Source organism: Triticum dicoccoides, chromosome 6B (assembly GCF_002162155.2).
Source record: "Triticum dicoccoides isolate Atlit2015 ecotype Zavitan chromosome 6B, WEW_v2.0, whole genome shotgun sequence".
Taxonomy (NCBI): domain Eukaryota; kingdom Viridiplantae; phylum Streptophyta; class Magnoliopsida; order Poales; family Poaceae; genus Triticum; species Triticum dicoccoides.
Window position 1 is genome coordinate 476,268,962 of NC_041391.1, and position 72,089 is coordinate 476,341,050.

Genomic DNA, 72,089 nt, shown 5'->3' on the forward strand with positions numbered 1-72,089 from the left:
GCTGATGATGAATAGTACAAGGGAGAACAGCCTCGCGAGGGGCTGTTCTTGGCTGGTGCGATGAACTGCTAGGGGAGTTCTGTCGCCTCTCTCTCTGTATCAAATGCCTCTAGGTCGGGTCCAGATCAGATGCCTCTACCCTGGGGGTGGCTAGTCCTATTTATAGGCGGAGGCCCTGGGCCTCTTCCCAAATATTGAGCGGGAAGGGCACCAACAATTGGCCATTTTGAAGGGGAACATCTAGTACACTTATCCTGACTAAAGTTGGTCCTCGCCTACCAAAGGCCCTGACGATGACGCCGACTTGGGCTCCACGATGACCTCCATCCTGCCGTCCTGCTGGTCTTGGTCTTGTTGCACCGAAATGGTTGCCTTTGGTTGATACTCTCACCTGCACTTGCCCCCTTTGCACCAAAGAGGAAACAAGGACTCTGCGTAGGCCGGCGCCCGCCTGGCCTTGGTCGTCATGGCTTGCGGCATGAGCACCTCGCGAGGTACCCCGCCTTGATCTCTCCGCCTCCTCGCGAGCCGGCCTGACAAGGCCGTGCCCGAGGAAGCCTCCTGTCGTCTGCCCCGTGAGGCTTGGCCCCTCGCGAGGGTCTTGAGCATGTACTGGGCCACTCCTGGAGCCACGCCGCAGGCCGCAGGCAGGCAAGTTTGGGTACCCCCATTCCCAGAACACCGACACAAAGAGCTAACCATCTCACTCCTCATCGCTTGATTAATGCAGGGCCATGCAAACCAACCTTCTCACTTCCGCATGCATGCAGGGGATGTTAATGTCCTTGGTTTCTAGTATGAGGCAAACTCCATCAATTTTGCCTCGATTAGTGTTAGTGCCCTTTTGCAAATTGTAATTTTGATATACTGGCCTTGTGTACAAAAAATTGGAGGTAGTAACTATATTTGACTTCCTTCCCCATTGCAGTGACGTCGACGATATCTCAAACGTTGTGATTTGGCAAAGTGCGTTCAATGGAGAACGCCATTGAGGCCTTGAGGGAGACCACGGTAAGTCATTCACAAGTGCCGCCTGCAAGCCGAGACAACCGCCTTATTTGCATCCAGGAAGTCCGTTGAACCAAAGGGAGCGTAAATGTACTAGTACTACTAGTACACAATAGCGTCGTCCGTCCAGCTTAGTGCACTGGAGATGGTTTCTCGAAGAAGACGATGGAGATGCAGAGTTAGCGAAGAGTGAAATGATGGTTGCTTCGTCCGTGCTTTTGCGATTTGACGCCTCACTGCTTTGTGATTTGTGATAGAAGGGACAGGGGAGTAGACTTTGTGCTCTATACTATACTACATGCGTCCAAGTATGGGAGAAAGAGGAGAGATGTTGCATTTTTCTATTCCTTCAATCAATCAATCAGGGAGCTTCGGTTCCATCTTTTTGGCTTTGGTAACACCGTCCACAATGGTTCCCACGATGCCAACAACTATTTTCACATTTGGCTACACATTATGGATGCCCTTAACCGTACCACTTGCTTTTGCTCCTGTGTGCTATCTATACAAATCTCAATTATATTGATCTTTAAAATTATAGAATCAAGATTAGTAAAAAGGAGGTGATTTTGCCGTGCCGATGGCGGGGGAGGTTTCTTATTTTTAGAGGACGTTGTCCTGGCGGTTTGCTAACATGCGGTCCCACGTGTCAGTGCTTTACCAAGCCGATCCTCGTCCCACATGAGGCAGAACAATGGCAGAAGCAACACGTGGTAAGTTGAAGAAGATGAGGGAGTAGCGGATTCAGCAACGAGTGAAATGATGGTTGCTTCGTGCCTCCAACTTCTTTTTTTAGCATTATTACTTTGTCCCTCCAACTTAACTATGGGAAAGGTGCAGCTTTGTGATTTGATGCCTCATTGCTCATTACTACGCCGGCGCCATGACTGGGGTAGTTCACCTCGGCTGCACTGCACTGTATTCTGATATGGCACATGGACCCGGTAGCTTGATGTCCCACATGTAGGCTAAAGGGACTAGAAGATTTATGAAAGCGAGCGCTCCACTCTTACGAGGGAGGAGTACACGACACGACGGCCCAATGAAGTGTCACTTGTACTGTATAGTACTATATTGTTGCTGTTTCGCACGATCCAACGATACAAACCCGATTAAACAGGAAAGGGAAGGATTTTTCCGCGTGGTAGATGAAACTGGCCATACATTTCAAAGGCAATTTTAATGTATGCAAACTGAATAATTAAGTAACAATATGATATCTAGTAAAACTAAAAACACATATGATTTATTGTGTTAGAGTGTAGTAGTAGTGTTGTATTGCATAGTTGTTAGATGTAACATGCGAAAACGTGTACAGATGTAGTTTTGGAGGGGCTACAGAGAGAAAAGTGTAATATGGTCACCGAACTTCAGAATAAGCTGATTACAGTCACTATATACATTTTGCAGTGATTATACGGTCACTTGCTCACGGTTCAGCATCGGATTGCACTCTGTTGACCGGCCAAATAGTCTGCGTGGCGCCATGTTGACTAGTTAAATTGACCATGTTCCTTGTGGGTCCCACCTATCAGTTCGCATAGGGAAAAGGTTAGATAAACACAAATTTACGCAGGCGCGACAAGACTCCAACCCCGTGCGCGGGAATCACCTGGTTGTGTATGTGTCTGTTAGGGCCTGATGTGTGCGCATGCACGTGTAGGTTGAGCACTTGAGCGTGAGAGTGTGTTTTGGTCGTGTGGTGTATTTGTGTGTGCATGCATGCATGTGTGTGTGCGTGTGAGTGTTGCGTGCGTGCGTGGCTGCGTGTGTATGTGTGAGTGTTGCGTGCGTGCGTGGGTGCATGTGTTTGTGTGAGTGTTACGTGCATGCAGTTCGTGTGCATGCGTGCATGTGTGTATAATCACCACACCAGCTCATGTGTGTTAAAACAGACGACTCAGCATACCAATATAGGGCCACCTTGTCCGCTGTGCCCGCGGTCATGACTTCGAACCACTGTCCAAATATTTTTTGTCGCTTGTTTTCATTCTTACTAGCAAGATGCCCGTGCGTTGCACGTAACATCAAGATGCATTTGTACGACTAGTTTATATTGTGAGAGAAAAGGATGAACGAGGGAAGGCCTTATTTGCAAATGTGGAGAGGTGTGTGGGTACCTTTTTGCAAAATTGCCATAGTTTCTTTCCTATCCGTCAGATATAAATCGGACGGCCTATATTGCGGGATGGCAGGCAGACCATCATCACCAACTCTATTTTTTCTAAGATTGTATTTATTTTATAAGAGTGTAGATGTAGAGTAGGTACAAGCCAACAGGTGGGCACGATGGTAGTGAGATAATGTGATGCCACACTAGAGGTGCCACGTGGAGCGTTTAACTGGTCAACTAGTCATGTCTTGAGCAAATACAAAGTTGTACGGTGAGCCCGTGGCTGTATAATAACCACTAAACGTAAATGGTGATCGTAATGAGTGGATTCTGAAGTCCAATGTACGTATCGTGCTTTCTCTTCAAATACAATGATCGTCATTGTATATATCACGAGAGAAAGATGAAGCATGCGTGAATGTGCCGGGGGCTTACTTTTTGAGGACCTGGTGATAGTTTGTGTCCATACGTGAAAGGGGCGTACATGGGGGGTATGCGATGGAGAGAGAGATGCTCATCGTTTCTCTTTATTATGACTAACTTTGTATATAGTATAAAAATATACAAATTCACAGTGCGGAATAAATATCATTGTGGGCACCATGCAATGCAAATTAGCGTTCGTACTACTCCATATAACTTTGTAATGTTGTATATATGTAGAAATTCTAAAATAATTTTTTGGCCACACTTTATTCGAAAGGAATGTTGTATGCGAAATAAACATGAAGAGAGGGCTTTTTAGATCAATGGGGTACGTGATGTAACATGTGTGAATGTGTAGTTGATGCATTTGGCGGGGCCTAGAGAGGTGTGTGTGTATTACGTATTCGAGAGAGGCATGGATAGAGGGGCCGGCGGGGGGGCGTGGGAGAGATAGCACGAGAAATGAGAGTGGTCTAGAGAGAGAGACGAATATGATGTCATGACGAGAGATTCCCTTCCCTTGAGTGTGTATATGCAAGGGGGGAGGGGATAGAGGCACCAGGAGAAAAAATTGTGTGTGGTGTTTGTGTTGGTATGTGTGGGTGTGAGAAGATAACGAGACATTGGGGCAGAGGGTGTGTCACCGCGTGAGGTCCGGTGGGTCGAGGTGAGGCCCTTCGTTCGGTTCCGTCCTGCACCACATTGGTCGGTCTGTGACGCATTTAGGAAGACTCATGGATGACTAGTCGTACAAGACAAAGGTAGCAGAATTGTGAAGGACTCTGTGTCCGCTGACAAAGCTGGCTAGGATTTGTAACCCTAGGTTCTCGTACTAAGGTAACCCCTTTATCGTTGATATTACTATTCATCCAACCTAACTTTAAGGGGCATCCTACAGAATGCTCTGCTAGAATCATACTCGTCGATTAGGAAGAGAGGTGTGAGACAATGCGTGAGAGACAGGCCTAAAGATAATGTGCGTACATGAGACACGTAGGCAGATCCATGTATATAGAAAGGGTCGATGGGGATTGTGCGTGTGTATGCTTGCGAGAGGAAGAGTGCTTGTGATAAAGGTTAGTGGAAACAGTTGTAAATGGTTACCAGAGGGAGGGGGGTTATATCTAGAGCATGTGTGCGAGAAAGACACCTCGGGAGAGAGTGTGTGAGCATGTGTGAGAGACCACCGATGGAGAGTGAAAATACACATAAAAGACTAATGTACACATTGATTAAAGCTATAAATTGTATCCAAATATTAGGATGGGATCATGATATTCGCAATTCGCGTAAGGAATGGTCATTGATCCATCAAACATCTAGATTCTATCGAATTTGAGCATCTCTATGTTATTATTCGACACAATTGATCCACATAGTTAGTATTTTGAACTCCAGACAATGCATCGCTTTAGCAATCGAATATAAACGTGAGTATAGTTCATGTTGTGTGTGTAAAGCAAATTATACATACGAAAGTTACACAATGAACATTATAAATAGTTACCTATGAACTAGCATACATTTGAATTCAACTTAAGGTGGTTTAAAAAAATCGAATTCAACATGAAGTCCATTCAATTATTTGAATTTGATATCATGGCATTTGTAAATCATACCTAAATTATGGGGGCACCAATCTTTGCTTTGATTTTGTACAAAATAGCATATGTAGTCGTGTACAAAATAGATTCAAATTTAGCTCCTCCATTCCAAAATAATCGCAGTTATAGGATTTTCAAGTGTCAAAAATTCAAAAAGAAGCGGCTAATTTAATTAGGTTTTCAAACAAACAAGGTAAATTATAACGTTGTCTATTTAGGTCAATCCTCATAGTTCAAGAGTACTCTAAATGTGAATACTTGTGTTTCAAAATTTTGAACGAAGCGCCAAAAGAACCTCTACTCGCCCGAAACCGCGTGCGACCAATGTTTGGTAGTACAAGGAAATTACTTTTCTAATAACTCCGACACGTGAAACCTACCGGCCTGACGTCCAAAGGTCTAAACCGGGGTAGGTTTGTAGCTTCATCTGGACGCCACGCAACCGCCTCTGAAAAACATTCATACACAATGGCTGCCTAAGCACACATGCGCGCGGCCGAAATCGCTCCCGCCCACTATTTGGGACACCTAGGATTACCATCCTACCCCTGACCCGCAGTAGGTCTGAAATTTAAGAGGGGGGCAAAGTTTGTACTTTCCCCAAATTTCAAACATGTGCGTCCCATCTTCTATTCAAAAAAGGCAAAAACAAGCGCGTCCCAGACCGAAACATGGTTCCCCCCACCCGTCAGATTCCCCATTCGTACTCCGTGGGCGCCAAAACTACCTCTCCACTAGCCGCAAAACCCGGGCATCCTCCGTCCGCCACCCCATCCCACCCATCAACCGCCGCCCTCCTCCATTACGCTGGAGCCGATACCCCGACGTCGTCGTCCACCGCAACCTCAACCACAAGACCCTCCATGGCTAGTAGTTGAAGCCGAGGCCGAGCCATCCGTACCCGAGCCAGTTCAACCACGCCGTCCTGCGCCTCACCGCTGCCGCTCCAACTTCGCCACCGTCCACCGCACCGGAGCTGTTCCTGCTATGCCGTCCTTCGCCGCCTCGGATCTGCTTCCCCTCCGCCGATATACGGCCACGGCAACACAGTCAGAAATTTGGCCATGGGTTTGTCCAAATATCCACGTCTCTCCAAAACATCGGTTCCCCCGCGAAAAACAAGAAGATCGCCGCGACATATCGACACCACACTGGCAGACGATAAGGTACTCCTCTTCCCTTATTCGTGCAAGTCTTACGTGTCTGCTTGCACGGTATTCATCCCACAGAAGACAATAGTTGACTGCTTCTTCTTCATACTAGATGTTCCTAGTAACTCGCGATGCACAAGGTTTCTCCTCATATACTATTTCACCTTATCTAGAGGTCCGTCGCCCCCCTGAATTTCAATTTTTGTTCAGTTGATTCCCAATTAATGGAAGCATTCCCCGGCATAACATGCGCTAGTATGCCTATTACATCGGGGAAGCAGCGCCTTGGTGTTTATCTTAGGGGCGTGTGGGGCCTAGAGCTACTGGCGCCCGATATGGAGGTCGGTCGGGATTAAAGGGATGGCCTGGGGGCGCTGCCAAGCACGGCGGTGGTGTGAGGTCGAGGGGAGGGCAGGGCGGCGGAGGAAGGGGTCTGGGCCGGTGGTCGCTGGCGGTTCGAGAAAGATCGTCAACAGTGACTGGCGGGAGGTAGACGAAGGCCATCTGCCCATTCCTTATAGATCGGACGGTTCATTAAAAAATCGACTGGCCTATTTATTTTCAGTCGACTGTTATCTTAGATATGACCACATGTGGTGGTGTGCTGGAGGAGTACCTGCATTTCCTGCTCTCATATATTACAAAATCATACGGAGTAGAATCTAATTTTGTTTGACATGCAATGTTGTAGATCTATCATATGTCTCCTGTCATTTATTTTTCAGCCACGTGATATCTGCTACTTTTACAGTGCACTAGTTCTGCACACACTTCACCCATACTCTCACTATTGTGCTTTTATGCATGGGTATTTCAGAGTCTGCCTCGAGAGAAGCAAAAAAGAAAAGAGGCAAGTCGTGGCAGCTTTCTACGCGGCTAGGCATGGCATGTTACAACACTATAAAGGGTGCAGTGTCAGCATATGGAGACGGTAAACGTAGCTTTGGAGTTGATGACCTCCTCGCAATGAACCACCACCCCAGGTGCTTGCTTTAACTTCGCGGTGTCATATGTGGTTGCATGTTCCATATGGTGTCTAGCTTGTATTTGAAAGGCCGAACTCAGTCTTTATTAAGATAAGGAAAAATAGTTTTTACATGTGAGCACCAGAAGACAAATAGCTAGTCTGGGCACTGGCTGAGCCAGTGACAAGCCCAACAAAGACAGGCATCACCTGGAAGCCAACTAAAAAGCCACGATGGTGGCGAAGCAGCCCGCTTCCCACCAGGCTCTTAGGTCCTAGATGATCATGCTCACCACTCCAGCGGGATGTCTAGCTTGTATTGCTTCCAATTTGGTTAAATTGCACCTGCTTAGCTTACACATTATACCTTTTGAATATGACATGCCTTTCAGTTTTTCGTACATACTAGTACATCTGTGTATTAACCATGTTCTTACATCAAACTAATGTTCTTGTGTAACTCTCATCAATCACTTATGATGAGGCAGGCAGGCAAGTGGACTACTCCTCATTTAAAGAATGCAGCGTCAGCCTCCCGACATGATTCTCAAGAAATAGCAAGGCTAGATGAAGATAGTGAATGCAGCTCTATAGTTGATTACATCATTTCCCCTACACTAGCATCGCAGGTGCTTGCTCTAACTTGGCAGCGTGATATGTGGTTGCATGTTGCATATGGTGTCTAGATTGTAATTCTTCCATCTGGTTAAACTGCATGTGCTAGTCTGCTTACCTTATACATTATACCTGTTAATGTGACATGCCTTCCTGTGTTTAGTACATAGTACATCTGTCTATTAAGCATGTCCTTGCATAAAACTATTGTTTTTTTTATCCCGCATCAATAAATATGACGAGACACCTTTAGTATATGCAATGCGATATTAGTTGCATCTTTCATATGATTTATAGCATGCGCTGCTTCTAATTTGTTGAAATTACATTTATGATTGGACGCTTTTAACTTGGCAGAATCATATTGATTGCATCTTTCATGTGGTGTCTACCTTGCATTTCTTCTTATTTGTTGGAATGGTTTCTGCTTAGTTTACACAAACAGTTGTGAACATGCCATGCCGTCCTATTTTTCGTACATAATCCATCCCGGTATCATGTGTTTGCCTTACATGAAAGTAGTGATTTTCAGTATCATGCATGAATGAGTTCTGAAGAGAGAATTTTATTGCTTTTTCTTGTCGGTTTTACTTGACAATTCAAAACCAATAAAGCGGAAGGAAGTTAACAAGGCAGCGGATAAAGGTGCTCCTTCTGAACGGACAGCCTCTACAGTTTCTACTGCTCCACACCCCCAAGATGATTTCCAAGACAACACATGCATAGACACTCAACAAAGTTGTGTTTACGATGAGCACGTCTCCCCTAGTGCACCATCACCGGTGCTCCCTCTAACTTGGCACTGTTATATGTGGTTGCATGTTATGTGTGATGTCTAGCTTGTATTGCTTCTAATTTTTTTGAATTCCATCTGCTTACTTTACACATTATACTTGAATAAGATACGTGTTCCTGTTTCTAGAACATACAATATCTGTCTATTACACCATGTTCTTACATCAAATTACTACTATTGTGTAACCTGCAAAAATCACTTATCATAAGACACGTTTGACTTTGGAGTGTGATATAGGTTACATCTCGCATTCTTTTCTAGCTTGTACTACTAATTTGTTGAAATGGCACTTATGACGAGACAATTTTAACTTGGTAGAGTGATATTCGTTGCATCTTTCATATGGTGTCTAGCTTTCATTGCTTCTAATTTGTTGAAATGCCTTCTCCTTAGTTTACACATCATAAGCTGTGAATATGCATGGCACTAATGACGAGAGACCTCTAACATGGTAGTGTGATGTTGTTTGCATCTTGCATATGATTTGTTTCTTGTACTGCTTCACATTTGTTTAAACGCCATTTATGATAAGACACTGTTAACTTGGCAGAGCGATATTTGTAGCATCTTTCATATGGTGTCTACCTTCCATTGCATTGCTTCTAATTTGGTGAAATGTCTTCTACTTAGTTTACACATCATAGTTCTGGTTATCTCTTCCGTCCTGTTTTTCGTACATATTACATCCTCCTATCATGTGGTTGTCTAACATCAAAGTTTAGTTCGTCTACATCACGCATCCATTTGTTCTGAAGAACTAAATTGTTATTCATTTTTCTTGTCGGCTTGACTTAACATGGCACAGAGAAAGAAGAAGAAACACATAATGGCAGGGAATGAGAAGCGGATGAATCATGAAGATTCTCTTGGTACTGATGGTGCACTAGAAGGTCAAAGTCTAGCGGAAAATTCTACAAACACAGCATCCCATGCTACACGAGCTGCAAAAAAAGCCAAACAGAAAGAAATAGGTGCCACCAAACAAGCAGAGACAGCCCTAGTTCTTGCAACACCTACCATAGTACTACCAGCTGCACGAGTTACTCGTGCGTCAACTAAGCTAGCAGCACGTTCCCAAGCTCCCTTGCCGCCTGACACTACTTACCAAGCACTCTTGACACAAGACGAGTTGCCAATATCAGATGAACCTTGTGAGCTTCAACAGCAAGAAGGTAGTTGCTGGAGTCAAGTTACAGTTGCATGCTTCTTTATATGTAGTCTCACAGTTTGATGTACACTAACACTTCCTATGTTTGTTGTTGGACTAGCACCTAGGCGCAAGAGGAAACAAACATCAGGGATAATGCTCGATAGGTTAACTAAATCTAGAGGAGGAAGAATGGAGATCCGTTTTGAGGCAGGTTTAAAAATGCCACGTGATGCTACAGAGTCAGCCAAGTTAGTATCACAGGCAGCGGTTGCCGTTTGGTGTCATGCATGTATCCTCCCAACATGGATTCAGTACAGGAATGACAAAGACAAAACCCAATTCAACACCTTCCTCAACCATTTATCTGTAAGTATGGTTATGTATGGAAACTAGTAATATCGTCATGCTCTGTCCCATACTTTCTAGGTTGCTGATAATGAGACTCCCATAATTTTCAACAGATGAGGTTCAAGTTGGATAGCCAAGATGATGCAACCAGACAAGCTTGCACCCATGTTTTCAAGTCTGCTCTGCGACAGTATCGGTATAACTTGAGGAAAACTCACTTTGAAGGCAAGGCTAACAGTGAACTTTCCCAAACATCTCCAGTGGAAAATATATCAGATGAAGACTGGAGGGGCCTCGTTAAACACTGGTCTGATCTGAAGTATCAGGTACATTATATATATGTGATCAGATCACATGTTGAAGTCCTATTTACACATGTGCCACACAAATCTATCTTCTTGTAGGTGAACTGTTCAAAGAAGAAGGCCAACCGTACGAAAGTGAAATTCCAACAGACGACACGATCTCGTAACAATATTGCACACTGCGAGGCTCTTGTAATTAGCTGTTGTTTCACTCTTTTCGTTGTACCATATTATCAGATCTATATTGACTTGTTCCAAATGCAGAGGAAAGCCCGCAAGGACGAAAAAGCACCTGAACCAAATGTTGTGGAAATTTTCAAGGACTGTCACACCAGCAAGAAGAAGGGCATGACTACACTAGTCAAAGCCGTTGTTGTAAGTCCTTAATCCTCATGCATTTTAACTACTACTTACTCTGGCTTGTGCCTTGAACTACATGGTTTGCAGCCAATGTCTATTACTCTTTTCAATTTTATACACAATTGTCTTAGCGTATCATTGCACCTTACAAGGTTTAAAAGAGAGGAGTGATGTTCCTTTGATCTTGACCCGTAATCTAGTTCTGTGCTGGACTTGCCCACACAACGTTACAATTGCCTGTTTGTCCATTCTCGGTTATTTCGTGATATGAATGATGTCATACTATGCTTATCGTATTATAAACTTCGCCTCTTTATCCTTAGCCCTCAATACAATGTGAAGAAATAAACAATACATTAGCGATGGTACATGGTCATATGTTTGGAACCTGGTTTTATTATGTACTTTGCAATAAAATACAACTAATATTTTACATGGGTTCGCCGGAATAAGTTCTGTATATAGACCAAAGCTATTTTGTGTGGTCTTGCTGCCTCCTTAATATCTTCTGTTCTGGTACTACTAATGTAAAAACTCAATTTTCAGCGAGCTATGGAAAAAATGGTGGAACCGCCACCTTATGAAGGTGGCGAGGCAACTATAACCGCAATGTCAGCTCTTGATGCAGTGGGTTAGTACCTGTCCACTAACAATGCCAAAAGCATGTTCCTGCGTAATACTGGTTTGGTTGTTAACGCAATCTTGTCCAAACTGCCTCATGATCAAGATATGCAAGCTCAAAGCAATGTTGTATCTGTGCTCCAGACACAAGTCCATTCCCTAACAGAGACCCTTTGTGAAACAAGGAGAGACATTGTTCGATGCCGTCAAGATATGCATGGTTTTGAAACCAAACTATCAGACATTTGCTATGTTGTTCAGGAGCCTAGGAGAAATGAAGGCGAGGGTTATGGTGCTCCATCGGACAATACAACATGAAAACATAACAGGTAGGTCAAATGAACTGAGCTTCTGAACTTCTGGTGGTGCATTTATCTGCTAGATTGTTAAGTTTTATGCCAACCTTACTTTTGTTATATAGTTGTAATTTGTTTTGGTGCGATACAAAATTTATTCTTAACGTCCAGCCACCGGCTGAAGAAAACAGCAAGCCATTTTTGTATAGTGTAGGGTGTTCCCTATATTTGCACTTGTGGCAATCTTTGATGCCGAGTGGATGTAATCTGTGCAATCGCCTTAATAGCCTAGCATTAGTTTCGGCCTTATTTATTTCCTAGTCTTCTTTTCCCCTAGTTTCCTAGTGGCCGCAACAACCATGGGCCATATACGGACCATAGGATCCATGGGTCTCCTATGTGCCGTCGCTAAATGGGCCTCCAACAGGGCCGTAGAATCGGTGGGCCTCGGGCCGTCGGATAAATGGGTCTAGATGGGCCGTGAACGGGTGTAATTGGTATCGGCCCAGCACGGTAACGGGCCGCTAACATGCCGGAGGACGGCAAAGGCTTAATTAAGTCACATGCATAACGGGTCGATAATGGTTCAGAATATAAGATGGGCTGGAAACGGCGCAACAGGTTAACAGGCCAGAAACGGGCCGACTCTTGCCATGGGCCGAATTTGTCCCATTAGGGGAACAAGCCAGTAACGGGCCAGAAGTAATCGAGGGCTGGAAAGGAGCCCAAGAACGTATGAGCCGTCGATAGGCCGAAAGCTAACACGGACTGGAAACGGCCCATGTGAATCATGGGCCGTTAACGGGTACAAAGAAAATTACTGTTCATTATGGGCTAGAGTCACCGTGGTCCTCTAAAGGGCCTAAAGATACGAAGGCCTCATATGGGCTGAAAGACGTTGTTGACCATACATGGGCCGAAAGTGAAATGGGCTGGTGTTATATTCGACGGCCCACATGACGTTGTTGGGCCGATTTCCTTTAGGGCCTAACGGGTCGTGAGTTACCAGGCCATAAAATGGGCTATTTGAAAAGAGACCGTTAACAGGCTTTTCATGGGCCAGCCTGTTAACTTTTGATCAAGTCAAACGGGCCGGCTTTGTAAGCAAAATGGGCCAGTGGTGGGCCGTGGCACGTGTCTACATATCATAGGCGCCTATCTGACCCACTGACAAGCTGACACGTGTTTCGTCCAGCCAATAAGCATTTTACACATGGAAATTTCCCATTGGTCGGGGCTGTTAACGGGTTATCGGATCCAAAACCCGACCCGATAGCTTAACATCGTTCCGTTATGGTGGATGCCACATGTCGGTCACCCTTGACGAAAGCACTTCTGTGACGCGCGATTTATCGTCATGGAAGTGGACACTTCCGTGATGATAATTTTGGTAATGTCATGGAACACTTCTACGACAGCACATGTATGACTAACTTGATTCGGTCATAAAATTTTCATGGATGTAGATGCATGACAAAAAAACGCGACCTACTATGACAAACACATATCATCACGGAAGTGTATTTTTTGTAGTGACAGGCTGAATAAGTTCTCCTAAATCAAACTTCATATCAATTCCCTGTGCAATTCCCATTCTATCCCAGTAAGAGGCCCACAGTAATCCAGCCATTTCACCGTGTGTTGACACAGTCAGACCATCCTTAGTTATTAAACTAGAAATAGAATTTCTTCGAAATCTTTTAGTTGCCATAGCCTGAAAAAAATTGGAATTTTCCTCTCCCACTTTAATCCACCTGATTGTGCATCTCTGCTTCCAATAAACATACTGCAAATGAAGCAGATCCTCAAGATGGAGCTTAACTAATTTTCTGAAGTTAAACTCAGGCCTGGTCAGGGGTCTCTGATCTTCCAAATTGTTAAAGGCCAGAATAACAGCATTGCAAGCTTGCATTAACAATTTTAACCTGGAGAGTCCAGTGTGCCATCGATTAAGATCATATCTCAAACGTTTAAATTTCTCTGTTAAAACCGCAGCAGCATTCATATTGTTGGTAGGAGCAGACCAAGACTGTTGTACACAATCAAAAAAAACCTGGCATATCAACCCAATAGTTTTCAAAACGAAATACTTTAGCTTTGGGGATGGATGTTGAAATAGACACAACACAGGGTACATGATCCGAGCTAGTCTTTGCCAAGGGATAAACCATAGTGTTAGGGAACTCCATGGTCCAATTAACTATGGTAAAAAAACCAATCAAGTTGTTCAAGCAGCGGCTTCTCTTGCATGTTTGACCAACTATATTGTCGCCCTATCAGGGGTAGTTCAATCAAGCCCAAGTGACCAATAATCTCATTGAATATGAACATGTCATTAACATCTCCTATGGGTTGGTTTATGTTTTCAATAGATCGTATGAAATTGAAATCACCAAGTAATAACCATAGTTCATCCTGGGGTATGTTTACGTGATATAACCAGTGGACAAAATCATCTCTTGGTTGTCCTTGGCAAGGTCCGTAGACATTAACCAAAGTCCATTTTAATTGTTATGAACGGATGAAAAATTAACTATGTTACCATAGCTCTGAACCTCAACCAGCGTACCCATAAGAGCAGATGAGCACCACAAAACCAAAATCTCTCCAGAAGCTCCAACAGAAGGTGAGTAAGCAAAGTTATCAAATCGCTTAGGGCGCAATTTTCTAATGGGGTGCTGATCAAAATAATCGCATTTCGTTTCTTGCAAATAGATAACAGAGCACTGACTCTCTTCAATTTTGGCTCTAACAGCCCTTTGACGAATGTCTGAATTTAATCCTCTAACATTCCAGCACAGAACCTTCCAATCCTTATTATGAGGTGTACTCATTTGTAAAGCTGAAAATCATTAAGGCACACACACTCAACACTACATAATAGCGTTGCAAGAGGTAATAACCAGCAGACATAGAATATAGCATCAGACCAAAAGTAACATCTAGTGCCAGGAAAGAAGTCTGAAGAAGAACATGCAAAAGCATAGTCTTGGCAATACAAGGGACCTACCTCCCTATAATTGAGTGAAAATTATCACTCAACATCAGGAACTTGTGGCGTTGAAGAGGATTTGGGAGAAGCCATAAGCCGTTCCACCGATAGCTTCTCCTTTCAAATGCCAAGCAAAGCGCCCAGTGATTGCATGACAGATATTGGGGTAGGTGGTGGAGCTCCAGATGCTGCATCTTGGGGCGCTTCAATGGTAGGGCCGACTCTGGGCTTCTTAGCTCTCAGCTGACGCAAAGACTTAGGCTTCATGGGGATGGCCGAAGATGGTTTGAAACCCTGGAGCTTGGCAGCACTCCTGGTCATCCTGCGATCTGAGAAGTCTGGCCTTGGAGATGCAATTTTCCTCTTCTTCTTCTTGCGTTGTGCAGGAGCAGAAAAAGTCATGCTGGCAGGAATTGAAGGTTGGAGAGGTGCACATATATCAGAAACCACTTCCTCAAAATATAACTGTCGAGCAACAGGTTCAGGAGGAGGTGGTAAGGCCAAATGAGGTTCTGTGCGCTGCATCATAGGCCACTAAAAAAGTCCTAAACTCTCAAAAGCCTGAGCCCAAGATCGCTTGAGAGGGGATTGAATGTCCTCAAAACCAAAGTGCAATTGCCGTGGTATGGCTGTTGTTAGAAAGGTAGACATAAGAGATACAAATGATCTCTGCCAGATCATATCCGGCGGCAAAACAGGTCCAAACACTACTCTGGCAGCTCCAACAAAGAGTGGAGGCTAGAGAGGAGGCTAATATGGAATAATTGCTAACTGATTTTCCTCCTGAGGTTCCACTACACGTTGATCATCCACAAGCTGATATGGCAATTCCTGTGGCTCGAGAAAGTAATAAAGCGGTGGATGTCCTTGATCGCATTGGTGCTAAGCGCGACCCCGTCCCACCTAACATATTTGTGGAATGGCTCTTCAAGCCATCCGTGGTGTGGCAGGGGGAGAGCGGCAATACCAATCCAGATCCGAAGACAACCCCAGATTCCGAACACACCGACATAATTGGGGGCTCAACCACCGAAATTACACCATTGTCCCATCTCATCATGGCGGTCGTCGCCCCATGGACCGAACCCTTCTTGGCCTACCTAAATAGGCGAGAACTTACCGAGGATCAGAATGAGGCATGCTGCATTGTGCGGCGATCTAAAGCCTACAAGGTTCACGAGGGAGAACTCTATAAGAAAAGCGCTACCGGAGTACTTCAAAGGTGTATCTCTGAGGACGAAGGGCGGCAACTCTTGGCTGAAATTCATGCCGGTCTTGGTGGTCACCATGCCGCAGCTCGGGCCCTTGTAAGTAAGGCCTTCCGTACAGGTTTCTATTAGCCGATGACCCGAGCAGAAGCACAGGACCTTGTCCAACATTGCGTCGGATGGCAGCTTTTCGCCAACCAAAGCCGTATGCCACCGACTGCTTTACAAACAATCCCCATCACCTGGCCTTTTGCGGTCTTGGGGCTTGATATGGTCGGACCTTTCAAAGGGGGAAGCCATAAGAAAAAACTATATGTTGGTCATGGTGGATAAATTCACTAAGTGGATAGAGGCCAAACCAGTTAAAACGACAGAAGCCGGGCCAGTGATAGACTTTATATCCGGTGTGGTGCTCCGTTATGGTGTTCCGCATAGCATCATCACCGAAAACGTCTCCAATTTCACACCCGATGAGGTGAAAACCTGGTGTGCTAATCTGGGCATGAAGCTCGACTACACCTCCTTCTATCACCCACAAACCAACGACCAAGTCGAATGAGCCAATGGTCTTATTATGAGCGGCATTAAACCCAGACTAGTGCGGTCTTTGAAAGAATCAGACAAGCACTGGGTGGAGGAGCCCGACTCCGTACTCTGGGGGCTGTGGACCAGACCCAATTGTTCTACCGGATATACACCCTTCTTCATGGTGTGCGGCGTAGAGGCTGTGTTACCCTGCGACATTATTCATGACTCACCTCGAGTGCGCATGTATGAAGAGAGAGAAGCCGAGTTGGATCGGCAGGACAACTTAGATGCCTTGGAGGAGGAGCGCGATGTTGCAAAAGCCCGTTCCGCATTCTACCAACAACATGCCCGCAGATAGCAAAGCAGAGAAGTACGGGCCAAGACTTATAATGTCGGCGAACTCATTCTACGCTTGCCGGAGAAGAAAAAGGACAAACTCAAGCCCAAGTGGGAGGGTCCCTTCATCATTGACGAAGTTCTCACTGGAGAAGCGTACCGCCAGCGTGATGCATCGGACAACCGCGAACCCATGGAACGCGGCCAGACTCTGAAGATTCTATGCCTAGCGCCAGACTCTTTGTTCGTCCCCTTTCTCCCCTTTTTCCATTTCTTATTTTTCTCTCTTTTCATCTTTCTTTCTTTTTGGTTTTAGAGTTGTAAAGATTTTGTACGGCTAAATCATACACCTAAGATGCATAAAACTCTTAATACGTATGTCAGTTATACCTGGGGGCTTCTCGTACAGAAGCCTATTATTATTTTCCGAGCATCAAGCTCACCATATATGTGTTTTTTCCACGTATGTACCTTTTCTTCGCCACTATATGCATCGATATGACTTAAGTTTTGGCCAAGTTGGGTTGCCTGGCTCCTGTGCTTATGCCCTACATTCCCGTTAGTTCGGCTAGGGAATAAAGGGAGCACCTCTGCAATTGTTACTGCCGGGTTATCCGGATGTGTACCTCAGACTGGGTGAAGCCGAAAGCTAGCGTTCTTAAGGGAATATTTGGTCAGCGGACTAAAGATGTTTTTACTTGTCACTTTATGAACCCCCAGATGTTATGTATGTTGTGGTTTTTTCAAACATAGTTCGGACATGCACATTAATGCATGCTTACCCAGGGAAAGGAACCCTTAACGGAACTATTCTCTCTGGAAGATGTTTCTTATGATCAAAATGTAATATAACATAACTAGTTGGATACTTGTTGTTCAAGAAACCATGACCCCTACGCCTGGCTTCCACGCGTACCCGGTTTACATTACCGAGCGGGTATTCTGAAGCACTCCGCACCTTCGGGTCCAGAGGTTGAAGCAAAAAGGTCCGCCATGACAAGCATTTTACAATTCAGCTAGAGACATTAATTTGTCAAATGAAGTACATAGTCACTTAGACTTAAACATTTCTTCTTCTATGCCATCTAACAAGCTATCTAGCCTACAATCCTACTTGGAATACTTGGCGGCTACTTGAACCTGGTCATATACCAAACTAACGGGAATTTCTTCCCCATTTGACCCTACAGGTCCGACCCGGGCCATGTGGTTCGGGTCGAGCTTGGTATACCGAGTTTTCACCATTGCCCAGGCCTCTCGCGCACCTTCCCGGTAGGCCGATGTCTTCCATAATCGGAAGCGCCACCGCACTCCCTAGAGTAGCTGTACAAGCCCCTCCATACTTCCCGGAGGGGAGTCAGATGGCCATAAAGCCTTAGCAATACTTTGCATCGCCTGCCGAGCTCGCTCGTGCATTTGCGACAGCTCTTGTAGCAGATCGCTCGATGATCCGGACACCTCCTCTTCGGGACGGCCCGTCAATATACCTATAGACATAATTCTTGTCAGTTTCTTTCTTTGACGAACTATGTAAAGGTAAGTACAAACACATACTAAATATGCCGCCTCACAGCTTCTTGTTCTCCTTCACGGAGTTAGCTAGCTGGGCCCGCGCATCTTTTAGCTCTTCACCAAGCTTGGTGTTGGCATCTTGGAGTTTGTTCTTCTCCGCCCTGACCTGTGTCAGGATACGTTCGCCTGCGGCCAGTTGCCTTTGAGCTCCTGGAACTCCCGCTTGTGTGACCTTCGGTGCCTCTATCATAAGATTTGCACCTGTATTAATAATCCTGGTATATGATTATGTTTTCTAATGGAGGGGAACATTACCAAATGTTGCCTTCTTGGATTTCTCTAGTTCAGCGGTAGCAGTAGTCAACTGGTTCTGACACTTTTTTAGCTCTTGATGCAATAGATTGTTCTTCTTTGTGAGCACCTGGTCATATAACAATCCTTAAATCAGTTGTACCAACTATTTCAAGTCTTAGGGACTACTGGTATATGATTATTAGTTTTGTACAAATCTGTACTTACCCGCATATCTTTCAAATACTGGTCTGTGGCTCTGGTAAGCCCATCTCGAGCAGCTCAGATGTAAGCATCACCCAAGTTGAAGGCGTTGAAGGCCTCTTCTGAAAAACCAGGGTCGCAAAGAATGGCCCGCTGGCACCGATGATTCATGGCGCTTTCCACTTTGGAGTTTGTGACGGATACTTTATCCGGCTCCTCCGCAGAGGGACAATCCGGTGTCACTTCCGTGTTAGCCCCAGTCCTTGCGACAGGGTACGGAATCCGGCTCGTAAAGGCACGACCGGCAGGATCCCTGGACATAGTCCGGTTAATGTTTTTCCTGATAAGACAATGGATATTGTCACACTTTAAATGTGACTGCCATAGAGCATACTTAGAATAACCATACCTCTTTCCTAAAGGCTCGGTCGCGCTTCTATTGGCTTTCCTCTTCGAAGGCCTGCCCATCGTAGGCGCCGCCTTCTTGCGCGTTGCCTCAGGTGCCGCGTGGCGTGCCGATCGCCACCCCTTTAGTGCATAATATAGTGCGGTGGGTAAGGTAGAAGAGGGAAATTCTCCCAAGGGACAAGTCTCCTAATTACTTACATGCGATGCACGGAGGAGACCGGGATAGTCAGCGAGGATGGCCACTTCGGTACCATCACAGCTCGCCTGGTAAAACACCCCTTCCCCAAGCTCCACCAATATATCTGGATCCTCTTCGAATCCGGGATCAAGGGCCTGATTGTGGTCCTCTGGTTGTGGTGCGGGGATGTGTATCTCCCTGGTGACTTTCCGCCATTCCTGTTATAAATGACAGATTGATATTTATGAAAAAGGATTCAGGGAGTTGATGGAGTAGAGTGGTAAGACGGAAACTCGCCCAGTTGGGAGAGTTGTACATCGAAAATCCATCCCTAGGCTTAATGTGGATGAACTCCTCCTCCTCCCCTTTGTATAATCCGGATAGTATTTTCGCCAAAGCAACGTAGGTTTCCGGACCCTTCCGACCATAGCGGGTGGCATCGTCTTTTCCATTGAAGTGCCACATGGGGCGCCCTCTGTATTGGAGTGGTTGAACCCCTCGCATTATGCATATCGACATAACCTCGAATATTGACAATCCGGATTGAGAAAGTGTCTTTATCTTACTCATTAGTTGGTGGACTTCCATGCTATCTTCCTCCTTAGGGCTCCGAGGATGCCAGTTGAGGCGCTTCTTCAATGGAGTATTTGAATATTCGGGAAGACCCCTCCGGATTGGGTCAGGAAGGGAGACGTATTCAATATAGAACCATTCGGAAGGCCATTCATCGGATGCCTTCTTCGGTGTGCCGGACAAGTATCTGGTCCCGGCGATGCGCCATATATCGGATCCGCCCACTTGGAATATGGATCCCTCTTGATTACGAGGGACGAGGCAAAACAACTTCTTCCATAACTCAAAATGAGCCTTGCAACCCAGAAATAGCTCACAAAGGCAACATAACTCGCAATATGCAGGATGGAGGTAGGTGTGAAGTTATGCAGTTGGAGGCCATAGTACTCCAGAAGCCCTCGGAGGAACGGATGGACTGGAAATCCGATGCCTCTCGATAAATAGGGAACAAAGCATACTCGTTCCCCCCTAGATGGGTTGGGGAACTTCTCCGCCTGTTCCCCACCGTCGAAACAAGCCAGTCCGGCTCTAACGGGGACCAGATCTGTGTGGGGAAGAAATCCCTGGGTCTGCAGCTTCACCAGTTGGCTATGGGATATGAAACACTTTTCCCAATCACCCAGCTTGGGGCCGTGACGGCGCGAGGAAGAGCTGGGAGCGCTAGCCATGTTGGGGTGGTTTCGACGAGCAAGATCTGCGGATACCTCGCTTGGGGGAGACAGTGTGTATTGGATCTGAAGATCCCCGTCTCTCTAATAGACAATTTTCTCATACGGTCAGGGTGGTAAATGCAAAAATGCCCCGACCTCTCGTATTGGCTCAACATGTGGATGCTGAAATCATGAAGGTGCAGAAGCCGATGAGCGCATCATGAAATGAAAGGATGGACACTGCTATTTAAGTCAGGTACTCTCAAATATTCGGAGAGGGAACCCGCCTTGCAATGCCGAAGACAATCTACGCGCCGGACTCATCATCATTGAAGCCTGGTTCAGGGGCTACTGAGGGAGTCCTGGATTAGGGGGTCCTCGGACAGCCGGACCATGTACTGTGGCCGGACTGTTGGACTATGAAGACACAAGATAGAAGACTTTGTCCCGTGTCCGGATGGGACTCTCCTTGGCGTGGAAGGCAAGCCTGGCAATTCGGATATGTAGATTCCTTTCTCTGTAACCAACTTTGTGTAACACTAGCCCCCTCCGGTGTCTATATAAACCGGAGGATTTAGTCCGTAGGACAACAATCACAACCTCATAGGCTAGACTTCTAGGGTTTAGCCATTACGATCTCGTGGTAGATCAACTCTTGTAATACTCATATTCATCAAGATCAATCAAGCAGGAAGTAGGGTATTACCTCCATAGAGAGGGCCCGAACCTGGGTAAAACATTGTGTCCCCGCCTCCTGTGACCATTAGCCTTAGATGCACAGACCCCCTACCAGAGATCCGCCAGTTTTGACACCGACTCTCTCTCTCTCTCTCTCTCTCTCTCTCTCTCTCTCTCTCTTTCTCTCTCTCTCTCTTTCTTAAACACGATGTTCTCATCTGAGATCAATCTAATGTAATCTTTTGAAGTGTGTTTGTCGGGATTCGTTGAATTGTAGGTTTATGGTCAGATTATACATTGAAAGTAATTAAGTCTTTTATGAACTTTATTATGTGTGATTTTTGTAGCCTTGTATTTCTCTCCGGTCTATCTATCTATTCTGGCCACTTAGATCGATTTACTTTCGATGCGAGAGGTGCTTGGTAGTAGGTTCAATCTTGTGGTGTCCTCACTCTATGACATGAGGAGTAGCAGGACACGTATTTGTATTGTTGCTACTAAGGGTAAAACAATGGGGCTCGAACATATTATTTGTTCTTGCTTTCTCTACATCATGTCATCATGCTTCAAGTATTACTCTGTTTATTATGAACTTAATACCTCAAGATGCATGTTGGATAGCAGTCGAGGGGTGTTCTACTTGTAAGCTGTGGTGGGATTTCCTTGAAGAGGATAGGATGATGCAGTATAGTAGAGATAAGTATTTACCTCAGTTAAGAACCAAGGTTACCAATCCAGTAGGAGAACCACGCAACACCACGTCGGTAGTACCTACACACAATATAACAAATCCTTGCACCCAATGTGAACAAGGGGTTGTCAATCCCTTGGAGGTTACTTGCGGGATTAAATTGTTTGTTGATAGATAGATAGATCGCACAAAAATACAAAATAAATTAAATAACGAAAAAGTGCAACAAGGTATTTTTTGGTTTTAATATGATAGAAAATAGACCAGAGGGCCATAGTTTTCACTAGAGGCTTCTCTCTTGAAAGTAGCATACGATGGGTAAACAAATTAATGTTTAGCAATTGATAGAAAAGCAAATAACCATGACGATATTCAAGGCAATGATCATATATATAGGCATCACATCCAATACAAGTAGACTGAAACGATTCTGCATCTACTACTATTAATCCACACATCGACGGCCGCTACTTTTGATCCGCGTCAGTAAATTCCCCGAAGAGGAGGGGATGATGCAGCACAGCGGCAGTAAGTATTTCCCCTCAGTTATGAAACCAAGGTTATCAATCCAATAGGAGAACCAAGCAAAACTATGTAGACAACACCTGCACACAAACAACAAATCCTCGCAACCCAACGCGTATAGGGGTTGTCAATCCCTCCAAGGTATTGAAATATGATAAATAGGTAGATTGATAGATACAAAGAAAATAAAAGCAAATAAAACTCAGCGAGATATTTTCGCGGTTTTGATAATATAGATCTGGAACAAAAGAGGTAAAGATATTGGAAACGCAAATATCAATATAGATCTGAAAATATATGATGAGATATAGACCCTGGGGCCGTAGATTTCACTAATGGCTTCTCTCGAGAAAATAGGATACGATGGGTAAACAAATTACTGTTGGGCAATTGATAGAAAAGCAAATAATTATGACGATATCCAAGACGATGATCATGTATATAGGCATCACATCCAAGATTAGTAGACCGACTCATGCCTGCATCTACTACTATTACTCCACACATCGACTACTATCCAGCATGCATCTAGTGTATTAAGTTCATGGAGAAATGGAGTAATGCAAAAAGAACGATGACATGATGTAGAAAAGATCTATTCATGTAGGAATAGACCCCATCTTTTTATCCTTAATAGAAATGGTACATGCGTGTCATGTCTCTTTCTGTCACTGAGATTGAGCACCGCAAGATCAAACCCATTACAAAGCAACTCTTCCCATTGCAAGATAAATCAATCAAGTTGGCCAAACAAAACCAAATTATCAAAGAAGAAATATGAGGTTATAATAAGCATGTATGGATAGATCTGATCATAAACTCACAATTCATCGAATCGCAGCAAACACACCGCAAAGAGAATTACATGGAATAGATCTCCGAAGATAACATTGTATTGAAGAACAAAAAGAGAGAAGAAGCCATCTAACTACTAACTACGGACCCGTAGGTCTCAGGAAAATTACTCACACATCATCGGAGGAGAACCAATGAGGATGATGAACCCCTCCGTGATCGTGTTCCTCTCGGTTGAGTGCCGGAAAGGAGTTCTAGATTGGATCTTGTGGCTCTAGAACTTGTCGTGGCTGAAACAATTTTTTCATCGACGCCCCTAGGGTTTCTGGAATACTTGGGTATTTATTGAGCTATGAGGCAGTGGAAAGGACTCCTTATGTCTACTACGCAACCTTCTTCTTGTAGACTCGTATTGGGCTTCCAAGCACTGAGTTTTGTAGGACAGTAGCAAATTACCCTCGACTGGATGACCTAAGGTTTATCAATCGGTGGGAGGCGTAGGATGAAGATGGCCTCTCTCGGACAACCTTGCAACCAAATAACAAAGAGTCTCTTGTGTCCCCAACACACCCAATACAATGGTAAATTGTATAGGTGCACTAGTTCGGCGAAGAGATGGTGATACGAGTGTAATATGGATGGTAGAAATATATTTTTATAATCTGAATAAATAAAAACAACAAGGTAACTAGTAACAAAAGTGAGCAAAAACGATATTGCAATGCATTAAAACAAGGCCTAGGGTTCATACTTACACTAGTGCAAATTCTCTCAACAATGATAACATATTTGGATCACATAACAATCCCTCCACATGCAGCAAAGAGTCACTCCAAAGTTCCTATCACAGAGAACATAAGATGAAATTTCTTGTAGGGTACGAAACCACCTCAAAGTTATTCTTTCCGATCAATCCATTTAGCTATTCCTATAAGTATCACAAACAGCCCTAGAGTTCGTAGTAAAATAACACCATATGATACACATCAATCAACCTTAATGTCACCTAGATACTCCAATGTCACCACAAGTATCCGTGTGTAAATCATACAATATGCATCAAACAACTTCAGATTCATAATATTCAATCCAACACAAAGAACTTAGAAGAGTTCCCCAAGAATTCTACCGAAAACAAGGACAAAAACGTGCATCAACCCCGATGCATAGATTACCCCAATGTCACCTTAGGAATCCACGAGTTTAGTGCCAACACATACATAAAGTGAATCAATAGAACACCCCATTATCACCACGGGTATCCCACACATGACATACATCAAGTGTTCTCAAATCCATAAAAGTATTCAATCTGATAATAGTGAAACCTCAAAGGTAAAACTCAATTCATCACAATGAGATAGAGAGGGGAAAATATCATATGATCCAACTATAGTAACAAAGCTCGCGATACATCAAGATCGTGCCAAATCAAGAACACCAGGAGAGAGGGATCAAACACATAGCTACTCGTACATACCCTTAGCCTTGAGGGTGAACTACTCCCTCCTCGTCATGGAGACTGCCGGGATGATGAAGTTGACCTCTAGTGATGATTCCCCCCTCCGGCAGGGTGCCGGAACAGGGTCTTGATAGTTTTTTCATGGCTATAGAGGCTTGCGGTGGCGAAACTTCCGATCTATGGTTCTTTCTAGTGGTTTTAGTATTTATAAGAATTTTTGGCATCGGTCTCACATGAAGGGGGTGCTCAAGGGGCCCACAAGCCGTTGGGTCGCACCCTAGGGGTAGGGTGCACCCCCTGGCTTGTGGCCACCTTGTCCACTTCCTGGCCTAGCTCTGGTGCTTCGGGGGTCTCTTTTGGTCATAAAAAATCACCATAAATTTTTAGCCCATTTCGAGAACTTTTATTTCTGCACAAAAAATGACACCACGGTAGTTCTGCTGAAACAAGCGTTAATCCAGGTTAGTTATAATAAAATCATACCAAAACCATATAAATTGTTGGAAACATGGCATGAATACTTCATAAATTATAGATAGGAGACGTATCAGCATCCCCAAGCATAATTCTTGCTCACCCCCGAGTAGGTAAATGATAAAAGAAATAATTTATGAAGTGTGAATGCTAGCATAGTGCATAAGTTTGATCAATGATAATTCCAAACACTTTTTCTAGCTTCATTATATATCATAAACAGTAGGACATCTCATAAAACTTCTCATGATCAAGTAATATTTCTTATTATGGCATGAATATTGAGATCCATAAGATTGAAAACAAAAGTTTAATATTGACATAAAAACAATAATACTTCAAGCATACTAAAAAGAAATCATGTCTTCTCAAAATAACATGGCCAAAGAAAGTTATCCATACAAAATCATATAGTCTGGCTATGCTCTAGCTTCATCACACGAAATATCTCATCATGCACAATCCCAGTTTTAGTCAAGCAATTGTTTCATACTTTTAGTGTTCTCAGACTTTTTCAACTTTCACACAATACATGAGCGTGAGCCATGGATATAGCACTATAGGTGGAATATAATATGGTGGAGGTTGTGAGGAGAAGACTAAAAGGAAGAAAGTCTCACATCAACTAGGCAAATTAATGGCCTATGGAGATGCCCATCAATTGATATTGATGCAAGTGAGTAGGGATTGCCATGCAACGGATGCACTAGAGCTATGAAAGCTCAAAAAGAAACTAAGTGGGTGTGCATCCAACTTTCTTTCTCACGAAGACCTAGGGCAATTTGAGAAAGCCCATCACTGGAATATACAAGCCAAGTTCTATAATGGAAAATTCCCAGTAGAATATGGAAGTGTCAAAAAAGGAGACTCTCTATCATGAAGAACATGGTGCTACTTTGAATCACAAGTGTGGAAAAAGGATAGTAACATTGTCTCTTCTCTCTTTTTCTCTCATTTAATTTTTTTATTTTCCCTTTTTTGTTGGGATATTTGGCCTTTTTTGTTGTTGGGCTCTTTGGCCTCTTTTTATTTATTTAAGTCCAGAATCTCATCCCAACTTGTGAGGGAATCATAGCTTCCATCATCCTTTCCTCACACGGGACAATGCTCTAATAATGATCATCATAGTTTTATTTACTTACAACTCAAGAATTACAACTCGATACTAGAACAAAGTATGACTCTATATGAATGCCTTCGGTGGTGTACCGGGATTTGCAATGATCAAGAGTGACATGTATAAAAATATGAACAGTTGTCGGATGTTGGGTTCCGGCAGACCCTTAAAGTTCGAACTCTAGGGTGCGCGCGAATATCTTCCCCCTACCAATCCACGTCCGAACGCTTCACGAGAATCTAAGCTAGGCGATGAACAACACGAGAGACATGGGATTTATACCGGTTTGGGCCACCACTGTGGTGTAATACCCTACTCCAGTGTGTGGTGTGGTGGATTGCCTCAGGGGCTGATGATGAACAGTACAAGGGAAGAACAGCCTCGCGAGAGGTGTTCTTGGGCTGGTGCAATGAACTGCTTGGGAGAGTTCGATCGCCTTTCGATCTGATGGGGACTCTATGAGATGCCCTCTACTGTGGTGGCTAGCTCTATATATAGAGGCCTTGGTCCTCTTCCCAAATATTGAGCAGGAAGGGCGCCAACGATGGCCATTTTGAAGGGGAACATCTAGTACAAGTTATCCTGACTAAAGTTGGTCTTCGGCTGCCAAAGGCACTAGTGATGACGCTGCCTTGGGCTCCACGGTGACCTCCATCCTGCCGCTCTGCTGGTCTTGGTCTCGTTGCACCGAAATGGTAACCTTTGTCTGATGCCTCGGTACTCCACGCCTGTGCTTGCCCCCTTTGCACCAAAGAGGAAACAAGGACACTGCACGGGCCGGTGCCAGCCTGGCGCCCGCCTGGTCTTGATCGTCACGGCTTGCGTCATGAGCACCTCGCGAGGTACCCTTGCCTTGATCTCTCCGCCTCCTCGCGAGCCTGCCTGGCGAGGCCGCTCCTAAGGAAGCCTTGCGTCGTCCGCCCCGCGAGGCTTGGCCCCTCGCGAGGGTCTTGAGTTTGTGTTGATGAAGATGGGCCGCACTGGGCCACCACTTGAGCCACGCCGCAGGCCGCAGGCAGGCAAGTCTGGGGACCCCCATTCCCAGAACGCCGACAGTAGCCCCCGGGCCCAAGGCACGCTCGGACTTGGCTTAGCAGAGAAGTGAAGGGGCAAGTGCGGAGCGCCGCAGGCCCCAACAGCCTACGGCCTTGGGCGCCGCGTGGTGGTTGATTGGACGCGGGTGTCTCCGCTTCCCCATGCTCCCTCATTATGCGCCTAGCTAGGCGGCCACGAGACTTGTACACAATTATTCTCCCCTTGCTGCCTGCGCGCTTCTTGTTCCCCTTTCCTCCTTGAGCCTCTGCTTCCGCCTCCAATCCATCTTGAGTTCTTCCCCCTTTCCATTGCCATGGCGCCAACGAAAAAGGAGAAGGGGAAGAAACTTACGCCTTCATCCAGTTCACCTCCGGCAACTGCTCCCGTTGTCGACAAGTCGCTCATACTCAATCTGGAAGCCTTGGAGAAGGTTCGCTCTGCGCTTGCCTCCATCTTCAACGAGTGCGGGAGGACGAGGGTCTGGCCCGTGTCCCATGCCTCCTTCGACATGATCGTCATGGAGATCTGGTTCTTTGTCGACGCCCTGTGGGCGGGCCTGGTTCCCCCCTTCTCCGCTTTCTTCAATGCGGTGCTTTCCCATTACCAGATCCATATGATGCATCTTGGTCCACAATCTATTACTCTGCTTGCTGTCTTCGCCTTTGTCTGCGAGGCCATGGTGGGGATCCCTCCTTCCGTTGCCCTTCTGTGCCACTTCTTCTCTCTGCGCCTGACTGACCCTTCCCAATGTTCGGGATGCGTGAGATTCCTGGCCGTGGCGGAGACGGCCGCCTTGGGGATCGATTTTGGCCTCCCATCTTCTGCGAGCGGGTTCCGAGGGCGATGGCTGTATGTGGACGTTGGGGTGCCAAGCCCCCTGCTCGCGCACCCGACATTGCCTACTATTCCCAATCCCGACTGGGGTCACGAGGAGCTCACGAGCCCCCAACTTGCTTTCGCCTGGCATCGCTTCGAGAGGCTGAGGACGCTTGGCGTGACGGCGCCTCAGGTGGTGAAGGAGTTCCTCCAGCACCGCATCGCTCCTCTCCAGCACCATTCCCGTCCGATGTGGGCCTTTTCTGGGCGTCAGGACCGCATGAGGCTCCAGGAAGGGGATCTTGCGCTTTAAATGCTGAAGAAGGTGCTGAAAGTCCTGACTCCTGACCCCTCTCTAGGCAGCGCCCGTTATGGAGGCGCCCTCTTGTATCTCTCCTCAAACAGGGTCGAGTTCATGAGGAAGATGCCCCGCTTCAATGAATGGGGGCTGCGCCCAGCTGGCCTTGTGGGGCCCCGTGAGAATCCAGTTGTTGTGGCTCTTCCCCCAGTCGCCCGCGCCGGTCTTTCCTCAGGAGTCGTTGCAGGGAGGCAATCATCGCCAGGAGCTGGGGGGCCTGCGTTGAGGTGCTGATGTCGCGTGGGGCTCCCAAGGCATCATCCTCCGGAGCTTACGAAGCCCCTCTCAAGGTGGTGGCTGATGAGGGGGCGCGACCTGTGGCTCCCCAGGACGAAGCCCCCGAGGCCTCGACAGGCCACCAAGAGGTGGCACCTTATCGCTCCTCTCAGACTGGCGCCCTTGATGTAGGTTGCCCTGATGCTTCGGCTCATATGCCGCGCGCCGGCCCTCACGTCGAGAGCTTGGGCCGGTTCCGCATAGAGTTCTAGGCCCTTCGCAAGAGGAAGGAGGCTTCGGGTGGTGATGATCGCCCGTGCCGCCCATTCAAGCACAGGAAGTACTTCGCCATGGACGAGTAAGTCCGTCCTTCTTATAGTTCCTTGTTTGTCGTTCCCTTTGCTGACCATGGCCTTTCAGGATCCCCCCTGCCGAGCCCGCGGAGCCAGCCAAGGAGCCGCTTCCTCAGGCTTCACCTGCACCGCCGACCTTGATCGCCCCGAGCCTGCGCGCCACCCTCGGCGCGAGTTCGGCTAGAGAGGTAGGACGGCCTGCGGCGTGCATTGAGCCTGCGGGTACGCCGCTCTTCCTTCGCGAGCTCTTCCTGGGCAGAACTAGCTTGCCTCGGGCTCCTCTGATGATCATAGGCGGCGAGTGGTTGAAGTCGATCTTCGGTTCTCATCGAGGGGTGGATCGGTGCTGGGCTGGGTCCCTTGCGGGGCCAGTCCGGTGATCGTGGGGGCACCAGCCCCCAGCCCCCTGTGAAGAGGGGGCGAGCCACTCCAGGGTCCTCCACCGACGCCAATGGCGGAGGATAACATTGATGATGTGCTCAGGCGTGCGCGGGAGCGCAGCGCTGTCCGCCGAGAGTTCCTCCGGAGGGCGACAAATGCAGTGAGCTAGCTTGGTGCAGAGCTTGCGGGCGAGGACGCGCGTCTTGAAGCTGAAGGCCTACGGCTGGTCAAGGAGCGGCGCAAGCTGAAGGCGGCTGTTGGTCTTGCACGCCACCAGCGTGATCTCGAAAATGCCAAGGCCGAGGCATCTCTGGTGGCCTCTCGGGAGGCCTGCTCCCGAGCCATTGAGGAGGCTCAGGAGGCGGATCGGCGACGCGAAGCTGCAGAGGAGCGCGTGTGGGAGCTCCAAGACTAGTGCAATTCTCTGGAGCAGCAAGTGGAGTTGCGCCGAGCTGCCCTTGCGTCGCTGAAAGGGGGGCCCGCCGAAGAGAAGGACCTCCGGAGGCATGAGGAAACACTGACATTGGAGGCTGCCGAGTGCAACCTCGATCTTGAGCGGTTGGAGACGAGGGAGCGCCAGGTCACCCCGCGGAGGATGACGCTGGTGCGCGAGAGGCCCGGATCCAAGAAGAAATCGACCGTCGCGTAGCGGAAGCTCGTGCGGGTCTTGAGTGCGAGTATGTAGAGAGGCTGGAGCTGATCAAGGCCGAAGCCGCGGGTAGAACTGCTGCTCTCAGAACCAGGCTGACCGAGGCCACGCAGCGAGCTGAGGCCACTGCAGCCGCCCTGGGCACGGCACAGGCTGAGCTGGCCTCCTCCCGCACCGAGTTGCTTCTTCTTCGATGATGGGTCGACGATGCTGAGGCCGTTGCGCGGCGAAACGAGGATGAGATTCGCCAGCGGCAGACGCTGGAGCACATGCATGGCCCCATGCTCCGAACACTCAGGGAAAGGGCCAATGCGGACTTGGGCAACATCTGCGAGGCAGCCGCTGATGAGCCGCGTGTGACCAACTATGCCGGCAATCTCTGGTTCTTCACGGACGTGGTGACGCATTTGGAGAGCCGCTCCGAGAGGTCCCGCCAGCTGGTAGAGGAACGGAGCCGCGGATTGCTCGCACGGGCATTCTCCCGCGTCTTCAGCCATCTCCAGAACAACGACCCCCTCTTAGACTTTGACACCGCCATCGCCCCGGTGCCCGAGGCTGTCCGAGGCGACCTAGCACGATGGGTGGAGGACAATGTAGATGCACTCGTCCGGGCCTTCACTTCTGATGCTGAAGGGGTGATTGTTGCTGCTCACGAAGGCGACGTGGTGAACGGTGGTGAAGATGGTTCCAACAACGGCGATGGGGAGGCCAGTGACAGCGACAGTGGTGCCAGCGACGCCTCTGGGGATGCCCAGGAGGCTGCGGTGAGCGACATGTCCGATTGATCCCACGCTCCCCCTGCTGTTTATCCTGCACATGAAGAGACTCGGGCGTGGCCCTGAAGGTTGTAAGAGCATTTTGGGAGGGGAAGCCCCTCATGTAAAAAAATATCATTGCCTATGTGTTGTCGAGGTCAGCGCCAGATGGGCGCCCGTATGATGTCATGATTTCCGCGATGAGTTGGTTGTCGTGGTTTTACCTTTGTCTTGGCGAGCTTTGAGTAGGCTCGCAGCGTCAATCCGAGGGTCTCATGAAGGTCCCGTTTGACCACGTGGCGAGAGCCTGGCGACAGCGAACGCCGGCCGCGGGACGGTGGGCGCACATGCTGGGCCCTGCCCTACTCGCGAGGGGCTCGCAAGAGGGAGGCAGCAGGTGTGAATCCCAACTTGAACAGAAATCGGAACACGAGAAAGCACACGAATAAGACAAGACACCCCTCTTAGCATACGCAAACACAAATTCGACTTCAACTTAGATCTGAAACGAGAAAGCTTGTTCGCACAAAAGGAAGCAAAAGCAAAAGGCCGCGTCCGGCACCTAGTCTAGTCTTCGACGTCTTCTCACCAGCGCGGAGCTAAGTGCTGCCACTGGGCGTGGGAGGGAGCCCCCGAGGCCCGAGGGCGGCTCTCCGGAGACTCAGGGGCGTGTACAGCCCCAACTCATTATTACGTGAGAGTGTCACGGGCGGCGAGCTTCACAGGCACTGGGCCTTCTTCACAGGTACCGGCCTTGCTTCATATCGCCTGATGAGGGCCCCAGCTTGTGCCACCCTTGACCACCATTGACGGCGACCGGAAACCAGGACGACGCCAATGGGGAAAAGGGGATGCCAGCGGTTCCCCCAACGACCACGGGTCCTCTGCCGGGGGCAGGCCTTGGGGCACCTCCTCGGCAGAGGGTCTACCCCCGAAGAACGCCTTTCTCTGCGTGCCGTGGGGAGGAGCCTGGCTCCCGACCCCTCTCCTGCTGCCCCCAGCGCCCTCCTCCTGAGGGGAGGGAGGCTGCTGCATTGGGGCAGCCATCCGCTGCAGCGACCTGAACCTCCTACGACCCATGGTTAGCATAAGCTTGCTCCTAAGGAATTAGCGGTACCCGATAGTTGCTACTGCCGGCACGGCTGTCAAGGCTCTCGTGAGGCTCCTGAAAGAGCTCGGCTTCTGGTGCCTCTTCCTTCCAGCCTGGCCTGTGGAACGAGTCGTGGTCTTCTTCCAGTGCGTACCCTCGATGCACCATGTGGGGCACATAGGCCTCCGGGGTCACCGCCCCAAAGGCCTCGCCATAGTGCCCCGCACGCCATGCAGTTCGACTTGAAGCTCCATCTTGGGGGCGGTAGGGCGGCAGCCCGCCCGGGCCATAGGCAGTGATGCGCATGCCCTCGCTTGCCAGGGGCAGTGCTGGTGCAGCCTGTCACCCGGCGCTGACGGCCAGGCTGGTGTTGATGAAGCCTTGAGGTGCGCCCGGGGGCGCGTGGGCATGGATAGGCCCACAGTGGGATACGCCTGAGGCCTGGGGTGGAAGCTGGATGCAGAACGAGGGTGCCCCTGAAGCAGCGGCATCCAGGAGCTCGGCAACGCGCTCCAGCAGCACGTCGTGGCCGCTTTCTTGCAGTATGCACTGCAACAGTTCTCGCGCCACTGTGACCGCGGCCTTCATGTTCGCCTGCTCCCATCGGGTGTGCGGTGTTGTGGCCGCAGCATGGCTTGCGGCCCTCGCTGCCAATCACACCTGCCGCGGAGTGAGGGTAGGCGACGCTTGACCGCGTCGCCCACGCCCCACAGCACTCTGCGGGGCGCGGGCTGACTGAGGTGCGGGTTGAGGTCACCTTGGGCAGGCAGTACGGCATGGGCAGGCCATGCCGCCCAGCTGTCGGAGTTGGTCGTCGGGTCGCCGGACATGGAGGCGGTGAAGCGGCGGAACGCAGGATGGAAGAAGGAAGATTTTGGTGCACCCCTACCTGGCGCGCCAAATGTCGGATGTTGGGTTCCTGCAGACCCTTAAGGTTCGAACTTTGGGGTGCACGCGAAGATCTTCCCCCTACCAATCCACGTCTGAACGCTTTGCGAGAATCTAAGCTCGGCGATGAACAACACGAGAGACACAAGATTTATACTGCTTCGGGCCACCGTTGTGATGTAATACCCTACTCCAGTGTGTGGTGTCGTGGATTGCCTCAGGGGCTGATGATGAACAATACAAGGGGAAGAACAGCCTCGCGAGAGGTGTTCTTGGGCTGGTGCGATGAACTGCTTGGGAGAGTTCGATCGCCTTTCAATCAGATGGGGACTCTATGAGATGCCCTCTACTGTGGTGGCTAGCTCTATATATAGAGGCCCTGGTCCTCTTCCCAAATATTGAGCAGGAAGGGTGCCAACAATGGCCATTTTGAAGGGGAACATCTAGTACAAGTTATCCTGACTAAAGTTGGTCTTCGGCTGCCAAAGGCACTGGTGATGACGCTGCCTTGGGCTCCACGGTGACCTCCATCCTGCCGCTCTGCTGGTCTTGGTCTTGTTGCACCGAAATGGTAACCTTTTTTTGATGCCTTGGTACTCCACGCCTGTGCTTGCCCCCTTTGCACCAAAGAGGAAACAAGGACACTGCACGGGCCGGCGCCTGCCTGGCGGCCGCCTGGTCTTGATCGTCATGGCTTGCATCACGAGCACCTCGCGAGGTACCCTTGCCTTGATCTCTCCGCCTCCTCGCAAGCCTGCCTGGCGAGGCCGCTCCTGAGGAAGCCTTGCGTTGTCCACCCCGCGAGGCTTGGCCCCTCGCGAGGGTCTCGCACTGGGCCACCACTTGAGCCACGCTGCAGGCCGCAGGCAGGCAAGTCTGGGTTCTCCCATTCCTAGTACGCCAACAACAATGGCCAAGCCACAAGTACTATGCCAACTACATGATCATGCAAAGCAATATGACAATGATGGTGCGTGTCGTAATAAAATGGAATGGTGGAAGTTGCATGGCAATATATCTTGGAATGGCTATGGAAATGCCATAATAGGTAGGTATGGTGGCTGTTTTGAGGAAAGGTATATGGTGGGTTTAATGCACTGGCAAAAGTTGTGCGGTACTAGAGAGGCTAGCAATGGTGGAAGGGTGAGAGTGCATATAATCCATGGACTCAACATTAGTCATAAAGAACTCACATACTTATTGCAAAAATGTATTAGCCATTGAAGCAAAGTACTAATTGGCATGCTCCTAAGGAGAGGTTGGTAGGAGTTAACCATCGCGCGCTCCCGACCTCCACACAAAGGAAGACAATCAGGAAATAAATCATGCTCCGACTTCATCACATAATGGTTCACCATACGTGCATGCTTCGGGAATCACAAACTTTAACACAAGTATTTCTATCAATCCAAAATTACTCACTAGCATGACCCTAATATCACCATATTTATATCTCAAAACAAATGTGAGGAATCAAAATTCTCATATATTCAATGATCTTCATGAAAGTTTTTATTATCTCCCTCTTGAATTACTATACAAGTTATAAGACTCTCAAAATGATATAAGTGAAGCATGAGAGTAATGACAAACTACTCCAAAAATATAATAGTGAAGATCAATGAGTAGTTGATTAATTATGTAGCTATGTGAAGACTCTCCCTCATTTAAAAATTTCAGATCTTTGGATATTATTAAAATAGCAAGCAAAACAAAATAAAATGACATTGCAAGGATACGATGTGAAGAAGCAAAAACTTAGGCTCAACCAAAACTGGTCGATCATTGTTGAAGAAGAAAGGTGGGATGCCACCCGGGGCATCCCCAAGCTTAGGTGCTTGAGACTTATTGGAATATTAACTAGGGATGCCTTGGGAATCCCCAAGCTTGAGCTCTTTTGTCTCCTTAATTCCTCTCGTATCACGGTTTCCCTAAATTTCAAAAACTTCATCCACACAAAACTCAACAAGAATTCATGAGATAAGTTAGTATAAATCCATGCAAAACCTTATAATTCTCTACTGTAGAAAATCACTAAAATTATAATTTGACATTGCATACTAAATGCCTCTTCATATTTAATACTCCCATCCTCAAATAGAATCATTAAACAAGCAAACATATGCAAACAATGCAATCATAACAGCAATATGTCTAAACAGAACAACCTGTAAAGGATTAAGGAACATCCATACTTATTTAACTCAAAAAATTCTGAAAATTTACCACACTGTAGAGAATTTATCATTGCATATCGTGTCAAAATTTTAAGCATTTATCACATTCTGAACAACTACCATACTTCTGCAGCTTTAACAATTCTAAAAAATTAGGACAACGTAGGGAATTCGTATATCAATCATGTTTCAGAATTTTAGATCAAAATCACGTTCCAGCGAGAGAAAAAGTGTCTATTTTTGCACAGAATCAAATCAACTATCATCCACACTATCCCAAAGGCTTTACTTGGCAATTTATTGAAACAAAAGCTGTAAAACATGATTACTACAGTATATTAATCATGTGAACACACTAAAACAGTAAGTATAAGTGTTGGGTTGTCTCCCAACAAGCGTTTCTCTTTAATGCCTTTGTAGCTAGGCATGATGATTTCAATTATGCTCACATAGAAGTAAAGAAGTGGAACACAAAGAGAGCATCTTGAATCACATGGCAAAAACATTTAAGCGTAAAATACTTCGTATGCATAGGGATTTTGTGAGCAAACAAATTATGGGAGCAAGAATCAACTAGCATAGGAAGGTAGAACAAGCAATACTTCAAAACTTTCAACACAAAGAGAGGAAACTTGATATTATTGAGATATGTAAAAGCATATATCCCCCTCTCATAATAATTTTCAGTAGCATCATGAATGAATTCAACAATGTAACTATCACATAAAGCATTCTATTCATGATCCACAAGCACAGAAAAGTTATTATTCTCCTCATAAGCAATTTTATTCTCATTCATAATAGTGGGAGAAAATTCAACAAAATAACTATCATGTGATACTTGATTGACATAATCCAATTGAAAAGTAAAATCAGGATGAAAAGTTTCATGGTTATCATTATTCTTTATAGCATACATGTCATCACAATAATCATCATATATAGCAACTTTGTTCTCATAACCAATTGGAACCTCTTCCGAAATAGTGGATTCATCACTAAATAAAGTCATGACCTCTCCAAATCCACTTTCATCATTATCACAATAAGATTTAACACCCTCCAAAATAGTGGGACCAATACTACCTAAAGTTGTCACTCTTCCAAATCCACTTTCAACAATATAATCATCATAAATAGGAGGCATGCTATCATCATAATAAATTTTCTCATCAAAACTTGGGGGACTAAAAATATCATCTTCATCAAACATAGCATCCCCAAGCTTGTAAATCTGCATATCATTAGCATCATGGATATTCAAGAATTCATACCAACAACATTGCAATCATGCACATCATTCAAAGAATTTATGCCAAACATTTATTAAATTCTTCTTCTATCAATGGAGCACAGTTTTCCTTTCCATCATTTTCATGAAAGACATTATAGAGATGAATAATATGAGCCAACCTTAATTCCATTTTTTGTAGTTTTATTTTGTAAACCAAACTAGTGAAAAAAACAAGAAGCTAAAAGACTCAATTGCAATATCTAAAGATATACCTCCAAGCACTCACCATCCCAGCAACAGCGCCAGAAAGGAGCTTGATGTCTACTACGCAACCTTCTTCTTGTAGACTCGTGTTGGGCCTCCAAGGGCAGTGTTTTGTAGGATAGTAGAAAATTACCCTCAAGTGGATGACCTAAGGTTTATCAATCCGTGGGAGGCATATGATGAAGATGGCCTCTCTCAAACAACCCTGCAAACAAATAACAAAGAGTCTCTTGTGACCCCAACACACCCAATACAATGGTAAATTGTATAGGTGCACTAGTTCGGCGAAGAGATGGTGATACGAGTGTAATATGGATGGTAGAAATATATTTTTGTAATTTTAATAAATAAAAACAGCAAGGTAACTTGTAACAAAAGTGAGCATGAAAGGTATTGCAATGCTTTAAAACAAGGCCTAGGGTTCATACTTTCACTAGTGCAAATTCTCTCAATAATGATAACATATTTGGATCACATAATAATCCCTCAACGTGCAACAAAGAGTCACTCCAAAGCTCCTATCGTGGAGATCATACGATGAAATTGCTTGTAGGGTATGAAACCACCTCAAAGTTATTCTTTCCGATCAATCCATTGAGCTATTCATATAAGTGTCACAAACATCGCTAGAGTTCGTAGTAAAATAACACCATATGACACACATCAATCAACCCTAATGTCACCTATACACTCCAATGTCACCGCAAGTATCCATGGGTCAATTATACGATATGCAACAAACAACTTCAAATTCATATTATTCAATCCAACACAAATAACTTCAAAGAGTACCCCAACATTTCTACCATAGAAACAATGACGAAAACATGCATCAACCCCTATGCATAGATTACACCAATGTCACCTCGGGAATCTGTGAGTTGAGTGCCAAAACATACATCAAGTGAATCAACAGAATACCCCATTGTTACCACGTGGTATCCCACACAATACATACATCAAGTGTTCTCAAATCCATATAATTATTCAATTCGATAATAGTGAAACCTCAAAGGTAAAACTCAATTCATCACAATGAGATAGAGAAGGGGGAAAACACCATATGATCCAACTATAGTAACAAAGCTCGCGGTACATAAAGATCGTGCCAAATCAAGAACATGAGAGAGAGGGATCAAACACATAGCTACTGGTACATACCCTCAGGCCCGAGGGTAAAGTACTCCCTCATCATCATGGAGACCACTGGGATGATGAAGATGGACTCCGTTGATGATTCCCCCCTCCGGCAGGGTGCCAAAACAAGGTCCTAATACTTTCGTGGCTATAGAGGCTTGTAGTGGCGGAACTTCTGATCTAGTGTTCTTTCTGGTGATTTTAGTATTTATAGGAATTTTTGGCATCGGTCTCATGTCAATGGGGTGCTTGAGGGGCCCACGAGCCGTAGGGGCGCGCCCTGGGGGTAGGGCACGCCCCCTGGCTTGTGGATACCTCGTCCACTTGTTGGCCCAGCTCCAGTGCTACGGGGGTCTCTTTTGGTCCAGAAAAAATCACCGTAAATTTTCAGCCCATTCTGAGAACTTTTATTTCTGCACAAAAAAGATACCACGGAAAACAGTATTAGTCTGGGTTAGTTCTAATAAAATCATTCAAAAACCATATAAAATTGTTGTAAACATGGCATGAATATTTCATAAGTTATAGATACGTCGGAGACATATCAACTCCCATGGGCCCCACTACCCACAAGGGTGCGCCAGGGGCCTCATGCGCGCCTTGGTGCCTAGTGGGCTCCACGGGCCTCCCCTCTTGTGGTTCCTTTATTCTATGGATGTTTTCTGGGCAGAGAAAATCTCCAAAAAGTATCGTGGCATTTGGACTCCGTTTGGTATTGATTTTCTGCGAAGTAAAAAACAAGCAAAAGCCATCAACTGGCACTGGGCACTATGTCAATAGGTTAGTGCTGAAAAATGATGTAAAGTTGCTAGAAAATGATTATAAAACATCCAAGAATGATAATATAACAACATGGGATAATAAAAAACTATATATACGTTGGAGACGTATCCGCATCCCCAAGCTTAATTCTTGCTCGTCCTCGAGTAGGTAAATGATAGAAATAGAATTTTTGATGTGGAATGCTGCCTAACATGTTCATCTCATATTCTTTTCTTTGGTAGCATGGACATTTGGACTTTTATATGATTGAAAGCAATAGTTTATATTTGACATGAGGACATCAATACTCAAGCATATCAACAAGCAACCATGTCTTTCAAAATATCAACACTAAAGAAAGCTATCCCTAGCCCATTATGCCCAATCATTGATCCATTCATGAAACACACTCAAATATTAACTATGCCCTATGCAGAAGTATGATAATAGTGTTCCCTAGTTGGTGCTTTATAAGAGAAGATTGATATTCAACAAAATAAAAATTGCATAGAGTAAATAGATAGCACCTTCATAGAGGGAAGCATTGATTTGTAGAGGTGCGAGAGCTCAAAGCTTAAATTGAGAAATAAAATTATTTTGGCATGCTTTTCCTGTCAATGAAAATGACTAAGAGTTACCAATATATTTCATGCTAGATAAATCATAGATGGTTCCCAAACATAAAATAAAGTTTATTTTCCTTTTCCACCATTCTTTCACAATCCATGGCTAGTCGTATCCACGGGTGCCTTCCATACCAACACATACCAAATGAATTTATTATAATATCTTTTTGCATTTCGGGACTGGCCATCCCTATTACCACCACACTCTCATGTAATGACAAGTGAATAAACACTCATCTTGAGAATAACATACCTAGCATGGAAAATTGGGCACCCCATGCCACTTCATGAGTGGTATGGGCACACAGTAGAGAAGTTTATTCTGAAAATTGCAGTTGGCACATACAAATTTACATGGAACGACATGGAAATACCACATATAGGTAGGTATAGTGGACTCATTTGGCACAACTTGGGTTTAAGGAATTTGGATGCACAAGTAGTATTCCCACTTAGTAAAAATGGAGGCTAGCAAATAGATTGAGAAGCGCCAACCAAGAAATGAAAACCATCATAAACGAACATTAAGCATAACTAACACCGAATAAAGCAACAAAAGTAGGATGTAACTTCATTGCATAACTATTGACGTAATGTGCATGCATAGGGAATCACAAACCTTAACACCAATATTCTTACTAAAGCATAATTACTCACCAACATGACTCACATACTCACCAACATGACTCACAAATCATGATCTCCATATCACAAAACTATTGTAGGGAATCAAGTTTTTATGTCCAATGATCTTCATGAAAGTTTTTATTATATCCCTCCCGAATATCTATCACTTTGGGACCAAATTCTTTTAAAGCAAATTACCATTGCTAGTAACAAGCTCTCAAACAAATGTAAGTGAAGTGCGAGAGCACATATTTCTTCAAAATTTCACTCTCAAAATAATATAAGTGAAGCATGAGATAATTTCTTCAAAAATTCTACCAACTCTCAAAATAATCTAAGTGAAGCATGAGAGCATATTTCTTCAAAATAACAGCGCCACCATGCTCAAAAATATATAAGTGAAATACTAGAGCAATTCCATGGCTCAAAAAATTTAAGTGAAGCATAGAGTGCGATTATAATAAATCATAGCATAATTATCGCTCTCTCAAATAGGTGAGTCCAGCAAGGATGGTTGTGACAAACTAAAAATCAAAAGAAGCAAAGACTCATATAATACAAGACGCTCCAAGCAAAATTCATGATATGTGATGAATAAAAATATAGCTCCAAGTAAAATTACCGATTGTCGTTAGAAGAAAGAGGGGATGCCTTCCGGGGCATCCCCAAGCTTAGTTGCTTCGTACTCCTTGTATATTACCTTGGGGTGCCATGGGCATCCCTAAGCTTAGGCTCTTTTCACTCCTTATTCCTTCATCCATCTTGATCTCACCCAAAACTTGAAAACTTCAATCACACAAAACTTAACAAAACTTTTGTGAGATCCGTTAGTATAATAGAGCAAATCACCACTTTAAGAATTGTTGCAAACCCATTCATATTTTATTATTGCATTATACCTACTGCATTCTAACTTTACACTGGTACACGTCGGTGTTATACAAACGGTTTAAAACCCCTTTCCGCAACGGCATTTGGAACCGTCGCCTAGTGAGTGTGGGCGATTAGGGGGTCCTTCCCACACGACCCAGAAACCGTCGGGGATATGCCCTCTTGGCACACACACTCGGCAAAATGAGGTCGTGTGCGACCGGCGAGCGACCAAATACGGTTATATGTATAGTAGTGCTAAAAATACAATTATACAGGCAAAATCATTTTCGGTCGTAAGTACATCCCACACAGTCAGTCCCTGCGACATGTTTCCGTTCGTATATACATCCCACACAGTTGCTACAAGGAAAACATTTCCGTTCGTAGGTACATCATGCACAATTTTCCCTGTTAAATCGTTTGTGATGGCATTCCCATCGCACACAATATTAAAACATTTATCATTTGCGTTATTGAATGCATCACACACGATGCGTAGAAGAAACTGTGTGGCAAAGGCTATCCATCACACACAGGTTTTATGCGATAAATGTTTGCGCAAGGTGGCCTAACGCAAACAGTTTTGAAGAGAATGTCGTGTGTGATTGTTCATCGATCCAACATGGTTTATTCCTAGAAACTGTGTGTGTTACCTTAGGTCATCGCCCACGGTATTTTCTCAATAACCGTTTACAATAGCAAAAACCAATTAGCACGCTAATTTGCCATTAGCAGGCTAATTGCCCTATTATTAATAATCCATTTATTAATCTAATTGATATTCATATTAAAAACATAATATATTTCATTCCCATATTAAGGAAGCAGGATTTCATAATTGAAATACATCAGAGTACAACATGATATAGATTCAGCACTCAGCTACCCCATTACACAACTGCACCAGCACCAAGTTTCACATGCAACATCTAGAACCTTTCGAAATTAGCATCATAGATGGTTTATACACAGATGCACCTCATCGGGAAAACTGCTGAAGCGGAAGGCGAATATTGATCATTCATTTATGTTGAAGGTCTTTGCAACTTTAGGCCAGTGTCTATGGATGATTGACCGTCCATCATTCATCCTCTTCAGGAACACTTTAATATTGAACCGTGGGTGTTGTATGAATACCTTCCTCGTCTCCTGTCCATACAGGTGGTTTGAGAGGTAATCATCAGTGAACTGTTTTGGAAAGGCCCGAAAACAAGGATGTGCATAAATATCTTCTCTATATTGGAAATGGGGCAAAGGAATAAAAAAGACAAGGTATGATAGTTAGTACCATCCTGTAGTGAACTGATGTCTTCTTCATTGTGCATACAAAGATCTTATTGTTTTTTGTCGCCAATTTCTTTATCCTAGCAATCTTTCTGAGTTTCTTGACTTGGTTTATATTCATGGAAAACTCTGTTATGATGAAGCTAAAACTTTACTCTACTTGAAGCTAAAACTACCATTATCAAAAGAAACTACCATTATCTATCAATTCATTATCATGAAGCTAAAACTTTACTCTACTTGATTACGCTACTCCATGCAATTAACCAGTAACTAAAACGCGCATAACAAGCATGGCAAACTAACTAAGCATCAAAACAGAATTATTTAACTATTTTAAATGCATAAAAATTAGCTCATATTCAAGTAGAAAATCATAGATATTGAGATGACACCATCCAAATGTTATTGTGGCTTGCCTTAGAGTAGAGGAGGTTCACACTCCACCTGGACAGCTTCAAGACAAGTCTCTCCCTTTGAAAATATTTAAAAAGCACAAAATAAAATATCAAGAACCACTTTGAAAATCACCAGAAATTCTAGGCAGCAAGGAAAAATCCACACTTTGGTGTGTTGCTGGAGTTTTCTGTAACAAACCAAATGCAAAAATAATCAACTCATTTGGACTTATAGGCTAGGAGATATTCAATGTCAAAGTTCTGGTCAAAATATTTGAATTAAATGAATAAACAGAAAATCCAGGGGGGGTGACGTCGATGGCATAAAGCAAAAAGATGCCTCCACTCGTACTGCTTCGAGAGCGAGCAGAGAGGCTGACAGCAGGCCCCACCGGTCAGGAGAGAGGGGAGGGGGAGAGAAACAGAACGCGGTGGCGATTCGCCGGAGCTCACGCTGGCGAGGAGGGCTCCTTGGGCCATATTGGAAGGATAGAAATGGATAGGGGGCTACGACGCACCTGCTTGTACCCATGGCATGGCGAGAGATGGCCAGAGCTGCTCGCAATCAAGCTCGTAAGCGGCAACGGCGGTCGGATCTTGCCAGAGAGGAAGAAGGCAACGGCGAGGGGCTGTTCTAGGGGCTCTGTGGCTTCAGGACGACACTAGAGGGGCTCCAGGGACGTGCCTAAGTGGTTGGTTGGGCTCCAGGAGGTCGGGGACGGGGTGGTTGAGCTACGGGCATCGCCGACGAGCTCTAGTCAAGCACGGCGGCCAGAGGCCTGCCCGGCTGGGCTGCGGCTGGGCTGTGTGTGTGTGTGTGAAGGTTGGATGGGGTTGTGGGTGGCACTAGAACGGAGGGGAGGGGTGCAATTTATAGTCGGAGGGGAAGGGGGAACGTGTCGCCACCGGAGCTCTCTAGAAGGCGGCGAGAGGCGACGAGGGGAATTAGCGAGGGCGTGAGGAGCTCAGCGATCACACGGAGGTTGTCCATGCTCGCGAACGAGCACGGGGAGGAGGGGAGAAGAAGACAGGGGCACGGGTGCACTATGGCTTTTGGCCGTGACGCGCCCGTGCTCGCTGCAGTGTCTCTGGCATCGGCGAGCGCCAGGGAGAGGTCAAGGGTGATGAGACGAGGGTGGTGGCACGGTGCAGTAGTCGTCGGCGAGCTCTGGCTCGAGCACGCGCTGAACAGAGACGCTGGCGCGACACAGAGCGCGTCGAACGCATGCCAGGCCCCGTGTCCACATGTGGTCACCTCCCTGGCATTGCCAAAATGACGCCCAAACGCTGCCAAATCATGTCTGGGCTAGAGTGCATGCAGTGTTTGGTCTAAGAAAGGTGAAAACTCGAACCTAGGCCGACCAGAAGTGACTCAAGCTTGCTGGCAAGTTTCTGGACAGAAACTTGCTTGCCAAGTTTGGCTAGGTTCTAGAAGGCCATTAGTGTTGATCTCCTGGGTTAAGGGTTTCTTAAGAGGGTGTTTAAGCTCAAGAAAGATCAGCTCCAAAAGATTTAGGAAAAATGCACTTGCTGTACAAAGTGCATTTTTGGGCCAGAATGGAAAAGATTTTCTGTAGCAAAAATATTACAAAAAGTCATGCAATACTTTTACTCAGGGAAGTGGGCCAAGGTCCAAAGAAAATTCATGAATTATCTCAGGATTTTTGGAGCTATAAAAATTGGGGTTGCTTTGGAGCTCTAATTTCTGAAATGAGCTTCAGAAAGAAAATGAATAATTTCACTTATGAAAAATATTCAATGGGCCATTCTAGGGTTTTTGAAAGAAGTGGAGTTGGATGAGAGGCAAATGGTTCACTTGGGTGAAAGTCAAGGGCATGTGAGGGAGTCCTGGATTAAGGGGTCCTCGGACAACCGGACTATATACTTTGGCCGGACTGATGGACTATGAAGATACAAGATTGAAGACTTCGTCCCGTGTCCGGATGGGACTCTCTTTTGCGTGGAAGGCAAGCTTGGATATTCGGATATGTAGATTTCCTTCTCTGTAACCGACTCTGTGTAACCCTAGCCCCCTCTGATGTCTATATAAACTGGAGGGTTTAGTCCGTAGGACAACAACAATCATAATCATAGGCTAGCTTCTAGGGTTTAGCCTCTACGATATCGTGGTAGATCAAATATTGTAATACTCATATCAACAAGATCAATCAAGCAGGAAGTAGGGTATTACCTCCATCGAGAGGGCCCGAACCTGGGTAAAACATCATGTCCCTGTCTCCTGTTACCATTAGCCTTAGACGCACAGTTTGGGACCCCCTACCCGAGATCCGCCGGTTTTCACACTGACATTGGTGCTTTGATTGAGAGTTCCACTGTGCCATACCGATAAGGCTTGATGGCTCGCCACATTGTCAAGGACAATATCACCTCCGGAGGATCCCTGGCTGTAGGCCAAACTCTACGGCTGGACGGTTTTGTCATGGCCGCCCGTTCGGCCGTCGCGCCGACGATGACATCTTAGGTCATCAAAAACAACCTCCGTGTCAGCCCGGAATTCACCGAGCAGATGGATCCAATGGAGCTCTCCTCCTTGAATGAGCTCTTGGATCGCGTCGCCGCCCTGGGAGTCGTTATGGATTATGGTCGGATCAGGCTTAAACCCAACCTAAGGGAGATTAACTCTCCGCCGGTCACCCATCAGATAGCGGTGGTGGAGGAACAAAAGGGCAATTCTTCCTCTATTTTGAGGATGAACTATGTCCGGATTCCCGAGCTCTCTGAGCCGGATACCCGTCTACGGGAAGACGTGGCTCAGGCTCCGAACTTAGAATCGAGCAGCGGGCCACAAATATTGGGCAATATCCTGGAGCCCGAGCTGCCAAGCTCAGAAGCTCCTTCACCCTTGGGTTCCAGATTGGGTCAGGACGTGGACTTAATTTCACCCACCCACCCAAACGCAAGCGATCTTTCCCACATGAGACAAGAGCCCCAAGAGACAGTACACCACTTCTAGGCCAGATTCCTCCTTGTAATGAGCAAGGTTAAGGACTGTCACGACGAAGATGCAATCTCATTCTTTTGCAAAAATTGCATGAACAAGGGAATTTTCAATGCCATAAGTTGCCGTGACATAGCACACTTTGCCAACTTGGCGGCCATACTACAGAAGTACTGCGTGATGGAAAGCGCCTGGAAGACCCAAACAAAATTTTGGGATCCTCCGGCCCTAACAAAACCCCTCGTCCGAACTAAAAGGGTGCGCTCCCACAAGTCGCCCAACCCAATTACAAAGAAGCCAAATCCCTCTACAGGGCGTGGAACCGTCTGGAGGGATGGCTCAATAGGCTATGCAAAATTCACAGCACACCGGACACCATACCAACACACAGCCTTAGAGCATGTTGGATACTCCGGCAGGTGGCCAAGAGCGGCAAGGACCTTCTCATCGACAATACTGCAAAGCACAATCCCGCAAAAAATAACAACACAGTACTGACCGTCTTCGAGACTTTCGCCTCAAACAATAGGCGCAAGCGAGCGCTCCACAACCTCGCCGAAGTCTGCCATGTTGCAGCAATAAACCCGTGGAACGATACGGCCATAACCTTCAACGCCAGCGACAAACCTCAATTCTGAATAGTCCGAGCACCAGCCGCTTTGGTCCTTAGTCCAATAGTGGACGGATTCCGACTTACTAAAGTGTTGATGGACGGCGGCGGCGGATTAAACCTCATCTATGAGGAAACTCTTAACAAAATGGAAATAGATAAGAGCGGCATTGAGCAAAGCAGCACGACCTTTAGGGGAATCATCCCTAGTCGGGAGGCATGATGCGCAGGGAAAATCACATTGGATGTGGTATTCGGCACACCGAAGAATTATAGGTCCGAAGAAATCACATTCCAAGTGGCCCCGTTTAGCAATGGATATCACGCCCTCTTGGGGCGAGAAGCATTCACAAGCTTCCAAGCTATACCCCATTACGGGTACATGAAGCTCAAGATGCCGGGGCCCAATGGAATCATCACTCTAGCTAGTGGTCCGAACATAGCACTCCGGGCCGAAAATACAACTGCCGCACTAGCCCTTGAGCGCTCCACGGTAGACAAGTACGACGTGATACTCGACAAATGACCCAAGTCTACCTCTTTTAAACCAGCAAACGAAATAGTCAAATTTCAGGTCCACCCAACGGACCCCACAAAAACAGCATCAATTGGGGCACAGCTGAGCCCTACAATAGACGCCGCACTACGAGAGTTCTTGCGTGAGAATCGGGACATTTTCTCCTGGCATCCTTCAGACATGCTAGGTATCCCACGCAGGCTGGCTGAACATAGCCTAAACATACTAAAGGGATACAAGCCGGTCAAGCAGACTCTTCGGTGCTTTTTAGAACCCAAGCGACAAGCCATCTGAGAGGAGCTAGCCAAGCTAATTGAGGTCGGTTTCATCAGAGAAGTAAAACATCCGGACTGGCTAGCAAACCTGGTAATGGTACCAAAGAAGGACAAATCCTGGTGCCTATGCGTCGATTTCAAAGACCTTAATAAGGCTTGCCCTAAGGATCCCTTCCCCCTCCCCCGCAGCAATCAAATTATCAACGCTACCGCAGGACATGATTCATTGTGTTTCCTCGACGCATACACCAGATACCATCAAATCAAGATGGCGGAGTCCGATCAAGCCGCAACGGCATTTATCCCTCCATACGGTCCCTTCTGTTTTAACACCATGCCTTTCGGACTCAAAAATGCCGGTGCAACCTATCAACGCATGATTCAGACATGCCTGGAAATACAAATAGGCAAAACCCATGTTCAAGAATTCATCCAATTAACCAATTAACTTGCCGATTAATCCCTACTCATAGGGTCACCGAGTAGCCGATAAACTGATTAACCGTCCGATTAATTGATTAAATGGCCGATTAACTTGCCGATTAGCCGATTAATCCCCTACTCGCCAGCCAACCGAGCAGGTGCCAGTTAACGATTTCCTCAACAATGGGCAAAACAATGGAGGCTTACGTAGATGATGTGGTCATTAAAACCAGACACGTTGAATCATTCATAGACGACTTGAGGCTTACATTCGACAATCTCCGAGCTTATGACATCAAGCTCAATCCGGAAAAATGCTTTTTCGGCGTACCAGCCGGAAAACTCTTGGGCTTTATTGTCTCCAATAGAGGAATCGAAGCAAATCCGGCTAAATTCCAAGCTCTGTCACAGTTGGCTACCCCAACAGACCTCAAGCAAATCCAGAAATAGACTGGATTCGTGGCCGCCCTAAGCCGCTTTATCTCCTGATTAGGAGAAAAAGCGCTACCTCTTTATCGCCTTCTTCGACGCACCAAACATTTTGAGTGGACAGATGCGGCTACGGCTGGGCTGGAGGAAATAATAGCCCTTTTGGCCACCAATCCAATTCTGGTAGCACCAAATGACGGTGAACCCATGTTGTTGTACATAGCTGCAACACACCAGGTTGTAAGCGCAGTGATCGTCGTCGAACGAGAGACAGATGGACATAAATTCCCAATACAAAAGCTGGTATACTACGTATCCACTGTCCTCACTCCATGCAAGTCACGGTACACACATTATCAAAAGATAGCATACGCGGTCTTCATGGCATCCCAAAATTATGTCACTACTTTCAAGAGTGTTCGATCACGGTGGCCACTGAAGTACCACTCAATGACATAATAAATAACCGCGATGCCATGGGCCGGATTGCAAAATGGGCTATCGAGCTCCTCCCGTTCAACATAACATACAAATCACGGCGAGCCATTAAGTCGCAAGTACTGGCTGACTTTGTCGCCGAATGGACAGAAGCCGAACTCCCTAAAGAGTACGGCGCATACTCCAATTGGATCATGCAATTTGACGGCTCTAAGATGTTATCTGGTCTAGGGGCTGGCGTCATCCTGACGTCCCCCACCGGAGATACTGTCCAATACATACTCCAAATACTTTACACAGATTCCAACAAAGCAGCAGAGTATGAGGCTCTGTTGCACGGTCTTCAGATGGCAGTCTCCATGGGCATTCAACGTCTCGAAGTACGCGGGGATTCAAATCTCGCAATATCTCAAATAAATGGAGACTTTGATGCCAAGGACCTGAAAATGGCGGCTTACGGTAATGCCGTTCTCAAAATGTCAGCTCGATTCGAGGGGCTAAAATACCACCAAGTGGTTCGAGAAACCAATCAAGCAGCAGATATGCCTGCCCGCGTCGGCGCTAAACGAGACCCCGTCCCACCAAATATTTTTTTGGAAAGGCTGTTCAAGCCATTCGTGGTATGGGAAGGGGAGTCCGACAATACTAGTTCGGATCCGCATACAACCCCAGATCCTGAACAATCTGACGTAATCGGAGGCTCCGCCACCGAAATCACACCTTCGGCCCACGTGATCATGGCTGTCATTGCCCCGTGGATGGAACCCTTCCTAGCTTACTTAAATAGGCAGGAACTCTCGGAGGAACAAAAAGAGGCACACTGCATTGTGCGGCGCTCTAAAGCCTACAAAGCCCACGAGGGAGAACTTTATAAGAAAAGCGCAACAGGAGTGCTCCAAAGGTGCATCTCCGAAGAGGAAGGGCGGCAGCTCTTGGCTGAAATTCATGCCGGACTCGGCGGCCACCATGCCACAGCTCGGGCTATCGTAAGCAAGGCCTTCCGTACAGGTTTCTGCTGGTGGACAGCCCGGGCAGACGCACAAGACCTTGTCCAACACTGCATCGGTTGCCAACTTTTTGCACATCAAAGCCATATGCCACCCACGGCCCTCCAAACAATCCCCATAACTTGGCCCTTTGCGGTCTGGGGGCTCGATATGGTTGGACCCCTTAAAGGAGGAAGCCATAAGAAGAAATACTTGTTGGTCATGGTCAATAAATTCACCAAATGGATAGAAGCCAAACCAGTTAAAATGGCCGAATCCGGACCAGTGATAGACTTTATATCTGGGGTCGTACACTGCTAGGGTGTCCCCCACAGCATCATCATCGATAATGGCTCAAACTTTACAACCGATGAGGTGAAAACCTAGTGCAGCAAAATGAGCATAAAACTTGATTACGCCTCCGTCTATCACCCCCAAACAAACGGTCAAGTCAAATGAGCGAACGGTCTTATTATGAGCAGCATTAAACCCAGACTAGTACGATCCTTAAAGGAATCAGATACGCACTGGGTTGAGGAGCTTGACTCCATATTGTGGGGGTTGCGGACCACGCCAAATCGCACAACCGTATACACACCATTTTTATGGTGTACGGCGCAGACGCAGTGCTACCCTGCGATATCATCCATGATTCACCTAGAGTGCGCATGTACGAAGAGAGAGAAGCCGAGATGGATCGGCAGGACAACTTAGATGCCCTGGAGGAGGAGCGTGACGTCACGAGGGCCCATTCCGTATTCTATCAACAACAGGCTCAAAGGTATCAAAGCAGAGAGGCCAAAACTTATAACATTGGCGAACTCATTCTATGCCTACTAGAGAAGAAAAAGGACAAGCTCAAGCCCAAGTGGGAGGGCCCCTTCATCATTGACAAAGTTCTCATTAGAGGTTTCTACCGTCTGCATAATGCATCAGACAATCGACTCGAGCCGAACCCATGGAACGCGGCCAGACTCTGAAGATTCTACGCCAAGTGCCAAACTCCGTGTTTGTCGCCTTACCTCCATCTCCATTTTTAAATTATATCCTCTCTCTCTCTACTTTTTACATTTATAGCCTTAAAATCTTCAAGTATGCTTTGACCGCACACTCTGGCCACGCTATGCACTCTCAATATACCTGGGGCTTCTCACATAGAAGCTTAATTGTCTTCTGGGCTTTATACCCACCACATACGCGTCACTTCTCCATATGTGCCTTTTTTCACCACTATATGCATCGATATGACTTAAGTTTTTGCCAAGCTGGGTTGCCTGGCTCTTGTGTTTGTGCCCTACGTTCCTGTTAGTTCGGCTAGGGCATAAGGGGAGCACCTCTGTGATTGTTACTGCCGGGTCAGCCGGATGTGTAGCTCAGACTGGGTGAAGCCGAAAGCTAGCATTCTTAAGGGAATATTCGGTCGGTGAACAAAAGATGTATTTTACCTATTACAAAACATGCCCCCATATGCTTATATCCTGCATAAATTTTCGCAGTTCAGACATGCACATCAATGCATGCACACCCAGGGAAAGGAACCCTTAATGAAACTATTCTCCCTGGCAGATGTTTCTTACTGCCCATGTAATATAACATAACTAGTTGGGTACTTGTCTGTTCAAGCGCTTATGATCCCTACGCCTGGTTTCCACGTGTGCCCCGGTTTTCACGTAACCGAGCGGGTATTTGGATACACTCTGGACTGTCGGGTCCAGAGGTTGAAGCGAAAAGGTCGGCCAAGACAAATGATTTACAATCCGGCTAGGGACAAAATATGTCCTTCGAAGTACAATGTCACTTAGACTGACTAAATTCTTATTCTATACCATCCAATAGGTTGTCTAGCCTACAGTCTTGTTGGGAATACTTAGCGGCTAATACTACTTGGTCATACACCAGATGTACAGGGATCTCCTTCCCATCTGAACCTACAGGTCCGACCTCGGCCATATGGTTCGGGTCAGCCTTTGTGTACCGCGTCTTCACCATGGCCAGGCTTCTCTTGCGCCTTGTCGGCAGGCCAATATCTTCCATAATCGGAAGCGCTACCGCACTCCCTTGAGCATCTCCACAAGCTCCCCCATGCCTCCGCATCACCTGCCGAACTTGTTCATGCAGTTGTGAGAGCTCCGGCAGAAGATCTCCTGCTGATCCGGGCATCTCCTCCTCAGGACGGCATGTTAGCATGCCTACAGACATAATTCTGTTAGCACGCTTCTTTGCCAAACTTTATAGTGGTTTGTAAAGGCACTTATTGAATATGCCGTGCCGTAGCATCTTATTCTCCTTTACGGAGTCAACAAGCTGGGCCCGTACATCCTTTAATTCGACGTCCAGTCGGACGTTCGCGTCCTGGAGAGTATTTTTCTCCTTTATAACCTTTGTAAGCACACGCTCGCCAGCCTTCAGCTGTCGCCGAACATGTTGCTCGTACTCTGGTACGATCTCCGGATTGCATCCGGGATTGTCTGCAGATTATATTGTTAGAATCGCATTCATGCCGAATACTTAACTGGTACATGCCATGACATTATTTTAGTTTAAAGCAAATATTACCAAATGGGGCCTTCGTAGAGTCCTCCATCACGGCAATTGTGGCCCGCAGTTGAGCCTTGCACTCTCCAGCTCTTTGGATAGCTGGGTATTCTTCTCTGTCAGAATGTATGCACACAAGGATTCTTAAATCAGTTGTGCCAACTGTTTCAAGTCTTAGGGGCTACTGATATACATACTTATCAAATTTTCTTACCCGTATATCCTTTACGTACTAGTCTGTGGCCCTGGCGAGGCCATCTTGAGCAGCCCGGATGTACGCGTCCCCTGAGTTGAAGGCATCGAACGCCTCTTCAGAGAAATTAGGGGCACGTAGTGCGGCCCGTTGGCGCCTATGATTTATGGCGCTCTCCACTTTGGAGTTTGTAGCGGAAAATCTATCCGCATCCTCTGTAGGAGGATCGTCCGCGTTGACCTCCGCCCTCGAGTCCGGCCTCGAAGTCCGGCTGGTGGGAGTGTGGCCGGCAGGCACTCCGGATACAGTCCGACAAGTGCTCTTTCTGTCAGAAGGCAGTGGACATCGTTATATTTTAACAATGATAAATTCGTGGAAGGTTTTTAAACATAAGTTTGCAACGGCATCTCGGTCCTGACCGCCTTCCTTTTAAGCCTACCCGACTTCGGTGCCCCTTGTTGGCGAGTCACCGCGGGTTCAGCTTGGCGCCCCGATGGCCTTCCCTGTAAGACGCAATACATGTGCGGTGGGTGAAGTGTAAAGAGGGAATCCTTTTTGGAAGTTGGGACTGTGGCTTTACTTACCTGTGATACAGGGAGTAGGCCAGGATAATCGGCTATGATGACCACCATCACACCATCGCAGCTCAGCTGGTAAAATGTCTTGTCAACAAGCTCCACAAACGTGTCCAGATCTTCTTCGAGTCCGGGGTCGAGAGCCCGGTTAGGGTCCTCTGGCTGTGGAGATGGGCTGTGAACATCCTTCATAGTCCTTCGCAGTTCCTGCTATGAATTGACGAACTAAACATCTATGCTAAAAATGTGGGAAAGATTGGAAAAAAAAAGATAGCGACTCACCCAGCTTGGGGGGGTGTACGGAGAATCCATCCCCTGGCTTGATATGGATGAACTCCTCCTCTTATCCTTTGTACAAATCGGACAGTATCTTCGTCAGAGCGGTGGGAGAATCCGGACCTTTACGGCCGCAGCGGGTGGCATCCTCTTCTCCATTGAAGTGCCACATGGGTTTTCCCTGATATTGAAGTGGTTGCACTCCCCACATTATGCATATGGACATAACTTCAATTATTGTCAGTCCTGATTTGGCCAGTGTATTTATCCTGTCCATCAGGAAAAGGATCTCTTTGTTATCTTCCTCCTGGAGGCTCCTGGGGCGCCAGCTGTGGCGTTTCTTTAATGGGGCATTTACAAACTCGGGAAGGCCCTTCCGAACAGGGTCTGGAAGAGGGACATCCTCCACGTAGAACCATTCCGAGGGCCAGTCTTCGGATGTCTTCTTCAGGGTGCCGGATAGATATCCGGTCCCGGCGATGCACCATATTTAGGCTCCGCCCACTTGATATACCGACTCCTTCTGAGTACGGGGTACGAGGCAGAATAGCCTCTTCCACAGCTCGAAATGGGCCTCGCAACCCAGGAAAAGCTCGCAGAAGGCAACGTAACCTGTGATATGTAGTATGGGGGCTGGGGTAAAGTTATGCAGCTCGAGGCCGTAGAACTCCAGGAGCCCGCGGAGGAAACGATGGATTGGAAATCTGAGCCCCCTCAGCAAGTAGGGGACAAAGCATACCCACTCTCCCTTGGATGTGTTTGGAAAGCTCTTCGCTTGCTCCCTGCCATTATAAGTGGCTAGTCCAGCTCGGACGGGGACCATGTATGCAGGTGGGAGAAACCCCTTGGTCTGCAACTCTACTAGTCGGCTGTGGGGAACAGAACATCTCTCCCAGTCACCTGGCCTAGTGCTACGGGAGCGAGAGGAGGAACCGCGATGGCCGGCCATGGTGGTGTGGATTTTTTCGGGCGCGCTCTGATGTATACTCGCTGGGAGGAGATGGTGTGATATGGATTTGAGAATCCTCGTCTCTTTTATAGATGATTTACTCGCATGGTTGGGGTGGAAAATGTAAAAATGCCTCGACTTCTCGCATTTGCTCGACACATGGAAACAGTCGTTATTAAAGCACAGAAGCCGAGGAGCGCGACATTGATGAGGAGCCAGACACTGCTCGTTACAACAATGCTCTAGAGGATTTGGAGAAGAACTCGCCTTGCAATGCCGAAGACAATCTATGCACCGGACTCATCATCATTGAAGCCTGGTTTGGGGGCTACTGAGGGAGTCCTGGATTAAGGGGTCCTCGGACAGCCGGACTATATACTTTGGACGGACTGATGGACTATGAAGATACAAGATTGAAGACTTCTTCCCGTGTCCGGATGGGACTCTCCTTTGCATGGAAGGCAAGCTTGGATATTCGGATATGTAGATTTCCTTCTCTGTAACCGACTCTGTGTAACCCTAGCCCCCTCCGGTGTCTATATAAACCAGAGGGTTTAGTCCGTAGGATAACAACAATCATAGTCATAGGCTAGCGTCTAGGGTTTAGCCTCAACGATCTCGTGGTAGATCAACTCTTGTAATACTCATATCATCAAGATCAATCAAGCAGGAAGTAGGGTATTACCTCCATCAAGAGGGCCCGAACCTGGGTAAAACATTGTGTCCCTTGCCTCCTGTTACCATTAGCCTTAGATGCACAGTTCGGGACCCCCTACCTGAGATCCACCGATTTTGACACCGACAGCATGCCCAAGTGACAAGTCCATTTGAATTGATTCTTCAAACTCAAAACCAAGGCAAATGAAGGCAAATGCAAATCAAGTCCGAAAAAAGAGAGAAGGCAAAAACCAGGCTGTCACATGCAAAAAGGGTCGAACATTGAGTCAAAACCTCTGATAGCAGGACCTACATGTGCAAGACCAAATTGTTAAAAACCTAAATATTAGAATGGTTCCTGCAATTGCACAATAATGTGCTATTAGACAACAGCCATGCACGTGCTAACCTCGATTGTAAACCTTAGTGCTTCCCACTATATTGTTTCCCTGTAACACATATAAGGTAGTTAGTCATCAAGTTAAGTAAGGGTTCGCATGCTATGAGTAAAATATGTTGATGAAAAATAAGCACACTGCAGATTCATTAGATTAATTCAAGCCACATGGAAAACCCATTTATCCAAACCAAGCATCATTAAGAACTAGGAAATATAGCAATTGTATATGTTTCCCATGTATTAAGTGCATCCAAATTCGATTATTCCTCACATGCACAACAATACAAAATTATACCCACGAGAATTGGACATTGCATTGCAGAATTGAACCAAGCAGTTAACTAAACACCACAACAAATGAACCAAACATTAACTGAGCACCACATTGCACAATATAACATACTCCTAATAGAAGATCATATGGTTAACCAAACCAAGCATGCTTAACAACTTGGAAATATAGCAATTGTATTTCTTTCTCATGTATTTAGTATAGCCAAATTCAATTTATTTCTCACATGGTATACAATAATAGAATGCACCCACAATAATTGAACATCGCATTACAGAATGGAACCAAACAGTTAACTAAACACTACAACAAATGAACCAAACATTAACTGAGCATCACATTGCATAATGTATAACATACTAGAAGATCAAACAGTTAACCAAACCAAGCATGCTTGACAAGTTGGAAATATAGCAATTGGATTAGTTTCTCATGTATTTTGTAAAGAAAAAATCGATTTATTTCTCACATGGAAGACAATACAAAATTGCACCCTGAAGAATTGAACATCACATTTGCATAATTAAACCAAACAGTTAAATGAACACGACAACTAATTAACCGAACAGTTAATAAGTGAGCACCACGTTGCACGACATATAGAACATATACACTAGAGCAATAGATTGCATGGTAAAAGTAGATAGCACAATTCACTAGAATTTGTTAAGGAAAGGCAGGAGCGGCACACGCAACGGGTAAACCGAGCATGCTTAACCGGCGTAGCTAGCAAATGGCAAGGTGCTCCTCCAAGATCTTGGGGTCGGCACAAATGGCAGCCATCGCGACCTCATCTACGTGTGCGGTCGCGATTTGCTTCTCCGCTGCCAAATGCACCTTGAGATCCTGGCTATACTGCGTGCACCATGGCTTAGAGCGGCGCTTATTTGGTGGGGGGGTTGGTGATTTGGGTGGAAGGTGTCGCGCTCGCGCCGGCGGTCAGGGCATGTGGGATGTGGAAGGACGAGGAGGATGTGGGTCGGGTGTGGATTACCTGCCTGGATAGGCGAGGACGAGTAGCGTGAAGGAGGGTTGCCGGCAAGGGGGGCGGCACTGCAATCAAGGAGTGAAGGTTTCAACTTGGAAAGGAAGGCAGAAACAGGGGAAATGTGGCTTTTGGTAAGGGGGAGGGGTCGGGGGGGTAGATATTTCCGCGGAAGCCGAAAATTTGGAATCGCTTCAGCGAAAAAACTGGCGCGCAAAGTTTCATCAGACATGGTCCCTTATTTAGAACTGTGTATGATATGTGAACATCACAAATGATTCAGATATCTTAACCCGTGTGCGAAGAGTTTTAATGTCAAAAATTTTGGTTCCAATTTCCCTGGTTATAGTGCTCATCCACGTCATCGCATAATTTGGGTACACAAAGGAGACTACAGCACACCCATACTTCTTAATCGAGCAAGTTCAGCAATTAAACAGAGCTAGCTGGCCTAAACATTACTCTAAAAATTAAAGACCGAAGCTCTTAATTAAACAAAACAAAGAGTAATACTACGGCTGGTGCTCGTCGATCTCCGCCGCCTCCTCCATGTCCAGCTCGCACCCGACGGTCGCTGGGGAAGGGGCTCCATGGCATCCATCGCAACATACTTGGCAAGCATCTCGCCATCCGCGTCCGCCATCTCTTTGGAAAAGGCCGCCATGAGCTGGGGGTTGGTGGCCGCCATCTGGGCTTTGACGGGCTCCGTCGTGGAAAGGTATGCCGCGCTGGAACAGACGGCTACTCGAACACTCTCGGCGATTGCCAACTCTTCGGCTGTGGGTTGTCGACCGTTGTCGGAGAAGCTTCTTTCGATTTGTGCGGTGACCGCCACGAGCTGGGCATGGGCGGCCTCGACATGGTCATGGGCGGCCTCCATCAGGGCTAAGGCCGCTGCTGCAGAACGGACAGCTGTTGTGCCGCTCTCTCCAGTTGCTATCCCCGAGGCAGATGTTGCTGCTGCCGCCTGAGAAGCAACAGCAGCCGTTTAGGCTGCCTTGGAAGCCCGGTCACAGATTCCGGTCGCCCTCATGAAGCTTGTTAGCACACGCCTGGCGGCTGCGGCCGCGCTTGATGTCTACTACACAACCTTCTTCTTGTAGACGTTGTTGGGCCTCCAAGTGCAGAGGTTTGTAGGACAATAGCAAATTTCCCTCAAGTGGATGACCTAAGGTTTATCAATCCGTGGGAGGCGTAGGATGAAGATGGTCTCTCTCAAACAACCCTGCAACCAAATAACAAAGAGTCTCTTGTGTCCCCAACACACCCAATACAATGGAAAATTGTATAGGTGCACTAGTTTGGCGAAGAGATGGTGATACAAGTGCAATATGGATGGTAGATATAGGTTTTTGTAATCTGAAAATATAAAAACTGCAAGGTAACTAATGATAAAAGTGAGCACAAACAATATTGCAATGGTAGGAAACAAGGCATAGGGTTCATACTTTCACTAGTGAAAGTTCTCTCAACAATAATAACATAATTGGATCATATAACTATCCCTCAACATGCAACAAAGAGTCACTCCAAAGCCACTAATAGCGGAGAACAAACGAAGAGATTATGGTAGGGTACAAAACCACCTCAAAGTTATCCTTTCTGCTCGATCTATTCAAGAGTCCGTAGTAAAATAACACAAAGCTACTTGAGGGAGTCCTTGATTAGGGGGTGTCCGGATAGCCGAACTATTACCTTTGGCCGGACTCCTGGACTATGAAGATACAAGATTGAAGACTTTGTCCCGTGTCCGGATGGGACTTTCCTTGGCATGGAAGGCAAGCTTGGCGATACGGATATGTAGATCTCCTACCATTGTAACCGACTCTGTGTAACCCTAACCCTCTTCGGTGCCTATATAAACTGGAGGGGTTTAGTCCGTAGGACGAACAACAATCATACAATAGTCTAGCTTCTAGGGTTTAGCCTCTCTGATCTCGTGGTAGATCTACTCTTGTACTACCCATATCATCAATATTAATCAAGCAGGAGTAGGGTTTTACCTCCATCAGAGGGCATGAACCTGGGTAAAAACATTGTGTCCCTTGTCTCCTGTTACCGTCCGCCTAGACGCACAGTTCGGGAGCCCCTACCCGAGATCCGCCGGTTTTGACACCGACATTGGTGCTTTCATTGAAAGTTCCTCTGTGTCGTCTTCTTTAGGCCCGAAGGCTCTTCCGATCATCAACAGCAATGCGGTCCAGGGTGAGACTTTTCTCCCCGAACAGATCTTCGTATTCGGCGACTTTGCACTGCGGGCCAATTCGCTTGGCCATCTGGAGCAGATTGAAAGCTATGCCCCTGGCCATCAGGTCATATTTGGAAGTTTGAACTATACGGCTGACATCCTCGGAGACTTGATCTTTGACTGGTTCGAGCCACAGCCGAGCGTGCCGCACTGTCACGATGGGCACGATCTAGCTCTGCCACCGGATAGTGCCCTGGAGGCCGCAGAAGTGTCCGCTCCGACCCGTAGCTCGGAGCCGACTGCGCCGATCGAGGACGGGTGGCTGGACACCGCCTCAGGGGCTGCTATCTCTACGGCGATGGAGCTGAATACTATCCCTGTCCTTTGCAAGGCTCGTAACTCCAAGGTACCGGACTCCTCTCCGGACCGCGAACCTTCCACGCCCCTGCCAATCGAATCTGATTGGGCGCCGGTCATGGAGTTCACCGCCGCGGACATTTTTCAGCACTCGCCCTTTGGCGACATCCTGAATTCACTAAAGTCTCTCTCTTTATCAGGAGAGCCCTGGCCGTACTATGGTCAGGAAGGTTGGGATGCGGACGACGAAGAAATTCAAAGCCCACCCACCACCCACTTCATAGCCACTGTCGATGATTTAACCGACATGCTCGACTTCGACTCCCAAGACATCGATGGTATGGACGACGATGCAGGAGACGACCAAGAACCAGCGCCTACGGGGCACTGGAAGGCCACCTCGTCATACGACATTTACATGGTGGACATCCCAAAAGATGGGAATGGCGATGGAACAACGGAGGATGACCCCTCCAAGAAACAACCTAAGCGCCAGCGTAGCGGCGCCGCTCTAAATCCCGCCACAGCAAAAACGGTGATTCCGGCACAGGAGACAATAACACCCCAGAGTGCTGAAGACAACCCCCTCCAGCAAGATTCAGCACAGGAGGATGGAGAAGCCAGCCCTCATGAGAGAGCCGCAGACAGAGAGGTAGAGGACGATAATTACATGCCTCCCTTCGAAGACGAGGCAAGCCTCGACGATGACGAATTTGTCGTGCCTGAGGATCCCGTCGAACAGGAGTGTTTCAGACGTAGGCTTATGGCCACCGCAAGCAGCCTCAAGAAAAAGCAGCAACAACTTAGAGCTGATCAAGATTTGCTAGCTAACATATGGACTGAAGTACTTGCGGCCGAAGAGTACGAACTCGAACGCCCCTCCAAAAGCTACCCAAAACGCAGGCTGCTACCCTGATTAGAGGAGGAAGCACTCAAACCTACATCACGAGCGCAGGATGCGGCCGACCGGCCACCTCGTGGCCGCGACAGAGAGGCCTCCCGGCCCTCCACTCAAGCCGCACCCCGGCGCCGCTCAAAAAATACCAAGGCACGGGGAATTGCGCCAGACATGCGAGATATATTGGAGGATAAGGCAAGGCAGACAAGATCGATCTATGGATCGCATGGGCGCCTTACTACACGCGACGACAACCGTCATGCCGGATAAACCAAATCCGGCTGGGTCGAACACAGCAGACAAAGCCCATTCGAGCTACGTCGTGATATAGCCCAATACAGAGGCGCCGCACACCCACTATGCTTCACAGACGAGGTGATGGATCATCAAATCCCTGAGGGTTTCAAACCCGTAAACATTGAATCATACGATGGCACAACAGATCCTGCAGTCTGGATCGAGGACTATCTCCTTCATATCCACATGGCCCGTGGTGATGATCTACACGCCATCAAATACTCCCACTCAAGCTTAAAGGACCAGCTCAACATTGGCTTAACAGCTTGCCAGCAGAGTCAATTGGTTGTTGGGAAGACCTGGAAGCCACATTCCTCGACAATTTCCAGGGCACCTATGTGCGACCACCAGACGTCGATGACCTAAGCCACATAATTCAGCAGCCAGAGGAATCGGCCAGACAATTCTGGACACGGTTCCTAACCAAGAAAAATCAAATCATCGACTGTCCGGATGCAGAGGCCCTTGCAGCCTTCAAACATAACATCCGCGAAGAGTGGCTCGCCTAGCACCTAGGACAGGAAAAGCCGAAATCCATGGCAGCCCTCACAACACTCATGACCCGCTTTTGCGCAGGAGAAGACAGTTGGCTAGCTCGTAGTAACAATATGACCAAGAGCCCTGGTAATTCGGATACCAAGGACAGCAATGGCAGGTCGCATCGCAACAAGCACAAGCGCCGCATTAACAGCGATAATGCTGAAGATACGACAGTCAATGCCGGATTCAGAGGCTCTAAACCCGGTCAGCGGAAAAAGCCATTCAAAAGAAATAGTCCAGGCCCGTCCAATTTGGACCGAATACTCGATCGCTCATGCCAGATACACGGCACCCCCGAAAAACCAGCCAACAACACCAACAGGGATTGTTGGGTGTTCAGGCAGGTAGGCAAGTTACATGCCGAAAACAATGACAAGGGGCTGCATAGCGACGACGAGGAGGAACCCCGGCCGCCGAACAATAGAGGACAGAAGGGCTTCCCCCTGCAAGTGCGGACGGTGAACATGATATACGCAACCCACATACCCAAAAGGGAGTGGAAGCGTGCACTAAGGGACGTATATGTGATGGAGCCAGTCGCCCCAAAGTTCAACCCGTGGTCCTCTTGCCCGATCACTTTTGATCGAAGGGACCACCCCACTAGCATCCGCCACAGCGGATTCGCCGCATTGGTTCTAGACCCAATCGTTGACAGATTTCACCTCACTCGAGTCCTGATGGACGGCGGCAGCAGCCTAAACCTGCTTTATCAGGATACAGTGTGCAAAATGGGCATAGACCCCTTAAGGATTAAACCCACAAAGACAACCTTTAAAGGCGCCATACCAGGTGTAGAGGCCAATTGTACAGGCTCAGTTACACTTGAAGTGGTCTTCGGATCCCCGGATAACTTCCGAAGCGAGGAGTTAATCTTCGACATAGTCCCGTTCTGCAGCGGCTATCACGCACTGCTCGGACGAACCACATTTCAAAAGTTTAATGCGGTGCCGTGCTACGCATATCTCAAGCTCAAGATGCCAGGCCCTAGAGGAGTCATTACGGTCAACAGAAACACCAAACGCTCTCTCCGAATGGAGGAGCACACGGCGGCTCTCACGGCGGAAGTACAAAGCAGCCTGTTAAGGCAATTCTCGAGTCCGGCTATTAAACGTCCGGACACCGCCAAGCGCGCCCGGAGTAACCTACAACAGGACCGCCTGGCACATTCCGAGCACGCGTAGCAATGCGGCCCCAACCCCAACCCTCGCGACATTGCGAAACCAGTCCTATGCGTACATAATTACGCTCTGGAAATACCATGGGTATAGGGGGAGGGGCACGACCATGGTAGGCCCAGAATGCGGCTCAACCGCACTAGGGGCTCCCGATTGTGTAATTCTTTTTCTTACTTTCAGGACTCCTTTATCAAGAAGCCCTGCCCGGTAGTAGAATCGCCGAACACATGATGCAACAGCCAGGGAAGCAGAAAGCTACATCGAATGTCCAGGTGATCTCTATAACAAGCAGTATACTTGTTTTACATATCATCCCGCAGCTCTCTCTTGGAGGGGGACATGTCAAATAGTCCCGTCCCTTGCTTATCGCACTATTTGTATCGTTCTGCTTTTACCGCAGCTTTTTTAATGAACAATGCACAACTTTCGCCTATTATTGCATTCCTTTTTCTTATCTATATATGTTCACTTATGACATATTGCATCCGTACGCTTTGGTACGGCCAAATACACCAGGGGCTTAAGTACCCCAAAATATGTTGTGATAAGTCCGAACACTTTCACAAGTGTGGCACCCCGAACTTATAGCATTATATGCATCGGCTCCGAATCATGTCTTGGGTCAATAGTTGGGTTTGCCCGGCTCCCATGTTTTGGTACCTTACGTTCCGTTATATCTGCTAAGGTAGAGTTGGGAGAACCACTGCGATTGTGCCCCGGTTGAGCACCTCAATGGAGAAAGCTAAAACTGACCGTCATGATAGGGTGAGAGCCGGTCGCTGTTCGAGAGGTTCTTCGAGTCCCTAAAGACTTATGCCGCTTAGAGGGAGGAGCCGACTTTGTCCAGCACAGGCGTGGATAGCGCCCCGAAATCGGTCTTCCGAATACTAGGGGCTTCGCCGAAATTTAAAATTATAAAATTCTATGGCTAAGTGAGAGTGTTCAAGCATTATAGTCTGGTTGCCTTGTTCGTTGCGTTGAACGCCTCCCTCGAAGGACCCAAGAATGGGAACAAGAGCGCTCAAGTTTATCCCGAACACCCCAGCACTCGCGGCATGGGGGCAGAAGCCGACGACTCGCCATCTCTCAAATTTAATAAACGGTCGCACAGAAGGTAATATTTTAAATCTACAAGCGTTGCTTAGCGCAGATGAACAAGTTTTCAAGTGCACAGGATAAAAAATGCGAGTTTACTCAAAAATTACATCTTTGGAGCATTCACCCGCTATAAGGCGGGCACCCTTTAGGACGCTCGCATAATACATCTCGGGCTTGCGATACTCCCTGCCCGGTGGTGGAGCGTCCGTACCAAGCTTCTCAGCGTCCATCTTGCCCCAGTGCACTTTAGCATGGGCAAGGGCACTACGGACACCTTCGATACAGGCGGAGTGCTTGACGACTTCAATCCATGGGCAGGCGTCCACCAGCCTCCTCACCAGCCCGAAGTAGCTCCCAGGCATGGCCTCCTCAGGCCACAGCCGAACTATGAGGCCCTTCATGGCCTGTTCGGACACCTTATGGAGCTCGACCAGCTGCTTCAGCTGGTCGCTCAAGGGCATCGGGTGTCCGGCCTCAACATACCGAGACCAGAACACCTTCTCCGTCGAGCTCCCCTCCTTGGCCCGGTAGAATGCAGCAGCATCGGACACACTGTGGGGCAGATCTGCAAATGCTCCTGGAGAGCTCCGGATTCGGGTAAGTAACAAGTAATTCACTTTCACGTGCTTGCTTTGCATGAACAATGCCTTACCCGCCGCTATCTTCTTCATTACCTCAATCTCCTGGAGGGCTTTCTGGGCTTCGGCCTTAGTGGCATTGGCGCTCTCAAGAGCTGAGGCAAGCTCGGACTCTCGAGTCTTTGAGTCACGCTCCAAACTCTCGTGTTTTTCCACGAGAGCCTGGAGCTCTTGCCACACCTCTGCCACCCGCGCCTCCTGCTTGTCTCGCTCGGTGCGCTCCGCGGCCGCATTGCTTTCGGCCTTGGACATCACATCCTTCAGGGTCGCCACCTCGTTCGTGGACCCTGCAATTCTCACGTTATTCCTGCTATTTTTTGCAACCACATCTTTTATATACTTCCATAAGGTATTACTTACCTTCCTTGTCCTCGAGCTGCTTTTTGGCAAGGCCGAGCTCGTTCTTGGACCGCTCGAGGCTCTGCTTCAATGCATCGACCTCCGCAGTCAGTGCAGCAGAGGTCAGCAGTGCAGCCTGCATTCCCCATACTGACATACTTATGTTAGACTCCTGCATACATCTTTTTAGATCCTCAGTTCGGCTTTTCTTTCCGAACACCAAACTGAGCATCAGGGGCTACTGTCTATATGGTAATATTTTTACACATCTTAAATACATACCTCAAAGCCTGTTAGAAGGCTGGCACAGGCTTCAGTCAGCTCGCTCTTAGCGGACTGAACTTTCTGGATCACCACACTCATAACAGTGCGGTGCTCCTCGTCGATGGAGGCGCCGTTAAGCGCCTCCAGCAAATTATCCGGTGCCTCCGGTTGGACGGAGGTCACCGGTGTCACAGTCTCGCCCTTCTTATGAAGGGGTCGCTTGCCAGACTCCGGAACCACTGAAGATTCCAGTGTGGAGTCCGGCCCAGGGCCCGGCTTAGATCCCTTTGGGGTTTGATCCCCCTTATGCCCGGAGTCCGGGAGGTTGCCTTGCGGCGCCTCTGAAACCTCCTCCTCCTAGCTGGGCCTCTTTTGGGACCCCACCTCGGTGTCATCCGCAGCGTGAGGAGAGCAGGCGACCGGAAGTGAAGTACTATTCACATCCGACGGAGCCAGGGAGCCACTCGTTGAAGTGTCGAGCCCATCCTTGGGCGGGCTGCGGGGTTGTATTCGGCGTTAGGAGACCCTATATGACAAATGAAACGCCATGAGTTATTCTGGTATCCGGACACTTACGATGTCGCCGGGGGCTTAGCCCTCGGTGGCCACTCCTCTTTGCCGTCATCGGCATTGGTGGAGTAGTCCAGAGAAAGGGTCCTCCCCTTCTTGGACCCTCCGGCCTCCCCAGTTGGGGCGGCCTTCCTTTTCTTCTCTCCACCCGCTGGGGGAGAGGCCTCTTTTTCCTCCTCCTCGTCTTCGCGGGAGGAGTCCGCCTCAGAGTCATCGGACGATGAGTCCGATAACACCTGGCGCCGGGAACTATTTCGAGTTCTCGTGGCCTTTTTCTTGGCCTTCTTCTCCGGCACCACGTGAGGTGCCGGAACCAGCAGCCCCGTCAATTGGGCGTTCGCTGGGTCTTCTGGCAAGGGAGCTGGACAGTTAACCTGCGCGGACATCTTCTGCCAGGCCTTTCAAAGGTAAGGGAGTTTAGATCCCGCATAGAGTCAAACTATGAAAAACAAGTGTCTTGTAAAGGGTAAAATAGCTTACCTCGCCGGCTTGACGCTGTGAGCTGAATCCGCAATCTTCAGTAGCGGATGCGCGAGCCTCGGCGCCCTTGAACAGCACCTTCCAGGCATCTTCGTGCGTAGTTTCGAAGAGCCTGCTCAAGGTTTGGTGCTGTGCCGGATGAAACTCCCACAGGTTAAAGGCCCGTTGTTGGCACGGGAGGATCCGGCAGATGAGCATGACCTGGACTATGTTGACAAGCTTGAGCTTCTTGTTCACCAAGGTTTGGACGCAGGTTTGGAGTCCGGTCAGCTCTTCCGAATCGCCCCATGTCAGGCCCGTCTCTTTCCAAGAGGTGAGCCATGTAGGGAAGCCAGATCGGAATTCGGGGGCCGCCACCCATTTGGGGTCACGCGGCTCGGTGATGTAGAACCACCCCGATTGCCACCCCTTTATGGTCTCCACGAAGGAGCCCTCGAGCCATAAGATGTTGGGCATCTTGCCCACCATGGCACCTCCGCACTCCACCTGGCGGCCGCCCACTACCTTCGGCTTTACATTGAAGGTCTTCAGCCATAAGCCGAAGTGGGGCCGGATGCAGAGGAAGGCCTCGCACATGACGATGAACGCCGAGATGTTGAGGACGAAATTCGGGGCCAGATCGTGGAAATCCAGGCCGTAGTAGAACATGAGCCCCCGGACAAATGGGTGAAGTGGAAAACCTAGTCTGCGGAGGATGTGGGTGAGGAACACCACCCTCTCATGGGGCCTGGGGTGGGGATAAGCTGCCCCTCATCTGGGAGCCGGTGCGCGATGTCGCTAGACAAGTATCCGGCCTTCCTCAACTTTTTGATGTGCCCCTCTGTGACGGAGGAGGCCATCCACCTGCCTCCCGCTCCGGACATGACTGTAGAAGGTTGAGGTGGGGAGTGCGGGCTTGAGCATTGGAGCTCGAGTGCGTGGAGATGGATAAGCAAAGGAGGAAGAAGGCGTAAATGGAAAGAGTGGATCCTTATCCCCTTATATGGACGAACGAAGCTATGCGTCCCCACCAGCCTGGTAAAACTCGCTTATCTCCCAAGCACCATAATCAATGGCGCGGTTGGGTTACCCACGCCCGTATTGATGAGAATCCCGGAATAAGGGGACACGATCTCTGCTTTGACAAGACGTGCCAAGGAAACCGCCTCGCTAAACGTGCTGAGGTGGGACAATAAAACGAATAAAGGCTTGGTCACGGTGTGATGTCACGCCACAGAATATGTCAGCAGATTGAATTTGTGTGAATATTATTCTCTTTACGGTGGTATGTGGAACTTATTTTGCAGAGCCGGACACTATCCTTGTGTTCAAAATCTTCTACGAAGTATTCGGAGGAGGAACCCGCCTTGCAATGCCGAAGACAATATGCGCGCCGGACTCGTCGTCATTGAAGCCTGGTTCAGGGGCTACTGAGGGAGTCCTGGATTAGGGGGTGTCCGGATAGCCGAACTATCACCTTTGGCCGGACTCCTAGACTATGAAGATACAAGATTGAAGACTTCGTCCCGTGTCCGGATGGGACTTTCCTTGGCGTGGAAGGCAAGCTTGGCAATACGGATATGTAGATCTCCTACCATTGTAACCGACTCTGTGTAACCCTAACCCTCTTCGGTGCCTATATAAACCGGAGGGTTTTAGTCCGTAGGACGAACAACAATCATACCATAGGCTAGCTTCTAGGGTTTAGCCTCTCTGATCTCGTGGTAGATCTACTCTTGTACTACCCATATCATCAATATTAATCAACCAGGAGTAGGGTTTTACCTCCATCGAGAGGGCCCGAACCTGGGTAAAAACATCGTGTCCCTTGTCTCCTGTTACCATCCGCCTAAACACATAGTTCGGGACCCCCTACCCGAGATCTGCCAGTTTTGACACCGACACTACTCTTCCCGTTCAATCTATCATAGAGTTCATACTAGAATAACACCTTAAGACACAAATCAACCAAAACCCTAATGTCACCTAGATACTCCATTGTCACCTCAAGTATCCAAGGGCATGATTATACGATATGCATCACACAATCTCAGATTCATCTATTCAAACAACACAAAGTACTTCAAAGAGTGCCCCAAAGTTTCTACCGGAGAGTCAAGATGAAAACGTGTGCCAACCCCTATGCATAGGTTCATGGGCGGAACCCGCAAGTTGATCACCAAAACATACTTCAAGTGGATCACGTGATATCCCAATGTCACCACAGATAAGCACGGCAAGACATACATCAAGTGTTCTCAAATCCTTAAAGACTCAATCCGATAAGATAACTTCAAAGGGAAAACTCAATTCATCACAAGAGAGTAGAGGGGGAGAAACATCATAAGATCCAACTATAATAGCAAACCTCGCGATACATCAAAATCGTGCCATAGAGAGAACACTAGAGATAGAGATCAAACACATAGCTACTGATACATTCCCTCAGCCCCGAGGGTGAACTACTCCCTCCTCGTCATGGACATCGCCGGGATGATGAAGATGGCCACTGGTGAGGGATCCCCCCTCCGGTAGGGTACCGGAACGGGCTCCCGAGAGGTTTTTGGTGGCTACAGAGGCTTGCAGCGGCGGAACTCCCGATCTATTATGTTTTCGGAAGGTTTTAGGGTATATGGACTTATATAGGCGAAAGAAGTCGGTCGGGGAGCCACGAGGGGCCCACAAGAGTGGAGGGCACGCCCAGGGGGTGGGCGCACCCCCCTGTCTCATGGCCTCCTCGACGCTTCCCTGGCTTGCACTCTAAGTTCCCGGGATTGCTTCTATTCCAAAAATAACTTTTCCGAAGGTTTCATTCCGTTTGGACTCCATTTGATATTCCTTTTCTTTGAAACACTAGAATAGGCAAGAAAACAACAATATGGGTTGGGCCTCCGGTTAATAGGTTAGTGCCAAACATAATATAAAAGTGTTTAATAAAGCTCGTAATCATTCAAAACAGATAATAAAATAGCATGAATGCTTCATAAATTATAGATACGTTGGAGACATATCAGCATCCCCAAGCTTAATTCCTGCTCGTCCTCGAGTAGGTAAATGATAAAAGAAAGAATTTATGAAGTGTGAATGCTAGTAGGTGCACAAGTTTGATCGATGATAATTTGAATCACCTTTTCTAGCATGATTATATGTCATAACAGTAGTTCGTCTCATAAAACTTCTCAAGATCAAGTAACAAGCTATTCACATGTTAAAGCATAGACCATAAACTTCCTTGAAAACTAGCAAACTTCATTATCAGTCATCAAACAATTACAATTCATCTTATTTTCAGGAAGGGTCTATGTCAGAGCTTTGATTTAGCAAACTCCACATACTCAACTATCATATAGTCTTCCATGATTGCTAACACTCACGCAATACTAATGGTTATGGAGTTTTAATCGGACACTGAGAAAGATAGGGGCTTATAGTGTTGCCTCCCAACGTATTCACCTTTGGGTGATGTCAACAATAATAGTTCATGCTAACTTACATCCAATTGGATATATATGTCAGGATCTTTCCAACACGAGGTGCTTGCCAAAGGATAAAATGAAAAAGGGAAAGGTGAAGATCACCTTGAGTCTTGCATAAAGTAAAAGACATAAAGTAAAAGATAGGCCCTTCGCAGAGGGAAGCAGAGGTTGTCATGCGCTTTTATGGTTGGATGCACAAAATCTTAATACAAAAGAACATCACTTTATATTGCCACTTGTATATGGACCTTTATTATGTAGTCCGTCACTTTTATTGCTTCCATAACAAGATCGTATAAAGCTTATTTTCTTCACACTAATAGATCATACATATTTAGAGAGCAATTTTTATTGCTTGCACCGATGACAACTTACTTGAAGGATCTTACTCAATCCATAGGTAGGTATAGTGGACTCTCATGGCAAAACTGGGTTTAAGGATATTTGGAAGCACAAGTAGTATCTCGACTTGGTGCAAGGAATTTGGCTAGCATGAGGGGGAAAGGCAAGCTCAACATGTTTGAATGATCCATGACAATATACTTTAACTGAGATGTGACAAAACATAACCCATTATGTTGTCTTCCTTGTCCAACATCAACTCTTTAGCATGTCATACTTAATGAGTGCTCACAATTATAAAAGATGTCTAGGATAGTATATTTATATGTGGAATCTCTCTTCCTTCAATCTTTCATGAATTGTTCAAATGACCAATACAATGCTTGCTAACCTTCAATAAATTTAGAACCTCTACTTCTTAGATGTGAAGTCATTACTCCCCATGGGATAAGCAAATGAAACATATGTAATTTTAGATTTATGACATTTAACTCATTCAACCATTTACTCATAGGATATAAGTGAAGCACACGAGTAAATGACAAACTACTCCAAAAAGATATAAGTGAAGATCAATGAGTAGTTAAATAATTATGTAACTATGTGAAGACTCTCTCTCTCATTTAATAATTTCAGATCTTGGTATTGTATTCAAACAGCAAGCAAAACAAAATAAAATGACATTGCAAGGATAGCACAACTCATGTGAAGAAGCAAAAACTTAGATTCAACCGATACTAACCGATAATTGTTGAAGAAGAAAGGTGGGATACCTACCGGGGCATCCCCAAGCTTAGATGATTGAGACTTCTTGAAATATTATCTTGGGTTGCCTTGGTCATCCCCAAGATTGAGCTTTTGTGTCTCCTTAATTCCTCTCATATCATGGTTTCTCTTTTTATCAAAAGCTTAATCCACACCAAACTCAACAAGAACTTGTGAGATAGGTTAGTATAAACCAATGCAAAACCTTATCATTTTCTACTGTAACAAATCACTAAAATTATTATTCAACATTGCATACTAAATGCGTCTGCATATTTAATACTCCTATCCTCAAAAAGAATCATTAAACAAGAAAACATATGCAAACAATGCAAACATAACAGCAATCTGCCAAAACAGTATAGTCTGTAAAGAATGCAAGATTCATCATACTTACCTAGCTCCAAAAATTATGAGAAAAATACCTCACCGTACAATATTTATCAGATCTCAATATGAAAAAAGTTTCAACATTATATCATGCTCTGACTTTTCTAGGGAATTTTTGCAACACCGGTAAACTTTCTGTTTTGAAACAGCAACATGCATACTTGCAAAATAAGCATGGTAAAGGCTATCATTGACATTTTTATTAAAACTAAAGATGAAAAACATTATTATAAATAACAGAAAGCAAATACTAACAAAATAAAATGACGCTCCAAGCAAAATACATATCATGTGGTGGATAAAAATATAGCTCCAAGTAAAGTTACTGATGATGAAGACGAAAGAGGGGATGCCTTCCGGGGCATCCCCAAGCATATGCTCTTGGTTGTCCTTGAATATTACCTTGGGGTGCATTGGGCATGCCCAAGCTTAGCTCTTGCCACTCCTTATTCCATAGTCCATCGAATCTTTACCCAAAACTTGAAAACTTCACAACACAAAACTCAACAGAAAACTTGTAAGCTCCGTTAGTATAGGAAACTAAAACCACCACTTAGGTACTGTAATGAACTCATTCTAAATTCATATTGGTGTAATATTTACTTTATTCCAACTTATCTATGGTCCATACCCTCCGATACTACTCATAGATTCATCAAAATAAGCAAACAACACATAGAAAACAGAATCTGTCAAAAACAGAACAGTCTGTAGTAATCTGTATCAAACGTATACTTCTGGAACTCCAAAAATCCTACCAAATTCTGAAGTCCTAAGCAAGTTGTGTACCAATCCATAGCAAAAAGAATCAGATCAAAATCGTGTTTCTGTGAATTAACAGAACTAATTTACTGGGTGCAAAAGTTTCTGATTCTCAGCGGGATCAACACAACTATCACCGTAAGCTATCCTAAAGGTCTTACTTGGCACTCTATTGAAACAAAAGCTATAAAACATGATTACTACAGTAGAATAATCATGTGGACACACAAAAACAGTAAGGGTAAATATTGGGTTGTCTCCCAACAAGCGCTTTTCTTTAATGCCTTTCTAGCTAGGCATGATGATGACAATGATGCTCACATAAAAGATAAGAATTGAAACATAATGGGAGCATCATGAAGCATATGACTAGCACATTTAAGTCTAACCCACTTCCTGCGCATAGGGATTTTGTGAGCAAACAACTTATATGAACAATAATCAACTAGCATAGGAAGGTAAAACAAGCATAAGTTCAAAACTTGAAGCACATAGAGAGGAAACTTGACATTATTGCAACTCCTACAAGCATATGTTCCTCCCTCATAATAATTTTCAGTAGCATAATGAATGAATACAACAATATAACCAGCACCTATAGCATTCTTTTCAAGATCTACTAGCATATAAAATTTACTACTCTCCACATAAGCAAAATTCTTCTCATTCGGAATAGTGGGAGTATCATAAAAGACTTTAATACTATAAATTGTTTCTACATTAAAAGAGTAATGTTCAGAAAAAGGGTAATCATAATCATGACAAGTTTTATAAATATAATCATCACTACTTTTTATAGCATAAGTTTCATCACAACAATCATCATAAGTAGCAACTTTGTTCTCATCATAATCGATTAAAACCTCTTCCAAGATAGTGGAATCGTCACTAAATAAAGTTGACACTCTTCCAAATCCACTTCCATATTCATCACAATAAGATTCAACATCCTCTAAAATGGTGGGGTCATTACTTCCTAAAGTTGACACTCTTCCAAACCCACTTTCATCAATATAATCATCAGAGGTAAGAGGCATTCTATCATCATAACAACTTTGCATATCAAAACTTGGGATGCTAAAAATATCATCTTCATTAAACGTAGCATCCCCAAGCTTGGGACTTTTCATATCATAAGCATAATCACTCTCATCATTAATAGTATGGATAGCGCCAATAGTATATCAATTATCATCATCACAATGAGTAGTAGAGGCAACATCATTTGGGAGGGATACCTTTCTACCTTTGTTGCTCCGTCTTTTCTTTTTCTTCTTCAAATTATGTGTAGGTTCATCCCTCTTTTTAGAGCTCCTTATAGATGAGATTGGTTGAATAGAAAGCTCCTCCTCGTTACCTGATTCATCATAAGAAATAATAGGAGGATATTGGGAAGTCTCTTCCCTTTCATTAGTATTCTCATCATCTTCTATTTGCTTTCTTTTCTTTATGTAATTGGCAATATAAGGATTTTCAATGCAATTCACCGCACAATACAAATAAATCTTCTCTAGATCAATATCAAGGAATTTCTCATGGGAAAATTTTGGAAGGTCATTAATTAAACGTTTCACTTCTTCATAACCCAAAAGCAAACTAAGTTCATTATAATGTGCAAGGGAGATCAAATCATCACAATTTTCGGACACGATTCGATCATGAAACAATTTGCATTGGAGATGTAAATGACCACGTTCATTGCAAAGTTCACAAGTACGGCAAAGGAAATT